The sequence below is a fragment of the Cavia porcellus genome, unplaced genomic scaffold (assembly GCF_034190915.1).
Source record: "Cavia porcellus strain 051 isolate PalLab524CR breed Dunkin Hartley unplaced genomic scaffold, mCavPor4.1 scaffold_1, whole genome shotgun sequence".
Classification (NCBI taxonomy): Eukaryota; Metazoa; Chordata; class Mammalia; order Rodentia; family Caviidae; genus Cavia; species Cavia porcellus.
In genome coordinates, this window is record NW_026947484.1 from 71592529 (window position 1) to 71647305 (window position 54777).

At 37.7% G+C, this 54777-nt stretch overlaps 1 protein-coding gene across 1 annotated transcript; it reads left to right on the top strand.

Moving 5' to 3' along the window:
- Positions 1 to 398: 398 nt before the first annotated feature.
- Positions 399 to 33719, top strand: LOC134470274 (aldehyde dehydrogenase 1A1-like). Its single transcript, XM_023566060.2, has 13 exons — positions 399 to 561; positions 6028 to 6132; positions 9470 to 9610; positions 10660 to 10789; positions 11414 to 11475; positions 14482 to 14610; positions 15939 to 16052; positions 18556 to 18658; positions 20189 to 20373; positions 24679 to 24843; positions 27245 to 27402; positions 29022 to 29096; positions 33174 to 33719. The coding sequence occupies exons 1-13, from the start codon at positions 499 to 501 to the stop codon at positions 33244 to 33246; spliced, it is 1503 nt and encodes a 500-aa protein (XP_023421828.2). The 5' UTR covers positions 399 to 498; the 3' UTR covers positions 33247 to 33719.
- Positions 33720 to 54777: the final 21058 nt, after the last annotated feature.

The following is a 54777-nucleotide window of genomic DNA, read 5'->3' on the forward strand; positions in this document are numbered from 1 at the left end:
CTATTCAGTAATTTTCTTTTCCCATCTAAAGTCAATACTTGGGAAAGCTAGTAATTTCAGTAGAAGTAAATTGTTTTTGATAATTCACAATAATCAGAGCCGAATGGAGAGTTGTACTGAAGCATGATTATGAAAATCAAGAAACAATAAAAATAACTGGGTTTGGTGGCCGGAGCAGCTGTGCTGCCTATCCTCATCACAGGCTTCAGCTCTGCAAATCAGTTCATCTGCTAAAAGTACCCTGTCTCCAGATGCAACTTCAGTACCTGAATCCTGGTTTTCTTAAAGATTTAAGCTTACAGTCAAAGGCTTCCTACTCTGGGTGTACAAATAAATAGTGCCCACCCCTTTTTTAACTCCCACTCTCTTCCCCCAATCATATCCCAGCATGCAAATACATTTTATCTGCTGCAGATAAAAAGGAGCACAGTAAGCCAAGTGCAATATCAGAATCAAATTGCCCAGCTCCTCACTCGTGTTCCAGGAGCAAAACCAGAAATGTCCTCAGCAACACCAGCCATACCTGCCCCCCTGGCTGACTGGAAGATTCAGTACACTAAGGTGAGTACCACCAGCATGCGCTGCATTGCCTGGGGGTTCCATAAGGTCCACCTCTCTGAAATATAAGAGGATGGATTAACTAGAATCGTGTGAGAAGCCCTTTGCAAATATGAAGATAAAGCTTTATATAAAATGCGGGTCTAATTGTGCATAGTGTTGCATGCCTGTAATTCTAGCACTCTGGAGCCTTAGGATGGAAGATTGCTTTGAGTTTGAGGCCAGTGCAGTCTACATAGTGAGTTCTGCTGTCCCTGAGCGTAACCAGGATGACCATCGCCTGGTTATTATGCCCAGTTTCCTTCCTAGATATCCAACCAGCAACCATGTCTACCCTCAGTCCTGGGGTGAGATTTCCAGGGTGATTTTATTTTTTTTGGAAACGTACAAGTTGAAATGTTGCCCTACAGAAAGATTTAACATAATGGTAAGTTAAAGTGCTTGTCTGAGTTTTTGAAAAGACTGCAGAGAGCTTGGTTCTCAAATTAAAATAGAAGTATTAGGTTTTTTAGGTTTTTCAATGAATTAATAAAGAGATTTTGCTACTTCATAAAAACCTAGACTCTTGAGATACCAAAGGTGCAGGATGCTCCCAAATAGCCTTAAATTGGTTTAAGGTTTTACAAAGGGAAATAAAGTAATTAATGCAGTATAGTCTTTCCATAACATTTAATTTCTCTTGAACAGGATTAAAATGAAGTGTTTTACAGCAGAGATACTAAGTTGTATCTTAGATCAAGAAACTTTCCATTCCGGCTTGAATAAAAAGCTGAATAGTGCTAAGTATCCTGGTCTCAGAGTTTCTGAGAAGGGGCGCAGAAGAGGATGTCATGCATGTATTGTAGGATTTCAGATAGAAGATTCCTCTAGATAAGTGAGAGCCGTCTCTATTCTATTGGGACAAAAGGTTACTGAGATTCCCTGGTGTCCTGAGCAGAGAGATCTTTAAATGTAAAAAGAAATTGTGAGTCAGATTGGAGGGGTATGCCAAAAAAAAGTGACTTTTATATTTAAAACTGTAAAGTATGGAGTATCTTCAGGAACCTGGGATAGAAGGATGCATGGATTACACACTCCAGAAAGTACAGGTACCACCGCCTCATTTCCCAGTGAAAAATCCTGAAATTGTCTCCACCTGCTATCAGCATGTTGACCTAGCCTTGGACACCTAAAGGAGCAGGCAGCAAACTGCTTAAAGGAAGCAGACAAGTGGCATGATTAAGGGTAAACGCTGTAAGTGCTAAAGAAAGAAAATGAAACTGAGAGAGCATGACGGGAAGAGCTCGCTTGGATGATGTTGTCTGGAAGAATATTTATAAGGAAATGGCAGTTTTGAGTAAGCCTGTGGGGTATAGGGAGTTAGGGGACCAGGGAGCATAGAGAGAAGTGAAGATCCAGGGTAACAGACCTGTCACCTGTTACAGCAGAGTGATCTTCAGGGTCTGAAGAACCACGGAAGGGTAACAAGGCTGGAGTAACTTAAAGATGGAGGGTGAATGAGAGGGGGGGGGGAGTAGAGATGCAGGTGGGGCATTGGTGGTTGATAGAGTTTATTTGAGAGAATCACTTCCACTTTGGGGTGCTTACGACGAGACAGGCATTCTCAGTGACACTGTGGTCATGCTGGGGATTGATTTCATTTGAGAGATTTTTTTTAACTTTGGATTGTAGCAGTATTTTGTTTGCCTGGGGCTTAACAACACCAGAACGAGTAGCTGAATATCTACTGCAGCAGTGGCTTAACACTATAAAGTTGATTTCAGTTTCTCATTCTTCCGTCTACTTAATAACATGACCTTGGCCAAGCTTCTAATCCCCTTCAGCTTCAGGTCCCCTAAGTGTGCCAGGAATCATAATAACTGCGTCAGAGAGTGGCTCTGAGAATAAAGTCAAATAAACTCTGAACAGCGTCCAGAACTTATTAACCAGTTGGTCCCTCCTTCAACTCTTTATTTTAATGCTTCTTGAATTCTGAAATCCTTCAGCCCCAGCGTGAGTGGGGCTCACAAAACTTCCCTCCTCCATTCCAAAGTGATTCCACCTGCTTACCTCATTTGGGGTCACCACTACTCTGGGCAAAGGATCTGGAAACCATGCTACTAGGGCCCATTTTAAACCCCAACAAGTGAAAGTGTATTATTAGGGTAGTTTTATTCTATTAATTTGCTGATCTGTTACCTTAAATAATGTAAACATTCCAGTTAGCAGAGGATAGAAGGAAGAGTCCATAGAGGTTTCACTACTACAGTAGGCTCGGGCATCCACCAGGGCTGATACACAGTTTCCCCTGCAGCTGAGGGTGTACAGTGCATTCACACATAACTGAATTCACCACATTGCGGTACTGAGATTGTTTTATATGCACTTATGCATATAACATAAGTTCACAAATGCAACATCATTGCTTGGAAGAGATGTAAAGTGGTGCTATTATTTGACCTTCTGATGTTCTGTTTCTGCCTGATTTATTACAACACTGGCATTGTTGAAAGAATTTGTTCCTTGGAAATTCGCATAAATATGACCCTTCTCAAAACTTGGCCTTAACTGAAAACCCTGCCATCCTACGATACATTATCTGATATTTCCACTGAACTTCCTATACCTTTTAGGAACAAATTGATGAAATACAAATAAAGAACTGAATGCTGCCCTGTATTTGGTATTTTCTTTAGAAGGAAAAGGAATTGCACACACACAATTGCAGCACTGGATCGTAATACTGCTCAATGTGAGATAGGTACTGAATTTTCTAGTCTTGTACAGCTCACTCCTTCAACATGTGACGTATGCATGTTACACAGAGGTAGCCAACAAGTACTTTTTACATCTGCAAGACACAGGGGCAGTCTGGCTTAAAGTAAATGTGTCAAGTTGCTGTTTTCTTGGCTCAACTGAAAAGGCTGAAGGACATTTTACACATGGTGAAGAGATTACACACACTCATAAGACTGAACTCAGTAAGACAAATCAAGAATTAAAGGAAAATTTTCTTTCTCCTTTTTTGATTTAGTCAATGTCTCATTTTGTTTCCATTTCTTTGACTACAATTAGAATTTTTCTTCCATTTGTTCTCTTTAATTTCCTTTTACATTTCTCTTCTTTGAAAACCAGAAATGTTCAACTAGAGATTTAGCTCAGCAGCTTAAACACCTGCTTGGCAAGCACAAGGTCTTGAGTTTGATCCTTGGTAACAAACAAAAATAAAAACCAACAAACAAACAAAAAAAAACAAACAAAGAAAAGAAAAGAATAGAAAAGAAAAACAGAAATGTTTTTTACTCAACATTTTGCATGTTTCCTCAGGGTTTAACCTGAAGTGGCTGCCAGAGATCTACCTTTGAATCTCTTATACCACACCTAAATATGTCCCAGGGCTCTGGTATTGTTTATTCTTCCTTTTTTTTCATCTATTTCATGTTTCTCTTTCCCTCCAGTGTTTGGCAGACTTTTTGGCCCCTAAGGTTGACAAAAGTTTTGCAACACAGTTACTCCCTGCTGATTTCATCACCACCCACCCCTCCCTATGTCAACATGAACTGCAGGTCTGACAATCCACACAGCCAAGTCATAATGTGATTTGGCTACACAGCCTCCCTCTCCCTCTACCTTGGAATGTCTTAAAAGAAATACTTTGAGCACTGATAATGGGACCTCCTCAAAGCTCTCTGCCATAAGGAAGTATTGGTTCCCCTTAAGAGAGCACAGAGTGACTTACCCACAGGGACTTGGGGCACCAGGAGCTAATCAAGGGAATTTAGGGGACTTTGTGAAAGGGAATCCTATTGCAGACTCCAAAATCACTCATCAGCAGAGAAGAATGATAGGGCTTCCTCTAGCCACCAGCAAAATACGAACTTGATGTCAGGCTGAAATATTTGGAGACTGCTTTTTAAAATATCTTTAGTTTTGTGCTAAACATACTGAAACATAATAACTGTTACTCTGGAAAGACAAAGCTTTCCAAAAATATGACCTGGATATTAAACTGCACCTCAGAAACGGGTACTTGTTTGTCAAAGATAACAAGATGTATCTTTTTAAGTCTAACATATCCAAAATGAAAAGTGTAGAAATCAATTTGTATGTTACTTTGCCATTCCCACTGATTGTTTCTCCAAATAGAACAAGACACTCGAATCCTAAGAGCCTGCATATACATCTATAATTTCTAACCAATATTGTGAAGTTGATACTGTTGATGTCTTTACATAACTGTACATGTATATTATACAAAATATCTTGAGTCTAAAATTCTTAGTAGAATACATATACTTACCATAGCAATTAAAACGGATTAAGAAAATTTTGCTTTTACAACATCATTCCTTTTTGCTACTTTTGTCAAAGGCGGACAGGAAACAGAATATTACATTGTTGCCATGATACATCATTTCAACAAACCCAACAAAGATATCATCAATATTATACTAAAAAGTTTTTAGCCTGTACTACTGTATATCTATTTAACACAATTTACAGGGGTCAGGTACTTTTAAAAATTATATGAACACACAGGAAGCTAGCTGAAAAATGCTAAATGTATAGCTAAGAAAACTAAAATACACAAAAGGTAATTAAAGTAGCTAATAAATCCTCCATAACGCAGAAGCAGAAACTATGTCAGAGTACCAGGAATTTATAATTACTTCATTCATCATGTTATCTATATCGAGTTCTCTTATTCTCTTATTCACAAAAGAAGAAAAGTGACTCCTAACGCCAAGGTTACTACTGTGTCCTTCACTAAAGCCCCGTGCTCTTATCCTTAGCTCATTAAAATAGACTCTGGGTTAATTCATAAACTGGTTTCTGTACTTCAAAGAATTTTTGGTACTTTAAAAGCAGTATTTGCAAAGCATTCATTGATTCAAAATATAGGTCAAGCTGCTTACTTGGAGCCTCAAAATTCATCACAAACCAACTTCAGTTTCATTGTCAGGTCTTATTTATGAGTTGATTAATCAGGAATTCTCAGTTGGGGACAACATCTATGACTTTAAATCAAATCAACAAAATACAGACCACTGACCACAGTTTCTAAGCAAATTTCATGTAAAGCAAGGGAAAGTATCAGAAAGTAATCAGCCATGATTTAAAGTTAATGTATCCTAAAATGGGCATGATCAGAATTTGAAGTGGAAAATAGACCCAAAGCTTCTACATTTTGTCTCAAATTCCCGCATCTGAGGCAACAACAGCAATTTTAAAATTGTTTTCTGCAATTTGTACTTTCAAGCATTGAAAAGGCTGCATACTTTCATGAAACAAAAATATTACTTTACTTTTGTGTGCAGACATGCATGTGTGTATGTATGTGTGATTGTACGTAAAAGGTCAGTTAGAACCAGGAAAATTTTAGACAGGAAAAATTTTAGGCATTGTGTCATGCTTCAGTTTAAATTCATAGACTTTTCCTGTAGGCGTGGCTTTAATCCTCTTTAATGTCCTTTGTCTGTATCCCCACAGATCTTCATCAACAATGAATGGCATAATTCAGTGAGTGGCAAGAAATTCCCAGTCATTAATCCTGCAACCGAAGAGGTGATCTGTGAGGTGGAGGAAGGGGATAAGGTGAGTTTCTGAATCCAGCTCTGCTTCACACCAGGCTCCACTGCTTCTCCCCGGCCCTGACTTCCCACCACATTGAAAAGTGGACACGTGGCTTGGACACGGAGCTTCTGGGACAGTCCTGGCCTGTGAGGAGCACTGGGTCGTCTCATAATAATGACGACCCTTAAAGTCAGGTTTTGGCTGTTATTTCTCTTCTTATAGTTTTCCATGTTTTTCAAATGCATAGTGCATAATATATTTACATTACACATAGTTGGTACAGTAAAGGATTGATCACAAGTTTGAAAGAGGAGAGAAATACTTCTATAAAAGAGTTCTTTTAAAATTGCTAGATTAAAAAATTTAAAGCTAATATATGATGTTTAGACACTATATTGAATAACACATTATAAATTTCTTTTACTAAAAGTCTGTCAAATGATATGAATCAATATCTTTAAAATTAAAGGTTGCATAAGTAATTAAAAGAATAGATACCTTCTACCTAAATAGTAAGAAAACGCAACTGATTCAGAAAATTCTTAACTCAAACTACTGCATTAATTTAATGCTTATAAAAATAATTTTAAAGGGAAGATAAAACATATAGTTGCATTTATAAATGATGATATAATAGCAGAGTAGAAAAGTTGAATAATTACTCAAGACCATATTGCTAATAAGGCCTTCAAAAGTGCCAGGCACGTAAAGCCTCAGTCATTATGGGGTTTTATACTTCTTTTAAGCCTTCTCGAATGTACCCTGTATGATTAGAGAGGATTGTATTTGCCTCTAATCCTTGTGTTACAAGCCCATAGGTACTGGTTCTTGTAATATGCCTACTCATGTAAACCTGGTATTTGGAACTGACCCTTTAGGTAATGAGCCAGAAGTTTCAGGGGCTGAATGTACGGGTGGAATTGAACTAAGACTGGGCTTTCAGTGCTATCACAAAGCAAGGAGGAAGGGCGAGCACACATGGAGTTTCTAGAGCAGAGTGAGATGTGGGTGGTTATAGGGTTCACTTCAGTTGCTGTTTTAGGCTGTGTGGAGTAATCCTGCAAACTGCTTCTGATACTACAGCAAGAACTAATAAATAATTGGTGGGGACAAAGTAAATTTCCATGAGAGTAAGTGTTTACGACAAGGGTTAAATTAAAACTGATCTGATAACTGTTATCTTCATCCATAAATAATTTTAATATGGAAATATATGAGCTGGGAGCTGCAGAAGGGTTCAGTCTTCCTTATCAAGAGTTATGATGAATTTGGCAGCTTATCATCAGTCAAGTTCTTTGCAAACACTCAGATTTTTGGTCTTTACTTAAAAAAAAAAAAAAAAAACCCAGTGTCTTAAGTAGAAGTGTTTCTGCTGGTAGCAAGTTTGAGTTAATGTACCAAATTATTTTCTGACTAATTAGAATAACATTATACCCCTGAAAATGTTAGTTATTGAATCAAACTGCTATTCTTGTAATTAACTAATTATGCAACAAGAAAAAGAAACAATCAAAAGCACAAAATTTTATGCCTCGTAGCTTTGAATAGTATAAAGCTTTGTTATAAAATGGAATCAGTTAAAACATCATTTGTGAAACATCAACAAAGTTATATAAGGGTAAAATGCTAGATTTGAAAGATGACAAACTAACTTATGAAACATTTATTAACTGCCTATTGTAGTCCCAGAATAAAAAGAACTGTGCCCTATAACACAGATCGTAGAAAATGTTCATTGCAAGGGGACATTATTGGAAGTGCTCTGCAGAGCTATAAGAATTATGCTGGAGTCCGATTTTAGTTCTGCTCTGCTGGATCTCATGCTCTACTCAATGTGTAACAAGATCCGTGAAGATCATTGCAGTGACTGGGGGCTATAAAGAACATCGAAGGGCCGCACGATAAGTAGGTATCATCAAGCTAGGTTAGTCCAGTGAGGATTCAGTGATATTCGAAAAATATTTGAGGGGTAAAAAACCGAAGGATTTGGAAAACAAGAGTCTGTGCTGGTAGAACTTTCTTGGCAAGGAGCGACCTCTGGAAGACAAGGACTGGATCAAAGGGCCTTCTGAGGCCCAGGAATACTGACCTGGGGACTTTAGTCTTGGGAGTGCAGGTTAAAGGAACAGTTACAGTGCCCAGCCTGGTGACACATGCCTCTAATCCCAGTATTCCGGAGGCTGAGGCAGTGAAGATCCTTGCCAGTTCAAGGACACCCTGGGATACAGGAAAACAAAAAGAACAGTTACAAACATTAAAAGAGAAAGTGCCAAGATAGACTTACATGAAAAGAATTAGCCAGGTAACAACAAGAAACCTAGGAAAGCAGGCTGTCGGCAGTATAAAATAACAAAGATGCAGGAAGAGGGTATTACTCAAAATACATTACAGTAAGCCAGAATTGCTGAGGGTTATAGTACTTTAATGCTACTTCGACTTCTACCATTGTAGTAACAATTGTAACTGTCCAGAAATATTTAACATAATACCTCTCACATTAAAAAATACATATCACAAGTTACCTCATTTAATCTGCAACAGAACTCATGAGGTTACCTACCATGAATTTAGAGAAAAAAAAGCAGAATTTTTAAAATGTGGCATACCATTTCACCTTAGAATAGAGCAGACCCTCTATGTATCCAAATTCCTCCTTTCCAGAGTCAACCAACTATGATGACAATGTTGTTGCTGACACAAACAATGAAGTTGGGCCTCACAGGGATGAGCTTATTACACTGAATGTGTGCAGACATTTTTCTTATCATTATTTTACAAATAATATAACATCATAACTACTGGTACAGAATGTATATTATAGCACATAGTATAGGTAATCTAGACATAATTTAAAGTACATGTGCAAGTGTATGTATGTTATATGAAGATACTATGTTAAATTAAATGAAAGACATCCTCATCTGTGGATTTTGGTTAACTATAAGGTGGTACATGGAAATAACTGCTCTTAGAGACAGAAGAATAAATGCTATTCATGACATATAAGATGGTAGGTGATGATCTGGATTTACCATATTTCAAAAGGACAGTCCCCTCAATAGAGTAGTTCATCATTAGGATACTTAAAAGAAGAATGTTATGGGGTAGACTGTGCATGAAAATCTTTATATGGATGAATGGATGGATGGATGGATGACTCAAAAGAATCGAAATCTAGTTTTTTCTTATTGCAAAGCTGTAGATTATCTACCATGACTATCTATGCTCCTATACACTTAAATATTACATGTGAGAGAAAGCCAGATACAGTTAAAAGACACAGCCACACGAATATCTTTATTTTAGCAGCTCTGCCAGGATGCTGAGCGCATTGAACTGAATTCTCCCTGAATTACAGGCAGATGTTGACAAAGCAGTGCGGGCCGCAAGACAAGCCTTTCAGATTGGCTCTCCATGGCGCACTATGGATGCCTCAGAGAGGGGCCGCCTCCTCCACAAGCTGGCTGACTTAATTGAAAGAGATCGTCTGCTGCTGGCAGTGAGTATGACCACGCTGGATGCAAGAGGCATCTCCATAAAGCAATCACTCTTCAAACTGGCAACATGACTGATTTTTGTGAACACTACACACTCTCTATTTTAAAAAGGAAAAACACTCAGCCTTCATCAAACTTGTAGGAGTGGTAGGCCTGGGATTATTGTCAAAAGTCATCTTCTAGCTAATTCTAGGTGATCTTAACTTCTGCTAAAATAACTAGTTTTATAGGATAAATTTTGGCAATTATTCAGTGAAGTCAAATTAAAGAAATTTCTTTCCTTTACTCTAGAATATTAGCAAGCATTTAAATGGTAGCAGGATGGGAATCTTCTAGAACATTGTACTAAGTTGCTTAAACTTACTTGATCCTAGACTTTTATTGAGTTTCTTACTTGACTTTGTGAACATATCCAAATTATTTCACTACAACAAAACTTCTTTGTCATTAGTTCCATAACTGAAATTCCTGGTGAAGAAATCATGAATTAAAGACCCATATGTTATGCTTTTAAAAGATGATTAATTATATTCTAATGGTCCAAAATTAGAAATGAGTTTTTTGAGACAATTCTTGTTTCCGTTGACTCACATGGAGACCAGGCAGGCTAGGAATTTGTGGTGGTCCTCCTGTCTCAGCCATCAGAGTGCTAAAATAATCATTCAAACATGATTAAAAATCACTAATACAAAATTGTCTCCATGTTGAAATCTTATTGAAACAACCACCTTATCCAGTTCTCAATGCAGCAAATATCAAACTGTGTTAGTAAAAACACTCAGAATGAGACAGTCAGCACTCTGGTTTAGCAACTGCAATCTCTTACACATTTTACGTAGTATTACAGTACAAGTATGTTCAGTATGTATTGACTTAGATACAGGTTAATATAAAACATTTTTTAGTTTCTATTTTTAAAGAGAAAATTAATTAAGTTGATTTCAAATTTCTTCTATGTCCTAAATTCTCTCCATATTCAACATATTGGCCATATGTTTTTTAATCTAAAATTTTTGTACAATTTTAAATTAACCACTGATCTGTTTTTCAGACAATGGAGGCAACAAATGGTGGAAAACTATTTGCTTCTGCGTATCAGCTGGAGTTAGGAATGTGTATAAAAGGATTGCGCTACTGTGCAGGCTGGGCCGACAAGATCCAGGGCCGCACCATCCCCAGCGGTGAGGAGCTCTGGGTGACCTCAGAACTGAGCAGGGATGGGTCAGGACTGTAGAGCTGAATAACCATAAACGTGCCCTCTGAACATGCAGCCAAGTGAAGCAAAATTATTCTCACCTGAGGTTAAGCCGACACAGTTGTAACCTAGGATGTTCTGTGATGATTCAGCAAAAGCTTTTAAAGGTTTTTCAGTATAATAAGGCAGAACATTAAGGGTAGGTTAGAAATTGTTGATATAGGAACAATCTTACAGTTACAGTTACTGATTTGAGGTGACCCTTGAGGAGCCCAAACTTTTCATAACTGGCCTCTGGCATTAATTATTTGGGTTTCATTCGCAATGTGACATTTCTACCCTTCCATAGTGTGACTCTCAAACCTTCTTGGCTGCTCCACTGTGGGCCAACTATGGGCATCCGAGTCTGTCAAACTCAGGACAGTTAGACCAGAATAATTAAACAATTATCTAAGGGCTCAAGTATCTATTTTGTAAGTTATTTAAGATACACATTTCCAAAAATTTATTATTATTTTCATCTTCCTCTCACATCAGTTTCAAGTCTCCATCCTTCCAAAGTCAAGTAGATTAGCTCCCTATAGAGCTGGGTGTGTGCCTTCTTTTCCAGATGGAGACTTCTTCACTTACACAAGACGTGAACCTATTGGAGTGTGCGGCCAAATCCTTCCTGTAAGTTGCACCCCTGTGTAGCTTTTTTAAAAGTCTAATTTAACATAAGCCCTTTTAATTTGATAATCAAGATTTCTCTGAAAAAATTGGATGCTTCTTTACTGGTTAAATATGATGTAAGTTTCAACAAATAGGACTGGTTGAAACCAGGCTTCCTATGACTAAATTCTGGGATGAAATTCAGGAAAGAACCAAAATCTGTCCATATTCCTATGTATCTCTTGAGTGTGTTTCAGTGTTCCTGCATCCAAAAACCTGAACCTTTTACTCTGAGTTGTTTTAAAACCTTGCATTTTGCACTCCTACTACAAGCTGTGCATTGTCAGCACGTTACAGTAAGAGGACCCTGGGCTCTCCTGCTGTGGGACAGCCCTGCAGTGGCATGTGCCTCCTTTTCTCCCCCACTCTGCCTCCTCTCAGACTTCTCATCACAGACAACAGCAGCATTAAAGGTGCTCAATTCCTGACAGACATTTCTGTATTTTCACTGGTGCCTGTTGGCCGGACATAAGGATTACCTAAGTAGGTTGCACACGTAACACATCTCTTTGTTTTTCTAGTTCCCTACTTCTTTTCTCTCTCCAGAAGCCTCTGTCACTTGGTCTCTTCCCTTTTCCAAAAAATTAGTTTGCTTCCTCTAATCTACCTTTTATTTTACTCTGTAATTTATTGAAATCCCGGGTTTCACATGTACAGGAAGCCTTGAGATGTTTAAGCTTGTGTTTCTGATTTATTACACTTAACATTTTGCTCTCAAGGTGCATTCATTTTATCAAATGACTCCAGTGCATCTTTTTTATGGCAGAGTAGAAGTCTGGTATATTTAGATACCACATCTTCTTTGCTTATTTATCTGCTGATGTGCACACAGGTCATTTATAAGATTAAATGAGCTTTGTTACTCTCAACCTATAAATGCATGTATCCATAAAATGTGATGTCTTTCAATCTTTCTGGAAGGTATTTAGAAGGGGCATAGTTGGGTCACACAGAATTTCTGAATTTAGTTTTTGGAGGAATCTCCATACTGACTTGCATAGTAGTGATTCTAGGGTACCTTCCCACCAGCAATTTAGAGGAACTCATTTTTCCTCACAGCTTTACCAGTATTTATTGCTATTCAATTTGATGATGACAGTCACTCCTTCTGGAATCAGATGGATTCTCAGTGCGGTTAAACCCATTTGCCTTTGCACAATAGCAAGACATTTTGAACATTTTATCTGCTTTTACTGGTCACTTGTACTTCTGAAAGTATCTGTTTATTTTGGATGCTCAGGTTTTAAGTGGTTCTTTTATTTTAGGGTGTCTTTTTGTTTGTTTTGTTGTTTTTGTTTTGTTTTTACTTCCTCACATATTCTAGATATTAGTCGTGTGAGAAATACATGGCAGTATTTTTTCCCATCATGTATATTGTCTTTTCATTCTATTAATTGTTTTTCATTGCTGTGATACAGTTTTTAATTTCATTCAATTCCATTTTTTAGCCCTGACTCTGCTTCTTCTACAATTGGCATTTCTGATCAGAAACTCAGTGCCTATGCCTTCAAGACTTTTACCTATTTTGTACTGAACAGACTGTTTCTATTTTAACTGTCTGTAATCCATTTTGAACTTAGTTTACACCATGGTAAGAGATGTGTCTCCAGGTTCAATCTTCCGCATGTGGACTGTTGGTTTCCCTAAAATCATGTGTAAAGAGTCCATCTTTCCTCCAGTATATAGTTCTGACACCCTGGTCAGAGATCAGCTACCTGAATGTGCTTCATGTGGTTTTGCATCCTCTGTCCTGTTGCATTGACCCACATTTCTGTTTTCATGCCAGCATCATGGTTCTTTTATCACTGTGGCTTTATAACGTAAGTGAAGGCATCCAATGACTGTGATGTCTTCCGCTTTACTCTTTTGCCCAGGATTATTTTTATGGTTTTGGATGTCTTCCAGTTGCATGTGAATTTTATGATTCTTTTCTCTAGATATATAGGAAACGATATTAATATTTTCAAGTTTTTAAAAACTTTAATGAAATAGTAAATTTAAATGAAATAGAGGCATTCGAAACACTGAATTAGAATATATGGGCCTTTTAGATAAAAGACTCTGATACCCCTAAGAGAAAACAGCACATTTCAGTATAATTATGAAAGTTTCCATTGAAGCCCAACAAAAAAAGATACTGTCTAAACATGATTGAAATCCTTGAAAAGTCCAAATAAAAAGACTTTGAAGTGTTTTGAAATTCTTAAATAAGAAAGTGAGCATAATTTGTTTTTTCTTTCAATGAGTTAGAAGGATAAATATTTAACATTTTTAATGAAAGTTCTAACTCATTGAAGGCCCCAAAAATTCATTAAAGCCACAAAACCTAAATGCTAATGTCACCTAATAGGACAGCTTTCTACCCTAGAGAGTATTATCAGTCCTTAATAGAGAAAAGGAGTCTTCTCTGGGTTCACAGGGTTACCCGGCGGTTGTGACCCTAGCCCAAGCTCTCCTGAGCAACCTTGTTTTCCTTCTTTTTAACCCTTTTGTCTCGCTGGATTGGAGGAGTTGCTCAGTGGGGCCATGTGTCATCTGTATGAATACCTGTGCTGGAAACCCGGCACCACAAATACAGAGCCTTTCTCCCATAAATAATTAAGATTTCTCCATAGGCAGAAGAGAATAGCCACTTTGCAAAGCAAATGAATTCATATTCTACTAGAAAAAAAGTCACTCTGATGCTTGCTATTATTGAAAATCAGGTAGCAATAAGAATTTAAAATAACAGCACTTGACTAAATATGGGGGCTCTGTTTTTGTCCCTTCTATATGCTTTCATTAAGAGTTTTGCTATGTACAGTTCCTTCTGGCCATGACTTAAACAGCACACACTGGATGCCTGTCCAACTACTGCAGTCATTCTTTAAAAACTACTGGGGAGGGGGAGATACATAATATGGAAATTACATTAATAATTGGGCCTTTAAGCAAAACAAACCCACAGTGTGGAATGTTGTTTTCCAGTGGAACGCCCCGTTGGCTATGCTGGTGTGGAAGATAGGACCTGCCCTCAGCTGTGGAAACACAGTGGTGATCAAACCTGCAGAGCAAACTCCCCTCACTGCTCTTCACGTGGCATCCTTAATTAAAGAGGTAAGCAAGCATCCTGGGTCAAAGCATGCACAAGACTCCAAGAGCCCCAGCTGCTATGGGCAGACTCATTTAGAGCTACTGTTTGCTGCACTGCTCTGGAAGGCTCCATCTAGTGGTGAGGGTGTCCTGTGCTGGGCTGCTGGCTGGGATTTCTGGCAATCAGTGCACATGGGTCTCCCCCAAATGCACAGCAGAAGCCTGAGCAGAGGCTTGGTGTCAGTTACCTGCCGATCCATTATTTTCTTGTTTTTCTCCAACTCTCAGGAGCACAAATTCATGTTGAAATTAATAGGGAACCCTTTCAATGCTGGAATGTAGTGCTAATTCCTAACTACCACTAATGGCCCAGTGGATTCTGAAAATTTGTTTCAATTTAAACAAATTTTTAGTTTTAGTCCCTGAATGCTGGAGTTCACTGTGCCTATATGTTCTTTTGTAACACTGGGTCCTATTCTTTCTAAAACTCATTTCTGTAAATGAATTTTTATATTCACTTTTCTCTTATGCTTTCTTCTGTATTTTCTTCTTCAAATGTAGCAAAGAGTATGTGGAGCGTATTTTCATCAACTTTACTAATCATGTAAAAAATATTTTTTTAAATCACTCACTACCCTTTGTCCTTCAAACCTTAGCAAACTTCAAACAATTATTAAGTTTTAACAACTTATCATTTAGGAAATCTATACATGAGCCTTAAAAAATGTTCTTCATTTCAAAATAAATTTAGACAGAGAAACATGGAAATGCAGCTCTATAATATAAGTGACATGCGGTCTCAGCACGCTATCTCTGCTCCAAACTTGTTCGAAGTCAGCTCTTTAACAGGAATAGACACTCGTCTGTGAGGCTTCACCCTAAGCAGGATGACCAGATTGCCTAATATTTTACCTACTAACTACTGTCACTGAAGCAATCTACAGCTACAGAACTAACAATGGGAAGTTGGTTAGTTTTTCGCTTTTGCTCCTATAGATAATAAACATGTTGCTTTCCTTTTGTGTAAACCTATTACCCAACACTTAGAAGTATGCTGTCTCCTTCGATTACTATACGGAAATCTGAGAGGGCCTTCATTAGAGTAATGATCCATCAACTACAGACTTACCCTGGGAAAGAAGCACAGCTGAATCTTGCCTCCACTGGGTTATTTTCATGTGGGCTGGGAAATGGCATAATAATAATAAGCAGTAAAGAGCAAAGCTGCTTAAGCACTTTTATCTGTGTAGGGAAATGCACAAGATGAGCCTGCAGAAGCAGCCTGCACCCCACCCTCCCTTTCCTGCATCTTTCTGAATTCCCTTGTACCCATTCTGCTTTTTTCCTTTCAGGCAGGTTTTCCTCCCGGGGTGGTGAATATTGTCCCTGGCTATGGGCCCACCGCAGGGGCCGCCATCTCCTCACACATGGACGTGGACAAGGTGGCTTTCACAGGGTCCGTAGAGGTAATGCTATTCCCTCAGCTTGACCGTGAGACATGTCCTCAAAGCCCATGATGCCAAGGGTGTTTATGGGACTGTTCTGAAGCCAACACTTCCTTAAAACACAAGTTCACTTTAATGATCTCTGATGTTTACTCTAGCTACCGATTTGCTTACACAACATAAACAGTTGTAGTTTAGATGAGATGAAATTCTGACTACAAACACAGAAGCACTGAACTATGCTCAATGTGTTCTTTACCTTGTCTTACGAGAAACAGAACCACTGTGTCATAGGATTCATAGTTTCTCATAGAAAATATAAATCAGGCCACAGTAATTTGTGTGAATGAGTGATGTTTTTCCCCATAGAACATAAAAATTAAGGAGCATCTCCCCACCTTGAGCTCCTTATCAAGGACATCTTTCCTTTACCTTCTGAAAGGGAGTCAGAAGCTCGGTTTCCCATGATGTTACCAAGGATCTTGCCCTATGTTCTCTCTAGCCTGGTTATACAAAAAGTTCAGAAACATTAGAATTCCTTCCATGAGCACCTCAAGAAGAAGGAATGTGGAAGGTAGACTTTGGGAGCAAAAATGGCTTTTCTATTCTAAGCAAAAGCAAGTGAAGAAACCATACTTGTCAAGCAAAAAATAAGGTACAGGATCAGTTAAGTAATGACATAAATTATTAATGCCTGTTTCATCTTTTATTTTTGTAAAGACAGATTTTCATTGAAATGTGACACATGGAGTTGGAAAACAAATATAAGTAATAAAAGAATCAAAATATGCTTATTATGTAACCAGAGAAAGACATAGATTATTTGAGTGAATCAAGGTGTGAGGCAAAAAGATCACATTTTCTACTTTAAGATACAAAACATCTATAGCAGATATTCTTGGTGGCACAGGATCTACAAAGAAAAAAAAAATTATCTTATCTGAGAAGAAGCATGTGGCATTTCAGAAGAAACCAGAACAGTGGATTCCAGTTCACTGGAGCAATGCGACACAGTAGTAATGAACCAATCTAATTTCTCTCTTCTAACTCCACTCTTCAAAGGAACATGTTGTAAAGAATGGAAAAAGAAGGTGGCAAGAATGAGAGAGAAACTGAGAGACAGACATAGACAGACAGAGAGAAAGAGAGACAGGGAGACAGAGAAAGAGAAAGAGACAGAGACGGACAGATAGCGACACAGACACACAGAGAGACTGAGAGAGAGACAGAGAGAGAAAGAGAGAGAGAGAAGAGACAGAGAGGAAGAGAAAAAGAGAAAGAGAGAGAATAGTAATAGTTATAGGAACAGTTAACTGAGATCACTGTGATCAACACTGCTGAGCAGAGTGTCTGTTAGTCTTTTCTCCTTGTTGAGACGAAATACTCCACACTCAAACTAAGAAAGAATATGTTTATTTAGCTCACAGTTAGTGGAGGTTTCAGTGCATTCCCAGCTAGTTTCAAAGCTGGGTGTTAAGACCCAGGGGCAACATTTCAAGGAGGCAAAACACTGAAAAGTAACAAAAGCCAAAAGCAAGAGGGAAGCATTTATCATCCCTTGTATTGTCTGAAGGCCACTCCTCCCTCCAAGGCCCCCAGGATGTGTGCAGCACTCATATCTTCTTCAGCCCTCTTGCACTGACAGAGAATGTTTATAAAGTGAGGACTCTGGACTCCTACTGAGTCACTTAAACTTCTAAACTTCTCAAGTTGACACAGTGATCAACATCCTAGAGTACTAAGGGTATGTCCTCTTTCCCCACATGCAGAGCTGCTGAATTACTTTTTTGAGCTTTTCCACTTCTTAAGTAGACAGAATGTATCATCCGTAAGTGAGGTATGCAGTGATAGGACTTTGTCTATCAAGGAGTAACAATCTCCTTAGCAAACTTATGCAAGTGTAAGCATGTACAACTAATACAATCTGAAGCCAACCCTGAAAGTGTCTTTATGCAGTTAACTGAGAGATCAAAAAATAAATAAATTTTGAGTCATCAAGAAAGGATTTTAGGAGGAGTTAAATCTGAGTTCAACACCACTAAAGGGAGAGATTAATTTAGATCCAGGTTGGGATGGAAACATAATGAAAAGAAGAAAGATGACACTCAAAACGTGGAAACTATGTAGTTGTCTGGACAGAGTTCTATGAATGTCAGTAGAGGGAGGAACAAAGTGTCAAGTTAGTAACTTTAGGCTGCATCACAGTGCATGGGATCAGGCTCAAAACCTGATGAAAGTCCTGATGAAAATAAAAAGGAACGTCCTGCCTGATCACACACATCTGCACCACTATGTGTTCTGCATCTCTCCTGTGTTGCCCATCCATACTTTTCTGATTCATTTTCGTATGTACATACTTGCAGGGAGAATCAGGTAAAATCTCAAGATGCCAGTTGCAGAAAAAATGTGTCATGTTTCTTTCAAGTGAAATCTAGTAATGTCACAACATCAGATAAGTGTAAAATGCTCAGCCTATCTTCACAAGCACATAGTGAGTCTCCTGCTTGGCAATGGTAACTTTCAGGTTGGCAAACTCATCAAAGAAGCTGCGGGGAAGAGCAACCTGAAGAGGGTCACGCTGGAGCTGGGGGGCAAGAGCCCCTGCATTGTGTTTGCTGACGCTGACTGTGAGTACGGCCACCTCGGCTAAGCTTGTATCTCCATCCTTTCTGGGGTCTGATCGTGCCAGGCAGGGAACTTGGGTTCCCAAACATGTTTGCTTTAGTATGTAAGGTATTCATCAGAGAACAGAATTATTCTTGGAAAATTTTAAAATTATCCTAACACTGGAGCACATTTGCTAAGTTAATTTCAGGCACACTTTCTTCTTGGTTTGGAATAGATTTCTGTTTCCTCAGATGAACTCTGAAAAATGTAAATGTTTTGCACTTCTGGGTCCAGCAGGAGGTATTTTTTTCATAATTACTTAATTCAGTTATTGACATTGTGCTAAACATACTGAGACACTTCATTGTGTTGGACCAAGACAAACTAAGGGGACAGTAATTCTGCATTTGTCACCTCCCTTTCCTCTGGGTCATACGCTCATTAATTGAATTAGTGAGAAGAGAAATAACCTGCTTACACTCATTCTGTCTTCTCCCTACCAAGAACAGCTGAGTTTCCATACATTCAGTCTGCAATTATGATGTGATAATGTTCTAGATTCGCTCTGTTTATGTTACTAAATAGCACTTCCTAAGTTCTCTTATAAAAGACTTTATTAGTAGAAGTGGATATTCATTCTTCTAGTCCTTTCTTAAACTATTACATTATTGCTATGAACAAATGGCTCATGAACCGGGTTTTATTGCCTTATGGTTTTAATTGAACTTTTTGAAAGCAGTTCCTTATTAAACATTGTACAAACATGACAATATTCCCCATTTTTCAAGCCTGTCAATCAACTGTTGCTAAAGAAACTTAAGTTGTATGATTAGGTCACAAATTCACACTGAGTTGCTTTAATGTGGAATTGAATCTTCAGCATTTGGAAAACTAAATTCAAAGTAAATATAAAGAGAACTTGATTCTTCATATTAAATACACACTAGTCAAACAACATTGGCATAATGTACTATCTAAATGTACAAGTTTACATAAGCATAGATGAAAGAACATGGTGGACTTTTACATAAATTTTGAAAATATGTTTCCTTAAATAAGATTTTAAGATAACTGGTTGTATGAGTGGATTTTATGAGGATGTGTTGTTGTTAATATAGAGATATAAAGACCACTTTTTTAATTGATCAAGATGTTTAAGAATAGTTCGAAATTAAGGCATTGGACATTTGAGATTTTCTGTCTTAGTTACCCACTGACATCTAAAAGTAATATATAACTTTTTATTAATGGTGATATTGATACAATATATTTGTAATGATATTTAATCTTGGGGTAAAATTGACATTCTTAGACATATCCTTGTTAAAGCTATGATAATAACCACCATTTTTCCAGGTTCTACTGTATATTGTGATTTTCCCAGTCAAGGATTATAAAGATGACTTTATTTATCATCTGAATTTTAAGAGAGGACATGTATAAAGTCGATGTTTGACTCCCTGACAGAAGACCCTGACATTGCCTCTGAGAACTACATATAAACTGTGAAACCTTGGGTAACCTTTCTTTTCTAATGTGGTCTTTTGTAGTGGACATTGCTGTGGAATATGCACATATGGGCGTGTTCATCCACCAGGGCCAGGCCTGCATTGCTGCCTCCAGGCTTTTTGTGGAAGAATCAATTTACGACGAGTTTGTTCGAAGGAGTGTTGAGCGTGCGAAGAAGTACGTTTTTGGAAATCCTCTGAACCCGGGTGTAAACCATGGCCCTCAGGTGAGCATGAAATAGAAAGGGGAGCTGAGTAAAGTAACTTCTTGTTTTTGCCACTTCCCATGTAACAATACTATAGCAGCTTGGAGATTGAAAAGTCTGTTTATCAGTGGCAGAGATATCATTCTGGTTTTGGGTTGCTGATATTTCATACCTAGGAACAGTTTAAAGAGTCTTTCTGGGTATTAAACATGTGAGAATAATAACAAGGAGTGTCAATTTCCTGCTTTCCCCAACCACATCTTTCTACTGTGGACAGTCCTTTGTCCACCTGAAACTTCCTACACATGTCTCTCATTTCTCCCTCAAAACGAGCCCCTCCTCTCAGCTGCCATTCCACAGACAGAGACAGCTGGAACACCTTTAACTCTCCGCAGTTTCTCAGTTATGCTCGCCCTCCAGGGGTAGTGCAGGTGTACCCAGAGATCCTCATCTCCAAAAATCTCAATCATTTCCCTGAGTTGATGGTTTACCTGTTTTCTTGGAAATATAATCAGTAAGAGTATTTCTGACTTTCTTATGAAAGATCACCTTTTCCTCTTCCATGCATGCTTCTTTAGTCATTGTCTGTTATTCAAGATCCTGGATATTTGATTCTGATTTTCCGCTGTCTCTTTGGGTCCTATCCTAGAGTAGTAATCCCCAAATAGGGGCAATTTTGTTCCTGTCCCAGGGATCCTGTGGCCATATCTAGAGAGATTTTAAGTTATCATACTTGGCAGGAAGGTGTGGTTCTACTTGAGTCCAGTGAGTAGAGACCAACAATGCTGCTAAGGCCTAACGGGGTATAGGAGACTCCTAAGCCAAAGAAGCACCTGGCCCACCATGCTGAGAGGGCTGTCAGGGATAGATTATGCTCTGGAGACTAGCGAGTAGATGGAGACTCATGCTCTCACCCTACATGCTATACACTGCTCCATGCTATTTATTTGAAGCCAAACTATTCTTGTTCAGTTCCTTAAGGAAAAGTAATCAATCATCCAAAATTTTGTGAACTTACCATAAACTAAACCATGAGAAGCATTGAGATAGGTTCAAAGCACTGCAAAAAAAAGAATAAGAAAGATGGGTTCCTTGACCTAGAGCTGTCCTCCTAGGTAACTTAGATGGCTATCTTGGGATTTCCTGTTCATCCTAAGTAGTCTACTAGCCTGACCTTAGTTTAACATAGTATCTGTTAAAGACAGTGCAAACCCAAAATACCTGAGAAGTGAAGCCATAGTTTGCTTTAATTGAATTATATTTTTTATTTCTTTGTAAGTTTAATGATTACATATAAGTTGTTTCTAGATTTATGATACTTAACAAATAGTCAAATGGATACCAAAATTATGTTCAATTGACAATTGATCTCACATGTTGAAAAAGAATTGGATCCTAAGTTTTCTGTTGTGGTTATCTCTCTATTCTTTATCAGTCTATTTATCTGACTTATGAATATAGGGAACTTAAAAAAATGATAGCTAGAAAAATAAGAGTGAAGAGTATGTAACATAATTAATACTGAGCAATGTTCTGTCATTGGACAGTGAGTCTGGACAATGCAATTATTTTCTATCAAGTTTAGAGACATACCTCATTATTTTAAGAGGAAGAAATAGAAGATAATATTCTAAAATATGTGCTTGAGGGAACTGGGCTTTATCATGTAGTTGTGGAGATTCAGCACCTGTCACAACAAAAGTTATGCAGAAAATAATTGTCAAAATTATTTCTTTAAAACACATAATTTTTAAAGGATGTGGATATTTTTCCTGATTTTGAAGATTACAGTATCAAAATCTATATAATTAACCTCAGATGTTTATTGGAGCAGTCATATATATATATATATATATATATATATATATATATATATATAACCTGACACTATTTCTCCATCTACAACTGAAAAGGGTTACTATCCACTGAAATAAGATAATTCATACAAAGCAAGTTGGCTGTGGGGTTACACAAACATAATCTCAGCACACGGGAGGCTGGAGCTGAGAAATACTGTGAGATCAATGCCAACCTGGGCTACTTAGTAAGTTCAGTATCAACCTGAACTACATAGTGTACATACCCTGACTCAAAAAAAAAATCTATATAGAACACTTGCTGCAAGATATAGTGTATGCTGAAATGTCTATTAAGTAAATGAAAATTTCATGCCTCTGTTATGTATACGTATATATAATTCACTTTATGTGTATCTACTGACATTACTCTGCTTCATGTGTAGTTTCCAAATAATTTGATGGGCACGTCTGTGTCTTTTTTTGAATGTACATTTTTTTCCAATCTATTGGTTTCCAATCCATCAAGCTAAAGGAATCAAACACTTTGTACACTCACTGTAACTGAACTATGCGCTCTGAGCTTTCACAAGTGTGCTATGACCCTGTTCTATTTCATGGACAAGCCCATGAGCCAGTGAATCATCTCATAGTGAAGAGCTCCTCATCCATGGATGCATTGTTGAACAGGGCCTGAGGCTCATAACGAAAGCCAAATTTATCCTTAGTTAGTCTGAAACTTTTTGCAGCAAACTTGTATTTCTGTGAGATGAAACTAATTAGGATGAATTTAATGTGTTCCCAATTATGCATAAAATTTATTGTCATCAGCCCTGCACTCTAGTGCGCTGCTCCTCAGCCTTTCTTGAGATCACACAAGGACTTCGATGGTGTGAGGGGCTGGGGCTGAGAAGCCCATTTTCGATACAGTGGTGCCAGAGCCGCTGATTCTAGAAGCACATGGTCAGTAGCCAGGCTCTCAGGTATACAGTCCTGTATTTTCAGAAGTCAGTGATTACATGAGGTTTCTGGTAAATAAATCTTTTCAGACTATTCCTGCAAGCTATATCCAGAGATTGATTTGTCACCAGGTACTCTGTCAGGTCACAAACAGACAGGTGTTATGACTTGTGAAGCATACATTAAAATAAAAAGTGAATTTTTAGATCGTGGTCCAGTTAATGCATTGTAATGTGCCAGAGGAGCTTTGCACAGACAAACATGCACCCTTATAATTCTTAGAAATACTAGACTGTCTTAACCAGATTGAGGTCATCTAACACCATCTCTTAGCCTGATTTTCTTAATTACAGTGTAACAGTAAAAGTATGCCTTCTTCCAAGCCAACAGTACAACTGTAATCTGTTGGCAATTAAGAGTTATTCTTTGAGGGTTAGATAGCCCAAGGAGTAGCGTGCACTGAAAAATCATGAGCAACATTATACGGAAACTGCTAAATTACGTAAAATAGCTTCTGATTAGAGATATCAGTTAATCTAGGTAGACATGAGATCTCTCTCAGCTGAATACAGAGGGAAACAGCTCTATAAAACTTTTTTCTAAGGCTTCAAAATTAGTAGAAAATTTAAAAATCAAGAAAACAAAGAATGCAAATTCTCAGGTAGTGAGAAGAAATAAGTTGAGCTGCCATGAGCTTCCCTCCTCCTCCTGGGTCTCTAGTTTCCTCTTTAATCTTTAACCCCACCACACATGCCAAAGGCAGTCTTCACCAATGATGCAGTCTTTCAACCTGTAAATCTGCAAACTGAGATAACCGATAGGCATCCTCTCCCTCGCATGGGAGAGGGACACCCTTCCCTAATATTCCCATCCAGAACCCTGAGCTCTCTTTTTCTTTGAGATGTATTAGAATATTCACTTGAATAATGTTTGGCATATACTTACATGTGACCCATTAACAAAGCAGGAAAATGACAACTGCAGTTGACCAGCTGAATTCAACCTACACAGCAGAACCAAGGAAGATTCCAAAATTCTGCTCAGAATGTTTTGTTAAGGCTAAAAGGGACCAATCAGGGACTGGAAGATACAAATGAATACAGTATAGGAGTATGAAAGAGCAAAAGCACCAGATCCATCACCCATGTCTAATTAAGTCAAAGTCAAAGCTCTCTTTTCTGCTTTTACTCCCATTATTTCAGTTAGGACTACAGTGTCAAGCAAGTGTGTACTATTTCAACAACCTTTTCATACAGAATGAATCAGTGAAATTTTTGAGAAAGTATCATGTATGCTCGTATTCTTTACTTACAAACCTGAGACTGAGTATAAATAGTATAGACTGAGTATAAACAGTAGACACTGAGTATAAATATCACCAAAATTTCTTTCCTGAAAATGCATTAGAAATAAATATACTGAAGCAATAATCCTAAGCTTCTGTCAGCTGTTTTGGTTCAATATTGAATCCAATGGCAGTATCATAGAATATTGAACCCTTATTAATAACCCCAGCAATGCATTAATCTTGTAAATTGCTCATACCTTCTCCTATGGTATCTGGGGACAGATTGACAAGGAACAGTACAATAAAATTCTGGACCTCATCGAGAGTGGGAAGAAACAAGGGGCCAAGCTGGAGTGTGGCGGAGGCCCCTGGGGGAACAAAGGCTACTTCATCCAGCCCACTGTGTTCTCCAATGTGACCGACGAGATGCGCATCGCCAAAGAGGAGGTAAAGGCTCCTTCCCTCTGCAGCCTGCCTTGCCCGTTTTGTGTGTGTGTGTGTGTGTGTGTGTGTGTGTGTGTGTGTGTGGGTCGTCTGTTCACTTGACTGTCCCAGATCTAGGGCATCTTTCTCAGCCATGTTAACCTTTGTTTCTGCTACTGAAAAAGCTTTATGTTATATGGGACTAAGACTAAAACTTGGATGGAACCTACTGTTTGTGCCACGAGTTTCCAGCCAAACCCAGGCCAGGACACTCAGACATCTTCAGGGTTTTCCCTTCCAGTTATAAGTCATGGAAAAGACTCCTGTCATCTATGACAGCATGAATATAGTGGGAGTACGTGTTCCTTGATGAGCATCAGACATGGAATGATCAATACTGAATGATTCCTCGTTGTGGGGAGAAACTGAAAGAGTCAGACTCACAGAGGCAGAGCATGAGATGGGGGTCACCAGTACCTTGTGGGAGACTAGGGATGAGGATCTCTGAGATGTTTGGGAAAGGACACAGAGTTGCACTCATGCAGAAGCAGTAAGTTCAAGGATCCGCTTTGCAGTGTGTGGACCACAGTAGCAATGGGTCACGTGTGTTCTCATCACCAAAGTAAATGCTGAAACCCTACCTATGGGGCCAGATTTGCTCTGTGGCTTTTTTCTACATCAGAGCCATCCATGCATGTGAAAATAACATTCGTGTATACCTTTTCATTCCTCACAAAGGCCTATGTCCCCACATTCTTCAGTGATAAGAAGCTGTAGTTTATGTACACAAATATGAAAATAGGGTATCTGTTGCATATATACATATGCACATTATGTGACTGGTTCCTGTGTACTCACAGTGACAATATGCTTTCCTGATAACACTGTAAATAAAATTATTACAATATAGTACACATAAAAATATCTAGAGGCAAGAGCACGTGAAGGATGGGGAAAATGGAACAAATGAATAGTTACAGTTCTACATATAGCACATGTCCTATATACAGACAGCATATATATACATGTGTTACACACTATAGGTAAATATTTGACGAATACCAACAAAGTATCAAAAAAACTGTTTTCCAGAGATGTGACGTATAACTAGGACAAGGCCGTCTTCTTCTTAGGAGTGGTAAACAGTCGGCCTTATACCACCTGATACAGAGATGGCTGCCCCTCTGACTATGAAAGGGTTGTGTCATGCCCCACAGTGAGGAAATACTCTCAGCTCAAAGTTTTCATCATAATCCTTCCAGTCACTTGTTCCCCATGTCCTTGCTGTGACAGAGAATCTGAGGTCATGTTTTTTCCCTCAAAACATCTTCAAACCAAGAAAAAAAGCATTTAGTCAGCCTTGCAAGCAGATGCAATAGATAGGGAAAAACAAAACTAAAAGTCAATGTATTTCTGAGTGATCAAATATACCTAGTTTTTCCATATCAATTTAGGCTTCAATTGAATTTTAATGTTTTTATTATTGATAGAGTCCTATCTAATTAGAGTTGTGATTCTTGCATATCTTGATTAATAACAGATAAAAATGTCTAAATATCAAGTATTTTCTATCAGGTTAAACCTACTGTGTTCCTATCATGTGTGTAGAATAGTTAGTCTGCCACTTCCAAGTGGCCGCCTGGAGCCATGCGCTGTGTTGAATTAAAATAATCCAAAAGATGAGCACACTTACTGCAATAGCTGCCCTGTTCCTAGATCACAGTGTGCTGATTAGATTTACAACCCTGGGTCTCACAGGCAGACTCTCCTGAATGGTGATCCCTTTCCCTGTACAGTGTAAATCAAAGGTGAACACCAGAAAGATCTTTCGACACTCCTGACACTTCAGTCAAAGACTCAGTGACAGTTAAAACCTGAATCTTATCATGAACCATTGTCTATTCATTTATCCAATGGAGTGAGCATTGCTTTTTGGACTTACTGTTGCATGTAGTAATTGGAAGATGAAGAAAAATAGATAAAAAATGTAAAATGTTTCTAAAGAAAGTCTCAAGTTAGTAATTTGATGCTCAGTCATAAATTCTTGGAAGTTTAATTCCAACACCTAGAAAATAAATGCTGTTTTACTTATCTGTAGCCTGCTTGGCTCAAAGAGTATGTAACTCATGAACATTATTTATTTTCTTTTTTTCTTTTTCTTTTTTTTTTTTTTTGTACCGGGAATTGAACTCACAACCTCATGCTTGCCAGGCAGGCACTTCTGCTGGTGAGCTAAATCCCCTGCAGCATTCTCTATTTTTATCTACCATTTCTGCAACCTCTATTTTGATTCTTACACACAGATCTGAGATGAGAAACTTTACTCAATTCAAAATCATGTGTACACACACACACACAGACTGCACTGTCTTTAAACTATTTGAGTTTAATTTCTTATTTTATTTCCTTCATTCTTGGGGTGTAGATATTTGGACCAGTACAACAAATCATGAAGTTTAAGACTTTAGATGAAGTGATCAAGAGAGCAAACAACACTACCTATGGCTTAGCAGCAGGAATCTTCACCAAAGACCTGGACAAAGCAGTGACCGTCTCGTCCGCTCTGCAGGCAGGAACAGTGTGGTGAGTTAGGTGACTGGGAAACAAACAGAGACTCTTCAGTGTTAGTCATATCAATAGACAACACTATGCAGTGTGCAAAAAAAATAGAATAAAAATGTCTACTTTAAATGGTTTTGACTTAGTAGAGATAATGCTTATTGCAACATTTAATTCTTATTTCAGATTCTCACTCTAGGATCATTACAGATGTCTAAGAATCATAATTAAGAAAAATGTACTGGACTTTTAAGAATATCTCTTTCATTCTGAACCTCCCCATTTCTTCCATTTTATAATTTAATAAAGGAATGTAAATTCCAAGGCCGTGCCCCTCAAACTCTTGCAACCTCTCACCAGTTCCCAGCCCTTAGCCTGCTTCCTCAGTACTTTCTGTCCCATAAAACCTCCCTTTGGTCCCTCATTCCTGGCAACAGGACAAAGTTACTTTCCTTCATACACAAATTCCAGTTTAAAATGAAATATTTAGCAGACCACTAATGAACTCCAGAGTTGGTTAAATTTTACCAATAATTTCAAGATAGAGTCTGATTTTTCAACTTAAAGTATGATTAACAAAAGTTTCAAAATTAAAAACAAAAACAGAACAGTGACACAAAGTAGAAATGCAAACTTTCCGTTAAGAGAGCAAATTTGTTGAAGGAAATATTCCTTCCTTATGAGAGACAGTAAAAAGCTCCCTGTGGCTCATGATATTATGAAACCTGGGAATTGGGAGAGGAAGTATTTTAGCTGAGAAAATATTTGAAGACTATTTGAAAACCAAAGTAAATCTTTCAAAAACAATACAATTAATTTATTTGGAGATTACTTTCTACCTATTATTACAGCATTAAAGAAAGGAAAAATGTAAAACCAGAATATTTTTCTCCTTTAATTTTTTTGTTTATTTTGGGATATTTTGGGTTTGGTTTCCATTTTGTTTTGTTTTGCTATCGCTGTGTAATGATAACATATTGGTAATTAGCTTGAGCTATTAACTTTCACCAGCAGAAAATTCAAAGCTGAACAAATTGTTCATCACCTAAAAAGTTGTAATTATTTTTTCTTGTCCTGTATTCTATCATACATTTTTCTTTGAGTCTACACACACATTTGTAATAGTATTTCTTTATATAGTCACCTTTAATGAATAAAGGTTTTAAACTGATAATTAAATCTAACACTTGGAAAATCTTGTGTTTTAGCAATTTATTAAATCAAGGAATGGAAAGAAATGAGCCTGTTATTATGATACATATTTAAATTGATTTTTTGGAAGGATGTAACCTTCCAGAGAACTACAAAGCTTATTAAATACAGGAAATACAGAATACTTGTTCCACAGATTCCAATATCTATCCTTTTTCTTCCTTTTTGACCCTTTATAATTCAAACTACCAATTATTGAGTACTACTGAACTGTGCACACAAATATTTTATTTGCTTTTAGGTACTGTGTGTTTATATGTATGTATCCATAAGATTTCTGCATTAGTATTTATAATGCTTTTTTAAAAATCTCAATGAACATGTTGTATTAAAATGAGTGAAGTTCTTAAAATAGTTTCCTCGTTTTCTAAATTTCCCAATTAGGAATTACTTCATGCATTATATATTTAATTTTTTAATTTCTGCCACAGGGTAAATTGCTATGCTGCAATAGCCAATCAGTGCCCTTTTGGTGGATTCAAAATGTCTGGAAATGGACGAGAACTGTAAGAATATCTTTCTATTATAATAAATGTTTACTTTCATAAAAGCTTTTTTATCACTCCAGGGAATTAATCCGTGTTCACTATCACAGATGCAACCTGCCTGTGTTCTGTTTTGAAGAGATATAATAAACTCATTAAATACTGTATTAATCTATAAATTCAGAAAGACAGTAGCAGAAAGGGAGTATAAATTTTCTAGGCTTCTACTATTAATAAAGGACCACAGTGAGCACTTTACTTGAAGATTGAATTTTTCTATATTTTTAGACTTGCTTGTTGTGTACATATGAATGTAAGCTGTTCGAGAGATGTTTCCAAAAAGAAGGTGGGAATTAAATTTGTGACTGTAAGATGTCTGTAACTACAGAACCTTCCATTTGAATATATGTTTTAAATAAATCAATTAGATGCCTTATCCAAAAATAGTTTCACCATTAAATGAATGGTTCGTATTTATTAAAATATCGTCAATACACATTCTAAAATTTTAAGCTATCTCAATGACTTAGTTTTGAAATTAATATATAACTCTATAAATAAATTTGACTCTCAAAATCATGTTTTGCAGTTGTTATTAGACTGAGAATATTTACACATGAATTTACGAGCTTTAAGTTCATTTTAAAACAAAGAGTATAGGTAGAAATTTTTAATATTCACATGCATCTTTATACACAAGGAGCATAGCACTTTATTGGGTTACTTTTTTCAATCACATTTAGATATTGTATTTATTAGAATATTTTCAATTTGATAACAAAAATTAAGAAACAAAATGACTTACACAAACTATAGAGTCAAACTTAAATTATAAAGCTTCCTGTTTTGTTAGCAGCAAGTATAATGAACCTCGGTTCCTAAAACCATGACTGTTCTAATATAGCCATCATCACGGTCTCTTATCTTACTCAGCAAACCACAGTGAAATAAACACTCGTGGGGAAGCAGGGAAATGGGGCAGTGGTAGGATGACCTATGGGCATTCTCAGATGCTTGCCACAAATAAGGTTCTAGGAGTCCTCGATAAATGACACCACTTCCCATCTTGTGTAACATTATAGTGGCAGAAGCACACAAAAAAGATGTAGTTCAAAATGCCAGGCATTGTGAATTAATTAGCTGAGTAAGAGTACACACCTCATGATGTTAGGACATAGGATTTTAAAGAGAAATAGGATACAGATTTAGATGTCTGGAAGCCAAGAAAACTGCCTTGGATCTGATTAGTGGAGAGCTGAAATGCTGCGGCCCTCTATAGAAAGTGGGTGAGTCCGTCGATAGTGCTGAATGATATGAAGTGGACAGACGCAGAGCAAACAGAATGGAAGCCTGACAGGACTACAGCAGAGTCCTGCCTCCATCACCGGCCACCATGGGGCTGGTTCAAAGTGTCCAAAATCTGAGCCTCTGTTCCCTCAGGTTTAAAATAAGGATGTTACCATTCCTTTTAAGGTGATATGAGAGTTATATAATGTATTCAATATTCAGTCAATAGCCTTACATGACTGACCTAACGTAAGGGCTCCAAGAATGATATTTTTTCTTCTCCAGTTTCTTCTGTTTACAGTATTCTAACTGGGGAAATCCTTGAGGAAACTAATTACTTCCTGACAATGATCAGATTAAATTGCAATGGTTGGTCCAGTATAGCTAGCCTAGCGCTCTAACACCTTAGCCCAATAATCTTGATAAAGTAAACTAAGAATGTTAGAATAACTAATGCAGACAATACGTTTCTGTTTTGCTTAATACAACTTGTGCAACTTTAATAAGATTGAAGCATAAAGAAATCAAATAAGACAAAGACTAAAATTGGGAATCAACTATCACTCCTAAAACCCTTAATGTAGTTATACATAATTTCCCTCTTTAAAACACAAAAGGAAATTTTTTTTAGCTCAAAATCTCATTTAACAATGTTACTGTGAATACCTGTTGAATAAATTTCATGAATTTAATAAGTTCCTGGTTGCAAGACATTTAAAAGGAACCGCTGAAGCAATAACCTCAAATAACCCCAAGATCTGAATTATAATTTGCCCTCAAAGATGGAAAAACAAAATTCTTCAGTGAGGAATATAAAAAAACCAAAAATAGTTGAATGGTGACACTGAGTCACCAAACTTGACTTTTGAATCTCTGATCACGTTTTAGGTACGGGAGTGGGTGAAGTAACAGAAATTACTCCTTAGGGTAATTGCACTGGTATCACATATTTTACCTGGATCACTTGAGACTTGGCAGGTAATAGGATCTCAGTTTTTGCTTTCAAAAGAAGAGTAAGTAAATGTAAACAGGCTTTATGTAAGAGCTCCAGTTTCCTCTAGGACAACTTAATTACCATAAAATTCCTTTCTGGGCACAGAGGAAAATCTATATAAAATTCTTCAGCAGGACTCTTTACTTACACTGTGTGCCATAGATGGAAATCTTGAGTATTAGGTGGGCACCTAGTACAATCTCAGTATTAGGTCTCATTCCAGAGCAATTGTAATCAGCTGCATAACAAGGCCAAAAATGGTTTGTAAATGCATTGTTCACAAACACAGACCCAGGACCTCAGAGACTTGATAAGATAAAGAGAAACTCAGGCATATGTTTTGTGTTCTATGACGGGTATGATACACGTGTGCATACGAATCCTAAGGAAGAGGACTGTTTCAGCCTGAATGTGACAAGAATCACACTCCTCTTCTGAGAATTTCAAGCCCCCTTGTAAGTCAAAGTATAATGAGTAGCCCATTAGTAAAAATCATGGATTAGTTCATATAGTTTTCAGAGCTATAAATATTTAGTGAGCCTCTATATCTAAATTCTTCTACTACATTGAAAAACAGGCTTATCAAAGCTTTTAGGATATATTTCCAAAGCTTAATCACCCCCAAAATTAATCAGTCAGAGAATTATGTTTCTCTGGAGAAATGATCTTCTATACTTGTCTACATCACAGGAAAGGAAGAGAAGAATATTAAGATATTCTTCTGTGAACCTACATTTGCATAGGTGTTATGATTTTAAGCATAGTCTTATTCAAAATTTGATCTTCTCATCAAATCACTACAGAAAATTACTGATCTCAGACCTAGTTTTCTCTTCAATAAATAGCAAATCATATCTTCCAAAACGAATATAAATCTGATAATCGGGACTTGTGTGCAAACACTATTACTCATGATAATTGAGTATTATTTGTGGTGGACATGAGAGGTATTCAAACAAATGGCAAAAGATAAAGGGGACTGCATAAAGGTGAAATAGCTACATTTGTAAAAAGTCCAAAAGCCTGAATTTAGACCAATCTCTGTCTTCTTTGTTTCAAGAGAGAAAATATACATGCCCTCAAAAAAAGAAAAAAAATTTAAAAAATAAAGTTCGAGCTTTTGTTTTACCAAGAATCAAAGGATATTAACACAGCACATCCAAAAAATATTAGGAATCTTAGAATGAAAATGGCAGTGCTGTGATTTTCTACCCACACCAATTCTGTGCCAGCAGCACATTACACACAGGTTCTGTTTCAGTTAAATAACATTACTGTACCACCCTTCAGTAAAAAGTATCGCCACGTGTCTTATGCTATGTCTGCCTATTTATCTGAATATAAACTGAGAATGATAACATCCCGGTTCTTAAATTATCTGTGGAGTAGCTGGAGCTTCAATACTTAAGTAGATTTGTGTATTAAATGAACAATTTCTAAGAAAATCAACTAGGGGTGTGTAATACTTTAAATGAAAGACATTTGTTTGAGACCAGGTCTCACTATGCACAAGCTGGCCTTGATATTGCTTGCATAGCCCAAGCTGCCCTCAAATTCACTGTGATCCTTTTGCTTCACCTTTCAAGAGCTGGGATCATAGGCATGCGCCATCATGCCTAGCGAAAGACACTTTTAAGAATGTTTTTCTCAAGAGGATTTATAAATAACCAATTTATGTTCGGCTAGCTTCACCGTGCATGGGAAATATATTCTTAGATAGATAAGCAGGAATATAACGGTACCAAAGCAAGGACTATTATATAATTACATCGCTTAGTTCAGTGATATTTATGAGTAAATTTTTTCTCTCTCTGCAGGGGTGAAGATGGTCTCTATGCATACACAGAGATCAAGACTGTCGCAATGAAAATCTCTCAGAAGAACTCCTAATCCCCAGGAGTGCAGACTCTTCAATGAGCTGGCATCCCCTCCAGTCACCAGTGTAGTGGAATTTACATATAAAATTTATTTTTCTTAATTTTTTAAACAGAAGCTAATCACATTGCTGTTAATACACATTAAAAACTAGACATGTCACTCATTGTGAAAGGAATCTTTTTCCAATTGACATGAAAAGGATGGATCTGGATGCAAGATCTCTTTAGTTTTGCTGTAGTGATGTACTGTTCTTTGTAAGTAATGTCAGGAATAATCATTTTATAGAGGTGCACCAATAGTCACTTAGGCCTTCACCCTCAAAGACTGTGAGGTCTTAATATTCATATTAATGACAGCGTGAGTTTCTTGGTTTCCAGCAATTATGCCATCTGTGGAGCATCTTGAAATGTTTCCTAGAATGTCGTGTCTGCTTGTCAAATGAGATGTTTCACTGTAATTTCAATATAAAGTTTAACTAAAACACACATGATTCTTGTTCATTTCGAATTATTCTTACTTACAACTTTGTGCTTTTGTGAATTATTTACTCTGTCCCTGAATATTGAAGAACAGTATTTAATTAATCATAATGATTAACTTAAAAATCAAGAGATGAAGGAAAAGAAAGGGAGAAGAAAGATAGAGACAAAAAGAAAAAAGAAAGAAAGAGAAAGAATTAAGCTGTGTTATGAACATGTAACCAATACCTAAGAGGAAGGCATTCATTATGTACTGCAAGCTGGTACTAATAAAATTTAAAATTTAATAAACAAGCCATCTACTCATTCTCCCATGGGTGGAGACACAGATCTTATTTTCCAGAAGAATCCTTGAAATCACATCAAACTTTGAGAGAGCAGGAATCAGTCCTTCACGAACATTTCTGAGATCCTATGAAGTTCTAAACATGAATGTCATACATAACCTGAGAAGAGTGAGTGGTCCATTGTCTCCAAAAGCATTAGCCTAGTAGAGAACAAAGCCACAATCCATCCCTCCCTGCAGTTGGGGATTCTAAAAGCTCTAAGAGTACAGTAGGACCTCAGGGGGTGTAATGGTGACTACTTTTTTGTTTTTGTTTTTGCTTTTAGTCTTTTTGAGACAGGGTCTCACTATGTAGTTCAAATTGTTCTTGAACTCACTTTGCAACCCTAGCTGGTCTCAAACTCACAAAGATCCTCTTACCTCAGCCTCCTGAATGCTGAGATTTTAGATATGCACCAAGACTCCCAGCTATAATGGTGATTTCTAGCTGAATCAGTAAAGATGGCTTCATGAAAGAAATTTGAATAGACATGAAATTTAACAAATTTGCAGTAAATAAAAGGAAAAGAGATTTTACAACATGATCTAGTTGGGCATGTTTCTTTTTTAAAAAAATACAGACATTCCATACAATATATTTTTCTCTGCAGTTTCACACTGTGTATCAGTACGATAATATAGGTTCTACTGAGTACCACAACTTCTTTAGTTTTTTTAGTATAAAAATTTCCCAAAGTATTTTAGCAGAAAGACTGCCTTCTTCCTACATCTCCTCATTTAATACCAATTAATAGTAAGGTACTTGATCAGAAGGTGCTATTCTTTTTTTTTTTTTTTTAAATTTTATTTAAGGAGAAAAGAAAAAAAAAAGCAGGGAAAGGGTACAAGTTATACAGATTTACAGAAAAAAATAAACAGTAAGAAATCACTAGTTAATGGATTACATATTGTCATCTTAGAAATAATTGTTCAAGTCACAAAATTAAAGCTTGTAAAGTGGACATTCCATCAATGATACTGCAAACAGTTCTGTTCATTGATCCAATAAAACTCTGTGATATCATTTTCTATCTTATACACTTAAATATACATGCAGTTATATAGTTTGGAGCACTTTCTTTTCCTCTCTTTTGTACCATGACTATTACACATTTTGGGTTTCATTGCTCCCACGGTTCTTATTACTTTTTTGGAAGAGAGTAAAACCATATGTGACATAACAGAACAGAATCGGTCAAGTCAAAAGGGTGGACATAATAGATAATGTAAAAACATAATACAAGGTGATCAAAAATGGTTACCATAATGCCTCCCGCTATCTCTAATAGAATTGCGTATATCGATAGTTATAATACAATTGAACAAAGCAGTAAAGAATAAAACCGACAAAACCAAAACATTGGAGACATTGTAGGTCTTCAAAAGTAGATAAAAGTCAACAAGAATGGGCGTCATAATGAATCTCATTATCTTCACAGCTGATGCCTAAACTTTTGAACCTGATACTATCCAGCAAAACAGAATAGGGGAACATCAGTTAAAAACCAGATGGTGAGAGTAATACAGGGCTTTAAATCAAGGTAATGAAAAGTCAAAGTGGGTTACTATAATATATCCTGCTATTTTTTTCCTTTAATTAAAAGGATAAAGATAAAAAAGTAAATAATGGAGTGGAGATTGAGATAAAAGAGGGCATAACAATGAAACAGCGCAGATCAAAACATAGCCATTTAAACAGAATAGTGTTTCACCACCAGATAATCCTAACCTAAAAGTAGTTACCATATTGTCTTTCTTTGAAATCCTTGAGTACAACTTCGTATACTGTAGCATTAAGTATATCAAAACAATGTAAAACCATTCAAGAGAATGACAGCATTACAGAGTATTTAGAATCGACTAACAGAAAATGAATAATGGTTTCTGTATAATCTCCTTGTCTTTACAAGGTTTTTGCTTATACTATCGTACATAATAAAATCCAGTAAGATACAACCTATTTAGACCATTGGAAACAGAAGGACAAAAGCTAGATGAGACTTCAAAACAAGATGATACTAAATCAGTATTACCTATTAAGATGTCATTTTCTCCAAAATAGCTGTTCCTATCATCCAATCTTCTCTGCCTCATTTCTGTTGAGCTCTTATTCTGTCAGTAGCTGTCAGTTTGTCTTCTTCATTTTGTTCTCTGCTCCATTCGTTGTGGCCTCTCTGCCATTATTTCTGGATTCTTTGTATTTTTCTTTTTTAAGAATATCCTGCAATACTCTCTGTAGAGTTGAATTGGTGGTTGCAAATTCCCCCAGTTCCTCTTTATCCTGGAAGCACCTTGTTTTTCCATCAATTTCCAGGGACAGTTGTGCAGGATATCTCAATCTTGGCTGGAGATTATTATCTTTCAAAGCTTGAATTATTTCCCCCCACGCTCTTCGTGATTTGATGGTTTGTGCAGAGAAATCTGCTGTAATTCTGATGGGTGTTCCCTTGTAAGTGGTCTGTTTCTTGTCTCTTATAGCTTTTAATATTCTGTTCTTGTATTGAATTTCTGGAATTTTTATTATTATATGCCTGGGTGTTGCTCTGTTTGGGTTGTAGGTAGCTGGGGTCCTGTATGCCTCATACATCTGAGTATCTTTACCTTTTGCTAAATTAGGAAAATTCTCCTGGATTATTTCTGTGATTAGCTTTTGTAGTTCACTTGTTTGTGTCCCTACTTCTTCTTTTATGTTCTTAATCCTTAAGTTATGGATCCTCTTATCACCTTCTTGTCTTTGTATTATTGCTGTTTGTTTCTTTGTTATTTTTAAGAAGTTTTTCATTTCATTCTCCCATATTACAAGTCTGCCCTCCAGTTCAGATAGTCTGTCCTTAGTTTCTTTCAAGCTGTTATGTCAGTCTTCTATAGACTTCTTGGTATCTTGGTAGTCCCTTTGAACCTGCTTCACGTATTCTATGCTTTCTCTGTTTTCTCCATCAAACAATTCTCCCCTTTTTTTCTGTTCTTCCATTCCACCGCCTGTTTTTTCTTGGGTGGTACTTAGCATTTCTCTAACTATTCTGCGTACTTCTAGCTTCAGGTCGTTGATAACTTCATTCCTGAATTGGTCTATGAGGCTCTCTATATGGTGCCTTATGTATATTGGTGCGGTGTCTGCTATTGCCTGTTTCTCAGAATTGGGGGCCGAGGAGCCTTTCTTGTTGCTGCCTCTTCCCATGCTGCCTCTTCTTCTCTGTTCCTTATATATGCAAGCTTATATAAGAGGCCCAGCTTCTCTCCCAGTCAGCCACAGCCTGATCGAATTGCGCCAGTTAGGTGTTCCCGCTCACCGCTGCGCACCAGGGAGTTACGGACCAGGCAGCCTACGCGTCTCCCCTCCCGGCCACCGTCAGGCTCTGGGATCTGGGTTGGGACAGCCTACCAGGTCCGCTGGCAGCGTTACGCAGGTCAGGCACTTTTCACCAATCCCGCCCGAGAGGGGAATGTGTGGCTGGAGTCGCCACCGCACCCTGCTCCCACAGGACTGCTCGGGCCCAGAAAGTCCTCCGCTGGAGTCAAACTGTGGTAGAGTGTCAGCTTCTCTCACTCACCTCACCACAAGTCAGTGCACACCTCCCTGCCGTTCGCAGATTGCCATTCTTAGAGCTTCTGCGCGTCTCTCTCCTTGCTGAGCCACTGTAGAGGCAGCCAGCCGCCGGGCAGCGGGAAACCCAAATCACGGCTTACAATGGCGCGGGATCCATCCTCCACACCAAGGCTTTTCTGTTCCTGTTTTAGCACCAGGAATGCATTCCAAGTTGGTTTCTCTAATCCAGTTCGTTCCTGAGTCAGCAGAGCATATCTCCACCTGCTTATGTCTCCTTATTCCGCACCATTCTTGGCTTCTGAGCCGAGTCTTTCAGAGAGGCTCCGGTAGTTGCTGTTATCTGTCCGCCATGTTCTCCCGGAGAAGGTGCTATTCTTTGCAAGAGGCAGCACTTCCTTTCTAGAAATGCATCTGTAGACTCAAAAGGGAGCATCTGGGAAAAATGCCCTCTGCATGAAAGCTCACCACCCTGTGCTTCCATTATATGCTTCTATCAAAGGCTTCTTACCCTGCTGTTGAGCTCCTGTGGAGGAAGTGACTTAGGCCCCAGTACAGTCAAGCGAATATTTGCAAGTTCTTATACATATTTGAAGATGTTCTTTGTTCAATAACTGAAACTCTAAACTCAGTGAACTCTAAGGTTGACCCTTTGAGATTGAGATGCTATAGAAGTAGTTTATAATTTTATATTGATAGATTACCTATTGACACTGAACATTGACACAAGGATAGACACTATTGTCAAGTATAGAAACATACAATAAAAGAAAGTATTGAACTCAGATCTGAAAAAAATTCAACTGCAATTTAAGAGCTCCTCAGACTTAGGACTACACGTATGTAAGCATATCACTTTGTGAGAAATAGGGCATATTAATCTTCATTGGAAAATGGAGAAGCCTGAATTTTAGGGACAACTAAAAGGTCTTTGGATGTGAGAGGGAATAATGTCCCTATAGAGGAAGTCTGTGTTTTCGTAAAACCAGACTGTGCCCGTATTTTTAAAAGATATTTTTGAAACACTACAAATTATGTAGACAAATTCATATCACAATGACATCCTACCATGTCTTAATGTATAACAGAGGGTTGTTCAGAAAATAAGACAAAACCCAAAGCAAGTTTAAACACTTAAAATTCTCTTTTTATGAATACACATTATATGATTTAACAGAAAATACCTGTTTCATATTGATTTCTCCTGAGTTTCTGAACATTAATTGTATTGCATTACTTATATGAAAATCATAACAACAATTCTTAAAAGTATGAAAAATTAAAGAGTAGCTTATCAGTCTATGTGTAATTTGCCATCCAAATATAAGCTCATCTCAGCTCCCATGGTAGAAAATATATTCATCTTCAAAAATACCAAACTAAGCAACAGAAATTTGAACTCACTGTTCAGCTAGGGACAAAATCAGGTCTCAACACAGATTCTCAAATGCCCACTATAGTAAGCTTCTTTCTCTCTCTCTCTCTCTCTCTCTCTCTCTCTCTCTCTCTCTCTCTCTCCCTGTTTCTTTCTCCCCCTCTCTCCCTCTCTGTCTCCCTCTCTCTTTTTCACTCTCTCTTCTCTCTGTCACTTTCTTTCTCTTCTCTCTCTTTTGCTGACAAGATAATTCTGGATATATTTTTAAGTAGACAATGCAAACTAGGAAGACATTTTTTTCTCAGACTCTTAACATAGATTCAAATACATCTAACACAAGGTATATAATTTTAGTCATTTTTTTCATCTAATTCAAGAGAAAATAAAGAACTCCAAAGAATTTCTAACTTTATCTTGTGATTTTTTTTTTATCTCTGGAGTTTTCATTTGGATTTTGCAAGGTACATAGGAAGAAGATTCAGGAATAATAGTGGAACAGGAACAGAAATACCAAAATGACACCAAGAATATGAGGTAAGCTTCTTTTGCCTTCAGAGGCAGGGACAGAATCAGTTGTCCTTCTAAATGATAGGACTCAAATGTCCAGAAAGGGAGGCTTTAATGTGATTAAAAAGGGAAATACCTAGGCAGAGAACTTTCCTGTCTTTGATTTTATAACATGCATGATAGTGACCAGCTATGCAACACAGTGACCATCAGTTTCTAGAACACCACAGTACAGGAACTGTAACAGGAACTATTATCTGAACAACTAAGAGACTGAAGTTCATTGGCTGTGGGTGGGCGGGGTGCACATTCATTTTCTCTACAATAACTAAATTCCTTAGAAACCGAAGTTCAGTTTCTGCTTGGACACCATGAAAACTTTGTGTTGTACCTCACCAGGATTGTGACATTTCACAAAATGTCAAACACAAGTGAGGGAAAACAGCTCAGTATGACTCTATCCTTCTGGGAGAGAATTAAGAAAACATTTCTGCGAAGAACACAGAGCTATCTCACAGAGGAAATCATACACCTATCCCAAGAATTTTGGATGGCCTTTGACTTCTGGTTACTGAGTTTATTCCTCAAAAATAATCCTATCCTAAACATCAAGGATAAGTAGAAAAACATTAAAAAGTCATCATTACCACTTCACAAAATAGCAACACTAAAGAAACTGTGATGCTTTTTGAACATTTACTTTGGCATCATCTGCTGAATAGAGTCACAAAAATTTAGAATTCTTTTCAAATGCAGATTTCCAATTTATAGATATTTTCATACATGACTGACATAGTGCTACTCTGAAGAGATTTCATCAACATGTTAGGATTTGTGTTTGTCTCCTTTTATTCAAGGTGTTTAAAGTTTCATTGGCCCTAGAAATATGAACTAAATATTTTTAAAAGATGCATTTGTGGGCTTGGGATTTAGCTCAGTGGCTGAAGCACTTGCCTGGTAAACACAATGCAGTGAGTTTGATCTCAGAACAACAACAAAAGAGGTGGATTTACAGTACAAACTGCTTTTGCAGTATTTTCATTTAAGTAACCTCAAGCTGTTAAAAAGGATGAGATAATGAGCTCTACATTTTTTACTTTCTAATTATTAATATTTTTCTCATTTGTCTTTAATGCTCCCATTTTCATTACTGATAGATTTTTCCTTTGAGACACAATTAAAAATATCATGTCCTTTTAAGTAACAATGATTAATATAGTTTCTACAAATAATATCATTATTTCACAAAATGACTGTGGAATTCTCTAATAGAAAAAACAGAACATTGACAAATATCATGCTTTATGTTGGTGGCCCCCAGGCCTCATGCATTTTCATTGTGCATTTGTGATTGGTTCATTGTCTAGAGCTTGGATTGATGGTGTCAGTTCTACAACCACCAGGAGGTGGAGCCGGCATACAATGTAATGACAGAAAAAAGGTGTCTCTCTCTCTCTCTCTCTTGCCAGTTTCCACTCTGCTGTTTGCAGCCACCATGAACTGCGGCCCTGCCATGCCACCTTGCCTTGGAGACAGCTGAGTATGGACTGAAACCTCCAAAAACTGTAAGAAATAAGCTTTCCTTTTTCCAACTTTGGGCATCAGGCATTTTGTCACAGTGACAAGTATACCTGACCATGTTTTTGAGAGGATTTGGAAATGGCTTATGGGAAGAGTCTGCAAAAATATAGACATATCTAGGATGCAGAGAGCTAGAGCATCTTAGCCTGTTCTGTAGAGGAGATTCTGGTCAGAGCTCAGGAGACCAGAAAACTGATAGAAAGCCTGATGGTAAAGACCAGTCTTGGGAAGTTTCTATTGGGAAGAAGGACTGCATTGGTTGTTGGACTTCCCTGATGTTTTTTATGGCTTGGCAGAATATTTGACAGCATTTTACTCATGCCCAGAAACTTTGCCTGAGACTGAGACTGAGGGCAATGGACTCATTCAGCTGGCAAAGGAAATTTCAAGGCAGTCAAATATTGAGGCTGTGGCAAGACTACTGTTGGGGTCTTTTAGCCAGCTTTATGTTGCAAATCAAGAGCAAAGAACCCAGCTGGATAATTTACAATATTGTGAGTTTGGCCAGAGAGAAAACTCTAGTAAAGCTGTGGATTATAATGATAAAGCTGAGACTTTGACTGCTGAGAAGAAACAGAGATAAGAAAGATGGCCATGGGGCATCCCAGGAAGCAGGGGTTCTCTATGGTTTGCAGCCTCAAAACTACAAAAGTGAAAGAATTTGCTCAGAGGAGAAAGCTGCAGAACACCATGCTCCAGAATGGCCATAGAAGCCACATGAGATTCCAAAATGGTGACAACACAGAGAAGCTTTTCTTCAAAATCAGGTTCACAGAGCCCAATGATCCAGGCAATTGACCCCTACAGCCAAGTGAGAGACAAGCCTGGCTACTGCTCCAGCTGGCAGCAAACCTTGACAGCATCCACATGGTACTGATTTTAGGTGCAAGGAAAATGCACAAATTCGAAGGGTAAGACAGCTTCCACCTCAATTGTAAAGGGCCTGGAAGGCCAAGCAGTGTGACCCTGAGAGGGCAATTTGTAAAGATGTAAGGGTGAGGTCAAAAGTGCAGTGGAGACCCCAGAAGTTTAAAAAAGCCAGGAACGTGGATCATCCCAGGAAAACAACAAAAATAGAGCAGACAGGGTTTAAGAGAGAAGCTACAGAAACTGAAATCCCTGAAAATGCCATGGGGGTGGAATCACCAAAGCCTTTTGGAGCTTACAACTAGATTGCTTCAAATGCTGAGCATGGAACTCTAGGAGTTAATGTTCATCCTGTTGGATGTTCAACTGCTTTTGTTTCCAATGCTTTATATTCCCCTATTTATAACTTTTGGAAGGTAATGTTTATCTTGTGCCTTTGCATTTCAGAAATGTTTAATTTTGTTTCATTTGTACAGGGCATTTACATTTAAGAGTTTGCCATAGAACTTAGAGGTGACTTGAGACTTGGACTTTTCGGTAATGCTGAAAATGTCAGGACTTTGGCAGCCCTTGGATATGGACTAAAGGATGTGCATCAGTCCTAGGCGCCAGGGGTGGAATGTCATGGTTTATATTGGTGGCCCCCAGGCCTCTTGCATTTTCATTGTGCATTTGTGATTGGTTCATTGTCTACAGCTTGATGGGTTGTGAGTGCTACACCCACCTAGGGATGGAGCCAGCACACAATGTAATGGCAGGAAAGTGTCTCTCTCTCTCTCTTGCCAGTTTCCACTTTGCTGTTTGCAACTGCCATGACCTGTGGCCCCACCCTGCCACCCTGCCTTGTATCCAACTGAGTATGGATTGAAATCTCCAAAAACTGTAAGAAATAAACCTTTCCTTTCCCAACTTTGGGCATCAGATATTTTGTCACAGTGACAAGTAAAAAGTAATGAAGACAACAAGACATTAGCACCTGCCTAATAATCAATCTATGTACAGTGTTCTCTAATTGTTCCACGAAATGCCTTTTTTGCCCTTCTCCTCACCATCTGAAAGTTAATGCATAATCACATTCTGCACTCAGCTGTCATTACCTCTTTCTATCTCCCTGTAGATTAGTAACAGGAACACAATTTGCAAGCACATTTAATATTTGGTTAGGTTGGCTACATGATCTTGGCCTAGGAGGGAAATACAGGAAACACACCACACTGAGCAAATGAGCTGACAATATACAGCCAAAAGGGCTCTGAGGGCTTTAAAGAAAATATCCCAACTCAGTGCTGGATTCTCACTTGTCATCTTTTATGGTAAACCAGACAAGAATGCAAGAAAACCATGAATTACAACTTGTTCTACAAGTGTTCTGCAAGATGAACAAACATTTTTAATAAATATTAACTTGATAAATGAGGCATAGCTTGCCATATGAGTGGCAAGTGATGTCAAATGTTACATGGTCACAATTCAGACAATGGTTTGTTTCTCTTTCTGTCTCTCTGTCTCTGTCTCTGTCTCTCTCTTTATATCTCTCTGGAAACTGCTGGGTGAAGATCTCCTAGTAGCAACAGGTTATGGAGGAGATCACATCTGCAGGACAGAAAGACAGAGGAATATCTCACTACAAATGAGATTAGGGAACTATACAAAATACAGCACATAGTGCACAGTTTTGTAGAAAAGCACCACCCAAGACTGCAGAGGGGCAAACAATGAATTGGTTTAAGAATGCAGAGTCATAGTACTACCAAATCAACAAAAGAAGGCAAAAATAAATGGCATCGGATAGGTTCTTTATTAAAGTGCACAAAAGAAAATATTCCCTTGAGCCAGTAGATAGCATTGGTTCCACCATGATAGGAAATTTGTCCTAAGAATTTAACCTCCTCTCTCCCGTCTACCTCACCCCATACAAGAAAGCTTTCACAAATAAATTCAGATGAATTTATTTTCTTTTTAGTTTACTTTATGATTATTAATAAAGTGGTACAACAACCTTACATAAATATATTTGAGTTGTGGAATAAGTTATATTCCACTATCATCTCTCCTTGAGGAATTTGCTTTGATATAAAATTGCTTTGGGTTACAAACATGTCTCCAGAATAAATTGTGCTGGGAAAGGAACAAAATTTATTGTGTTTTTGAAAGCTGAAAAATTGTGCCTTCTCTCCTGGAAAAGTGTGGAAACTAAGGTTCCCTTGAGATCTAAGTGTCCACATCTCTGTATATCATCATAACACTGCATTTGCCGTTTTGCTTCCTACTCTACTTTTATAACTACTTTCCCATAACAAGTCGCCTGCACTCTGATGACATCTATAAAATCAATTAGTTACAAATTCCTTAGTCACATAGCAATGGAACTTTAATTCAAAGTATGTCTGTGGTAGTTAGAGGGACCCTGAACTTCAGAAGCAAATAGATGACAACTTGAATTTCTGCCACTCACTGTCAATATAAACATGAGTCAATTATTAAACTTTTCTTCTATGGCAATAAATTAGCAAGTCATGATAGCTCTGGATATTTGGGAATCAGTAAGTGTTTTATCTAACAGCATGCATTCTTGGAGCCAGGGCATAGGAGTTCAAATTCCTATTTTGCACTCACTGGCCTTGGAATTTTAGACAAATTGCCCCATGCTTCTGCTAAATTCCAACGTTTTGTGTGTAAAAAAATCAATAACAACACCCGTCTAATTGAATTATTCTATTAAATTAAGTAAGGTTCACAAAAATTTATCAAACTTCCTAGAGAACACTTGCCTAATATATTTTATTCATCTACTTAATAAATATCTTAGGACTAGTAAATACTTCACTAGAAATAATCTTTCTTTATAGACACCAGACTCTTTCACTTAACTCTGGCTTAGCATCTCTTTCTTACATGCTCTGGCAGTCTTTTTTATAATGCTACGCTGACCACAGGTAGGATCCCATCATAGTTGTGATTATTTTCTCTCCCTTCCATCCTATTTAAATAAAAATCATTCTCTTCAGATAAAGGTTAAAATTAACTACTAAAGAAAGAACAAGTTGGAACACAATATGAGCTAAAACATTGGTTGTGATTTGAGATTAGAAAGTCAAATACATTAACTTTGCCTCCAAATGGGCTCAAGGTCAACCTGGAAATCCTGTCTCAAAAAAAAATTAAAATTAAAAGTAAAAAACCCAGAAAGATATCAAATGCAAGTAATGCTACAGTATGGTTTGCTCTAATAAAATGGACTCAGGTGCATTTCATCAGAGTTGCTAGTCACCACGGAGACAGCAGGACAACATGAAAAGCAAACCCAAGCAACACAGAAACTCACAGTGATGCTGATCACCCAATGATTGAGGCCAATGCAGTCCATGTGAACTGAATAGCATTAGTGGACTGACAAGCACAGGGCCTAGCAATTCTGTCCATTGTGCAGCCCTCCCCTGCAGTATAACTAGAGATGTTGGGGCTGGCAAGAGACCAGTGATCTCCCAACCCAATAAGTTTGCTTTGCAGGGACACTGAGTATTCAAACGACATTGAAATACTACTAAATAACTCACTGCAGAGTCCAGCTAAAGACTTCTACGTTCTAAGTCCTAATTTTGTTCTACTGCTTTTATCCCATGTGACACTGAGGACATTTAATTAAAATTTGATTAAATTCAACATCCATTGTTACATTATACATTTTATTATATTTTAATTTTCTTTTAAAAAGAGAAGATATGCCTGCCGAATTTTGTCATTTCTCTCTACTTTATGTATTGGGACTCATTTCCTGTAAATTAAAAATTGAAATTCCACATGATAGTTTATGTAAATCATCCCAAAATGCAAATTAGTTTCCATTATCAGTAAGGTCAGTGTCCTAATAATTTAGTTATAAATATTAAAACAGGGGTTGGTGATTTAGCTAAGTGGCATAACTAGCTGACTTGCAAGGGCATGGCTGAGTTCAATCCCCAGTACCGATTAAATAAATAAATAAATACACATTAAAACAGGTTTCATATTTATGTAACAGTCAGTGAAAATTCAAAATACTGAAAGCAGCAAAAGAAAAAAATTAGTGTTAAAATCCTCATTCTGTGCAAGCACAATTGTAGGTGACATTTAGAGTTTTTTTCCCTTTATATACAAAAGGAAAAGTCCTGCTCTAAGAACATTTAAATCTTCTAGAAAAGATGAAACATGCATACAGAATAAAGAAATAAAAGACAAAATGTGAGGAATGTCATAACAGTGGTAGCACCAAAAAGTCTCTAACTGTGTGGAAGGAACAAAGAGGCTTTTCATTGGAGAACATCATGACATGGGTAGCAGTTGGGTTGGCCTTGACATCAGCTAGGATCCAACATGTGCAAATGAAGCAGAAGGAGCTCTCTAGCCTACAGGGAGGAGTCAAAGTCAGAAAGCCCTCGATGTGTGTGATGACCAACATATTTGGCTGAAATGTAAGACTAGATGGACAGTTTGAAGAAAGAACTTAGAAATTTTGAACCCAATATTAAGCCATAAAACCTAAATTAATCAGAGGAACCTTAAAATGAATGGCAAATTTTTTTGATGGTGAAGTGACTATACTTTTTTTAAAAATTTTATTTAAGGAGAAAAAGAAAAAAAGACAGAAAAAGGGTACAAGTTATACAGAATTTCAAAAAAAATTTAACAGTAGGAAATCATTAATTAATAGATTACATATTGTAATCTTAGAAATAGTTGTTCAAGTTACAAAATTAAAGCATATAAAGTGAACATTCAAACAGCGAGACTGCAAACAGTTCTGTTCAGTGATCCAACAAAACTCAGTAATATGGTTATTTATCTTATATGCTTAAATATACATGCAGTTATATCCTTTAGAGCACTTTCTATTCCTCTCTTTTTTACAATGACATTACACATTTTGGGTTTTATTACTCTTACAGTTCATATTACTTTTTTTTTAAGAGAATAAAACCAAATGTGACATAACAAAACAGAGCCAGTCAAATCAAAAGGATGGGCACAGTACATAGTGTAAAAACAGAATACAAGGTGATCAACAATGGTTACCATAATGCCTCTTGCTGTCTTAAAAGAGAATTGCCTGTATCATCAGTTATAATAAAATTGAACAAAACAGCAAAGAACAAAACCAATAAAACCCAAACAATGGCAACATTACAGGACTTCAAAAGAACATAATAGTCAAACCAGAATGGGCATCATAGTGAATCTTATTGTCTTTACAGTTGTTGCCTATACTCTCAAACTTGGTAGTATCAAGCAAAACAGAATAGAGTAAAATCAGTCACAACAAGATGGTGAGAGCAATACAGGGGTTCAAATCAAGTTAATAGGAAATCAAAGTGGGTTATTATAATATATACTGCTATTTTTATTTATTTTTCCCTTAATTAAAAAGATAAAAATAAAAAATAAATAATATAAAAGGAGATTGAGATAAAAGAGGACATAACAACAAAACAGCACAGGTCAGAACATAACCATTTAAGCAAAACAGTGTTTCACCACAAGACATTCCAACATAAAAGTAGTTACCACAGTGTCTCTTTCCTTGAAATCTTTGAGTATAACTTTGTATACTGTAACATCAAACATATCAAGACAATGCAAAACCATTCAAGAGAATAACAGAATTACAGGGTATTTAGAACCAACTAAGAGAAAATGAACAATGGTTTCTGTATTATTCTCTTGTCTATAAAAGTTTTCATTTATATTATCACACATGATAAAATCCAATAAGATACAGCATGTTAAGACGCATGGAGACAGGTCAACAAAAGCTTGATGGGACTTCAAAACACGATGATATTAAATCACCCCTAGCAATTATGATGTCTTGTTTTCTCCAAAATAGCTGTTCATACCATTCAACATTCTCTGTCTCATTTCTATTGAGCTCTTTTTCTGTCATTAGTTATCAGTTTGTGTTCTTTATTTCACTTTCTGCTCCATTCATTGTGGCCTCTCTGCCACTGTTTCTGGAATTTTGGTATTTTTCTCTTTTAGAATGTCCTGTAGTATTCTCTGTAGAGTTGAACTGGTGGTTGCAAATTCCACTAGCTCCTCTTTATCCTGGAAGCACCTTGTTTCTCCATTAATTTGTAGCGACAGTTGTGCAGAGTATTTCAATTTTGGCTGGAGGTTATTGTCTTTCAAAGCTTGAATTATTTTGCCCCATGCTCTTCGTGATTTAATGGTTTGTGCCAAGAAGTCAGCTGTAAATCTCATGGGTGTTCCCTTGTAAGTGATCCATTTCTTGTCTCTGACAGCTTTTAATATTCTGTTCTTATATTGGATTTCTGGAATTTTGATTATTATATGCCTGGGGGTAGTTCTGTTTGAGTTGTAGGTGGCTGGGCTCCTGTATGCCTCATAGATCTGAGTATCTTTACCTTTTCCCATATTAGGGAAGTTCTCCTTGATTATTTCTGTGAATAGCCTTTGCATTTCATTTGTTTGTATCCCTGCTTCTTCCTTTACATTCTTAATTCTTAAGTTATAGATCCTCTTATCATCTTCTAGACTTTGTATTGTTACTGCTTGTTTCTTTGTTATTTTTAAGTTTTTCCTTTCATGCTCCCACATTACGAATCTGTCCTCCAGTTCAGATAATCTATCCTTAGTTTCTTTCAAGCTGTTATACCAGCTTTCAATAGAGTTTTTAGTTTCCTGGTAATCTCTTTGAACCTGCTTCATGCATTCTACGTTTTCTCTATTTTCTCCATCAAACAATTCTACCCTTTTTTCGGTTCTTCCATTCCACCATCTGGTTTTTTTTGGGGGGGGGGGGTAACTTAGCATTTCTTTAACTATTGTACTTATATCTGGCTTTACTCAGTTAAATACTTCATTTTTCAACTCCTCTATGAAGTCCCAGAGATATGGGTTTATGTCTAATGATGCCATGCCTGATATTGCATGTTTTCTGTCCTCATTCTCCTTTGCATTTTCCTTTCCTGGATCAGTGTTCTCAGGATTGGGGACTGAGGACCCTTTCTTGTTGTTCCCTCTTCCCATACTTTTTGTTCCTTCCATACAAGCATATATAGGATGTCCAGTTTCTTTCTTCGTCAGTTACAGTTTGTTTGAATCATGCTGGCTAGGTGTTCCTGCCCACTATAGTGTACTAGGGAGAAATAGACCTGGGAAGCCTATGCTGGGTCCACCCCTCCAGGTCAGTCAACCTGCTGAAGGCTTCACTGCATTAGGGTTTACTGCCAGGCACAAGGACCTGGTTTGGGTTAGCCTACTGGGTCTTAGTCTGTGGCATCACCCAGGGCAAGCGTTCCCCACAAATCCCGCTTGAGAGAGGAATATGTGAATAACGTCACTGCAGCGTTGTGTTCCAACTACTCTGCCTGGTTCCAGAATGTCCTTTGTTGGAGCCTCCTAGTTTATGGAAGGGTTCCTGTTCCTCTCACTCACTAGAGGTTGATGTGGGGCTCCCTACCAGCTCTGTTCTCAATTTGGTTTGCCGATTCATGCTCTCAGAGCTTTTGCATCTCTATCACTGCTTGCTGATTCAGATGCAGCACAAGTGGCAGGAAATTCAAGCAGCAATTTCCAGAGGTGCAGATTCCAGCTTCGGCACAGAGACTTTATCTGTTCCAGTTGTAGCACCAGGATTGCATTTCCAGGTGGTTTCTTTCAGCTTAGTTCATTCTGGGTTGGCAGGGTACATCTCCCCCTGCTTAGGACTCCTCCCACTGTACCATTCCTGGAATCTAAGCTGGCAATCTCAGAGAGCCTCTGTAGCTGTTGTTATCTATCCACCATGTTCGAAGTGACTACACATTTCTTTTACATATTTATAGATAAGGATGTGGTATTTAGCAGTAATACCAAGTTTCCAGCCCAGGTAACATCTTGTAAGACTCTAGTAGAATATCACAACCAGAACACAAATATCATTACAGCCAAGGGAGTTGTCCAGCACCACATGGTCCCTCGTGTAGCCTGCTTACAGATACATCCACGTCCTTCTCATCCTTCCCTCTTCTTTAACCCTTATGTTTTAGTTACATTTCTCTTGTTGTTGAGACAAAATACCTAATGCCCAACATTAGGGAAGGAAAGATTTATTTCTTAAAATTCTTGGAGATTTCAGTTCATACTCAGTTGATCCCAAGGCACTGTGGCACAGCATGACAGCCATTCGTAGAGGCTGCAAATAGCAAAAACATGAACCTGTAAGACAGAGACACGCCTTCTTCCTGCCCTTACACAATATGCTGATTCCACTCCTGGGCAGTGTAGCACAAATACCAACAATCCAAGTGCTAGAAAACAAACCAATCTCAAATGTTAGATTTGGCCATTGCAAGAGGTTTGGGAGGGGCACTATCCTAAACTATAACATTTTGTGTTATGGTTGATACATTGTTTCAACTTGAAAAGACTAGAAACTTAAGCAAGTAGCTCAGCAACTCTTCATGCTGAGGTGTAGAAGACTCAACATTACCTCTCTAGGACATTGCAGATTGTGTCAATATTGGGATCTCAGAAGCTTAGCTAAGTGACTCATATAGGTCCTTGTTTGTCAACATCCTTAGCCTGTGCAAGAGGAGGGCATATGGATGGTGTGAGAGCTACATTCCCCCAAGGAGTGTAGCCTATATACAATATAAGGGAGGAATAGAAGCATCGTCCACCCTTTGGGCCCATTTTTGCACTTGTTGCTTGCTATCTTTGCCACCTTGAAATATTGCCCATGTGCCATGCTGCCTTGCGTTGGAGCCAGGGCATTATGGGCTGAAACTTTCATAAACTGGGAGCTAAATAATTTCCTTCCCTAATTTTGGATGTTATGCATTTTCTCCCAGAAACAAAAGAAAAGTAAGCAAGACAGAGTTTGGTACCAGAGAATTGAGGGTGCTTGTGTGACTACACCTGACCACGTGCTTCAAGAGTTTTTGGGAATGGCTGGGGAAGAGTTTGGAAAGGTTCAGAAGTGTCTTCTGAAAGACTAGACCTGAAATGCATTACACTGTTCTGTATGGGAGACTCTGGTCAGAGCTCAAGACCAGAAAACTGAGGTTTCTTACTGGAAGGAGGGTTACATTGGTTGTTGGAACACAGAGGGTGTACGTTTTGGTTTGGCAAAAGTTTATCTGTACTTTGCTCATGTCCAGAGACTACTACTGTGGTCTGTTCTTGTACATGATTGCTTGCTCTTGACATTCCTTGGTTCTTCAGAGATATTCAAACTTGGGATTTGCATAGTAGTTGTGGCCTCACCCAAATGAGCATTTCTTTAGAATTCCTAGAAAGGTATTCTGGACTGGTGATATAACTCATTGGCACAGCACCTGCCTCACAAGTGCTAGGTCCTGAGTGTGATTCCCAGTACTAAAAAATAAAATAAAATAAAAAGGAAATTTATCTTTCCATATCCATAAAACATCCGTAAGTCAAACTTTTGTTAGACAGAAAGCAGGATATGACCTGATAGCTCTATTATTTCAGTTTTCCAAACGACATGTTATGGATTGATTTGTGTTCCCTCAAATTCTCTATTTGGAGAAGACTTTAACACAAGTGACTGAGATCAAATGAGGTCACACAGCCAGATCTTCTTTGACTATAACCCACACAAACTTCTCAAGGGTAGTTTTCTCCAAAGAAATCCTTCTAATTTCTCCTTACAATCACCCAAGCTAAGATTTCTGATGAAGGTAAGAGGTTCCACCACTGTATCATTTGTTTTCAGTTAACTCTTTCAAATTCCACATGTAGTTTAACACTTTCTTTGTAAGGCAATAAATATCAAGCCTCAGTTTTCAGCTGAAACTCTAAGTAAGCTCCCAAGCCTGATAGCTCCTACCTACCTACATTCCTAAGGTCTGTTTTCCTAAGCAGTGTCTCAATGAGTCTCAGTGGAGAGTCACCATATTTAGCTAAGTGCACTGTTGAAATTTGCAAGTTTGTAAACAGTTTCACAGAGCTTACTCACCTCTCAAGCCTTCCAGGTGCCTTGAGTTCTACCTTGAGAAGGTCTCTTTTATGGGATGGGCTGAATGGTATCAACTATTGTCCTGAGCAAGCAAGATGAAGGTTGTAATAGTTCCTATTTTTACATTGAATAGACTGTCACACATCTTATTAAGTCTTGACTCTAAGCCAAGCAAAATGCAGCCTGTTTTGCATAACATTTTTCAATCTTTCCATCACTGTGGCAACAATATCTCCCAGGATAAATCTTCTGGTGATTCTGTATTGTTGTTCTGGGGATAGTCATTTCTTATGGGAAGTACTTCAATTCTTGCAATGTATGACATTTAAAATCAGCTCAAGCTATTTATTTCTGTCACTTCAATGTCAAATATAACACAGAAATCTGTGAGAAATGAGCTCCAGTATCCACATATCAAAATAAAAAGATTCCATATATCCTCCAAAGCAATTTGGGAAGTATTTAGACTTAGAAAGCTGTACCAAACTAACTGAGCCAAAATTGCAATCACATAAAAAGCTCAAGGATAATTTTGTATCAAATAACCCTATCCTTCTGTAAGTAAATAACACTGGATACTGAGAAATTACCTTAGTAGAGTAGAAGTGAGACAAACAGAGAAGACACTGCTGTGAAAACTGTCTGTCCATGTTAATGATGGCATTTCTACTGGGATGCTTAACCCCTCACCTCTCCAAGTGTGTTCTCATTGTAAATCAGAGCCATACTTAGAGACCCATAGACATGAAACTACATAGTACATGTGTGTGAAAGGTGGGGTGCATTCTGTACAATTTCCATTTCTGCTAACAACATGGGGAGGAGAAGAATATTATACAGTGAAGGGAATTAAAGTACAAGGAGAATATGTTACTTCTTCAAGGGCATTTGGACCCTGGTTGAATACACTTCAAAGGAGCTCTCAACTCTAGATTTCAAAGACTGTTCTTTAGAGCTTCCGCAGCACCTCTCACATAACACACACACAAACACACACACACACACAGACGTATGCACATGCATGCACATGTATGCACATGCACACACACCACCATGTACTCCATCGGGATCAGCAAGTATAGCAGTAAACTAAGAAAACAAGCGTACCGACTGGGTAACAAAGAGTCCAGAGGTTTTTTCTCTCTTCAGAGCCCTGGACAGGAGCAGATAGCTTACTAAGGATGACGCAGTGGATTCCTCATCTGCTGTGTGTTTTCACTCCCCAGCTAATTCAGCCCTTTGTTTGTTCATGGGCTTGTTTACTCATTCATGTACTAACTGCACATAGTGATCTGGTCAGTGATTGAGAGTTGAATGGAGTCTGCAGAGCCTTTCTGTGAAAAAAGAGAGCAGTTTTAGTGACAGTAGAAGTGAATTTCCTGTTTATAATAACAACTTCCACCAAGATTTGGAAAAAGTCACATATGGGAGATGAATGCTGTATTTTTTATTTGTAATTTGATTTTTCTCTGAGCAGAGAAAGGCAATTAAACAGCCCTTGCTGGTTAAGACTCTCGTACAATACAAGTCCAGAAAACTCTCATACAATCCCCGTCCAGGCTTGGGGATTGACTCCATGGCCTGCTATTCTCACCAAAACAGTTTTTCTCCTGTAAGGAGAGGAAAGAAAGAAAAAGTGTTTCACCTGTGTGACTGTTTCCAGAAATACAATATTCTTCCTAAGAGAAGATCAGTGACAAATAATACTTTGCCCAGAAAAACAGATAATAAGCACTGTGGTTTCTAGGCAGAAAGTGAAATTAGGTGCCCACCTGACAGAAAGTTTGAAAAATGACTGATGAAAAAGCAACACTTAGTAAGTATTTGTTGAAATTAAATGTGTAGGTGTGGTGACTGACTGCAAAGCTGCTGCTTTTACCTACATTTCTTAAGGCGTATTTTCGTTTGTTTTGGTTCATGTTTGTGTGTGTGTGTGTGTTACTTTTGTTTTGTCTTGTTTTATGAGACAGCTTTGCTACACAGATCAGGCTGGCATTAAACAGTGGTGCTCCACACGTCTCAGCTTCCCTGTTACTGGAGTGCATGCTTCACTATGCACAACTCAGTAATGCCTGTTTTAAGAGCTTATTCTTCTATAATTATCCAACAACAGACAAATAAAGATGTGCTCATCCCAAGAATGAGATGGAATGCCACGTGTGTTTGAACCCTGGTGTTCTCACTGAGTAAGCCACTTTTGTGTCTACAAACACAAGAAATCAGCAAACCACAGCTTCTGGGGCCTGCCTGAAGCCCCTTGCAGGGTTAGCAGCAGAGTTGTAAATTTAACTGGAAACGCATTTATGGAAAAAAGTTGGATTGAGCAGAAAAAGTTGTGAGAGAAAAATGAGAAACATCAAAAGGGCACAGAATTTTCTATCTGATTTGCAAGGGTAAAGTGCAGGGTAGTCTAGTACTTTGGAACAAAACAGCCTTGGAATCTAGAGGAGTGGCCCATGCTGGCAGCGAAATCCTCCCTGCCTTCTGGTTTTGTATTAAAATAATAATAATAATTTTTTTGAAAATCTCTCCACTCATTAAATTACTTACTGTCAACAGTTTCTTGTGAACAAATTAGAGGAAGTTGTAACAGAAGTCATCTGGCCCAGAAACTGAAGATGTTTATTATCTGCCTATTGAAAGAAAAATATGTGAATTATTGACATGAATGAAACCCAGGCAAGCATAAGTGCTGTGAGGGTGAGGATTCCACTGGAAGAACCAAAGCAGCTGACTCCAGAACCTGTCTGGGATTCTTTCTACAGAGAAGGGGCCATGGTGAACAAGAGCGTGGGCTTTGAAACCAGGTTGGCCAGAAAGGACACCTAAATTTTGCTCTCGTACTTATTAGATGTCTGATTATAAGCCAGTTATTCACTCTTTTTATGTCTACAGAGTGAGTGT

What these genes read in the sequence shown, in the direction of transcription:
- LOC134470274 (XM_023566060.2), top strand. Translation starts at nt 499, where the DNA reads ATGTCCTCAGCAACACCAGCCATACCTGCCCCCCTGGCTGACTGGAAG. An exon ending in GGAAGATTCAGTACACTAAG is followed by an intron (nt 562 to 6,027) that starts GTGAGTACCACC and finishes GTATCCCCACAG; the next exon opens with ATCTTCATCAACAATGAATG. An exon ending in GTGTAAACCATGGCCCTCAG is followed by an intron (nt 20,374 to 24,678) that starts GTGAGCATGAAA and finishes ATCTGGGGACAG; the next exon opens with ATTGACAAGGAACAGTACAA.